This window comes from Lygodium microphyllum, chromosome 26 (genome assembly GCF_053477565.2).
Source record: "Lygodium microphyllum isolate KBCC chromosome 26, Lygodium_microphyllum_v1.1.10, whole genome shotgun sequence".
Lineage (NCBI taxonomy): Eukaryota > Viridiplantae > Streptophyta > Polypodiopsida > Schizaeales > Lygodiaceae > Lygodium > Lygodium microphyllum.
Genome location: NC_141160.1, coordinates 109931318 through 110003406, shown reverse-complemented (window position 1 = coordinate 110003406; position 72089 = coordinate 109931318). Strand labels below are relative to the sequence as shown.

Genomic DNA, 72089 nt, shown 5'->3' with positions numbered 1-72089 from the left:
TAGCATTCATTTTAGTTAGTGCAAGTTTCTCTTCCTTATTTTCTGCTTTCTCTCTCTCTCTCCCTCCGTGTTCGTATTTCCTCTTCCGCAGCGCACTCTCACATGGTATCAGAGCCGAAGGAGAGTACATGGAGCTGAGATTTACGTGGGAGATCACCCAAATCTTTGTGTTTGCTGCTGGCCTCATCCCCAACAGCCAAGGTGGCCCTTCCAAGAGGTCACCATCCTTGCGTTTACTGCACGCGCCCCCTCCAGAGGCTGCCACATCATCAACCACCACTTCTTGCTTGCGTTTTCAGTCAGGGTGGCCACTCCTACAGCTGGGCGACATTCCTCCAGTTTGCATTTTGTTGATCTGACTGTCGTTCCATCTCCAGCCAGCTCTTCTCCTACTGGTGACCTACTCCCAAGCTGCGTTTTGGTGCTGGCGGCTTCTGTCTTGGTGCTATTCATCAGACAACCTTGCGTTTTGCAGCTCCAGGTGTCTGTAGGCCTCCCCCGCCTGCGTTTTGGTGATTGGTGACCATACTGCTGGTCATTATTCAGCATCGGTAAAGTTTTCTTTGGTGTTTGGTGTTTTGCAGATTGGAAGATGTCTTCTCATTAGTTTACGGGGTTTGATGACTCAGATGACGAGCTTTTGTCTCGACACTCATCTGAATGAAGGAGGAGTCTATTCCTCTTTTCCATCCCCCTTCTATTCATGTATCTCGGCGAGCCCCTTCCAGTGGGCCGAAGATGCAGCCTTTGGTACCTCCTGTACAGGTACCCGTACTTCCTCAGCTGCCCAAAGAGAACCGGTTGGATGGCTCCGACTTTTCTCTATAGTCCTGCAAGGTGGAGTGTATCTTGGACTCCTTCTATCTTTGGGAGCTTGTTTCTATTCCTATTCCCCGGCCTAAGGTGGATCCTATAGATGGGACATCTATGGATCGTGTAGCCTTATGGGATTGGCTAAATTCTAGAGCAAGATCTTTCCTCTTTCTGAGTTTGCAGGATTCTGTCCTTGTTCATGTTCACAGGTTGAAGACTGCAGCAGACGTGTGGAGAAAGCTCGCGTCTCTCTATCAGCAGAAGACATTTGCCCACCGAATATCTCTCGAAAAGAAGTTGCGGATGCTCGCTATTGATGATAGTCCTTCCATGAAGGACCATATCAACAGATTACAGGATATGAGGGATGAGCTTGCATCCCTCGGTCGGACGATATCTTCTGAAGACATGGCTATGATTCTCTTGACTCAGCTACCATAGCCTCGGTTTGATGTCTTCTACACCAGCCTTCTTACTTCGAGGACCCGTGCCCAGCTTCTATGGGAGGAGCTATCCCCGCTTGTCTTGGAGCATGATGAGCGACTCAGAGAGGTCAGTGCTAGTGGATCCGACTCCACTAGAGCCTTTGTTGCAGGTTTGAGAGAACAAAAGAAGAAGAAGAAGTCAAAGGCTAAGAAGAAGGACAGTTCTTCAGGCTCTGACTCAGATTCTGAGAGACCGAAGTGCCCACACTGTGGGAAAGGGGCACATCTCGAGGAGAAATGCTGGAAGAAGTACCCTCACCTTCGTCCGGGAGCGAAGGGTGGATCTACATCAGAGCCTTCTTCTACCTCTACACCAGCTATTACCCATAAGTCAGTGTTCCTTCATATCCATGTTTTGGAGGAGGATCCTTCCGTGGGCTGCAGTGTCTTCTGCATAGCCTTGGTTAGTGGACAGTGGTGCTTTGAGTCATATGACTCCCCGAGGTGATTTGTTATAGGATCTCCGTCCCCATCAGTGGGTTCAGTCACTGTTGGTGCCATTTTATCGGTGCCTATTTGTGGTGTTGGCACATTGCCTTTGTTTACCGACCGACCTTCGAGCTCCTTTTCACAGGCCCTACATGTTCCGGATTTGGGCATTCCCCTCCTCAGTTTATGGCCTTACGAGGCTTGGCACACGAGTGATCTTCACTGAGCATGCCGTTGTTATTGAGGATTCTTTTGCAGGAGCTGTCTTATCTACAGGTTGGCAGGAGAGCGGGCTTTACAGGCTCCATTCCCCTTCTTTGATGTAGGGTCCTCCGCGGCAGTCTATTGCTACACCTGTTCCCGCTTGTGCACCTTCTATTCCACAGGTTCCTTCCCATCCCCCACCTTCTCCTCCGGTGGTTCCCTCGTACCCCCCATCCCTTTCAGAGGGGGATGATCTCGGTGATGCGACTGTGGATTCCCTGGCCCCTAGTGTTTTAGAGGGGGATTCCCAGGATCGTGTGGAGCTCCTTCAACGGCATTCTACATCGACGGACTTCATCGACATTGGCATTCCTCTTGCCACCCCAGGATCTATTTCTTCTTCGGCCTTCAGCCACATCCAGGATCTGAGAGGGGGTGTTAGCAGTCATGTTTGTCATGCCTTGTCATCTCCTACCTGTGAGCCTCAGTCTGAGTCAGACGAGGACATTAGGAGCTCTGACATGTCTGTCATGTGTTATGATGGGGGAAGCTAGTCACTCTCGATTGGTTGTCTTAGGATGTGTATTTCTTTTTTGCCTCTTTTAGTGGGCAGCCACTGTGGCTGTCCGGCCACTTTTTTGGTCACCGATGTGGGGCACCCATTTTAGGGCATTTTTAGGGTTTGTGCCCATTTTAGGGTTAGGGTTAGGGTTTGTCCTTTTGCCTATTTATAGGCAGCCCCCATCCCCACTTGATCACTTGTCTTCTTGCAGATTCTGACACTCCTCCCCTGTGGTGGTGCTACCATCATCATCAGCCTGATCTGGTGCCCTCACTAACATTGTGGGCTGCGTGCATGGACTGATCAGTCTCCTTCCGCCTTCCCGTTTGTATTCAGCATTCATTTCAGTCAGTGCAGATTTCTCTTCCTTATTTTTTTCTTTCTCTCTCTCTCTCTCCCTCCGTGTTCATATTCCCTCTTCCGCAGCACACTCTCACAGCATCTTCAAGACCTTTTACGCCATATAGGGCAAAGACACTCTAATTTTGGTGGGTTGCTAGAACCTCATCAACCAAACTCTCAATTGTATGCTAACCCCCTTTTGCAATATAAATATGCATACATCACATTAGAACAATATACGATTTTTTAATCTATAAATGCAATGTTGAATGAGGGGCAAACAATTGCATTTAGTGCAATTATGGATATTGTTGATGCAAATTCTGGGGATATATTCTTTTTGGATGGTCTTAGTGGATTATAAGTGTTTACTTGCAAGGATAGATAGTAGTACTTGTATATCATTAGCAACATCATTGTGTGACTTTGCTTCCTTTGCTTCTATCTGGCAATCATACAACTTACTCATAGTTTAATATCCCAATAGAATTAAATAATCAATCCACTTGTTATATTCTTGTTCAAAGTGACTTTGCTTAGTTGTTGAGACACTCAAACCTCATTTTGTGAGATGAGGCTCTTATGACCCATCAATATGCCTTTGAAGTAGTTGATAGAACTTTAAGAGACGATATGAGTTGTGATAAGCCATTCGGTGGAAACATTGTTTTATTTGGAGGGGATTTTAGACAAGTCTTGTCGGTTATGGTAAAGAAAACACGTGAGAATATTGCTTATGTTGCATTGTGTTACTCTGATTTGTGGAAGTATATGAGGGTGTTAAGGCTATCTGAGAATATATGTGTCAATAGTTGATCATGTGATAGACAATGGGTTTATTTGTTGGATTCAAGGAATAGAGGATGGATGGGGAATTTTTAAAAATTGTGATAAGTTGTGTATTCCACTTGGCATGGTGTTAAAAGGGTACTCTATCAAAATCGTGGTTGATAGTATCTACGGTGACATGTCCAATGTGGATGACCGTACAACATATTTCAATGAGGAGCTCTACTTGCACTGTGGAATACAAAGGTGGCTACTTTGAGTGATCATGCATTGCAATTGATGCCATGAGAGATTAGTCAGCATTATATTGTAGATTCGATTGGAGAGAGAGAGAGAGAGAGAGAGAGAGAACCATTTCTAAATATTACGCAAAGCAAGCATGTGTTTTACAATCGTATGTAAATGATATTATGTGTATATCTCACATTCTCTTTATAAATTTTATAGCTTTTACTCTGTCTGTGTATGTGTGTGTGAGGAAACAAAAAGATGAGAAAATAAAATAAAATAAAAGGTGAAGAGAAAGAGGAAAAGAGAGAGAGAGAGAGAGAGAGAGAGAGAGAAATGGATTATTAAACGTAATTTGCACATGTGACCTGGCATTCTATGCGTACAAAGTCCGCTTGAAACACTAGTTCTTAGTCAAAATAATGGGGCTCTAATGTAAATAGAGAGAGAGAGAGAGAGAGAGAGAGAGAGAGAGAGAGAGAGAGAGAGAGAGAGAGAGATGGCTCTCATTTGGAGGTGAGAGTGACTCTTTACACAAACGGTAACTCTCAGATCAGAGACATGGCTCTCACTTAGAGGATCCACCCTACCTTTCTCCTCCACTTTCTCTTATGTGGTTTCCTTCCTCTCCCTCTTCCTCTATCCAATCCCTCTCCCCTTAGCAAATCAGCGGGGCCAGCAAGGTGTAATCCCTCTCTCTCTCTCTCTCTCTCTCTCTCTCTCTCTCTCTCTCTCTCTCTCTCTCTCTCTCTCTCTCTCTCTCTCTCTCTTTGTGGACTCATAAAGTCGGCATTTGGGTAGGGCCCATTTATCCTCAATCGCTACATCTTGCATCTGCAAAGCAACAATGAGAAGATGATCCGGAGCCCACATCATGTATCTGCAGCAATTGTGACGCACTAGGAGTGTGTAGAGTGATTTTTTCCACTTTGCGTTCATCACCCACGGTTGGCACCCTGATCCCCCACAGTCAAACCACCACCTTTGCTTGCAAGAAGGCACTTTGCTAGAAAAGAGAATAGAAAGCAAGATAGCTTTGAGAATGAAAGAGAGTACTTGTATTATGTTGGCACAAGGCTCGAATGGATGGAGGAACACCCATGCATTTGCAAGATGATAAGTTGTTACAATGCTTCTTGTGCACTTGACCTCCCTCATACACTCCCCCCCTATGAGAAAGCTCAATGCCCTCATTGAGCGGGAGTGGGACTAGTTGGCTCAAAAATCCGAGGGTCTTAATCCACTCCTAGTGAGCAGATCAATGTCTAGCCCGCTAAGAAAACTACTACCTATGACAAGTGCCTTATCCACTAACTCGATGCAAGTGTGAGATAAGGGCTTCTTATTTGAAAAGGACGATGAAAAACTTGAAGTAGAATGCCTTGCCCACTAACTCAATTACATATGTGGATGCAAGGGCTTTGTCAAGATACAACAATTGGTCTGAACACTACTCACTTACAACTTGTGAGGCAGATGATCACTCTTGAGGTAAGGGAGGATGATATAAGTCAGGATTTTCTTGCACGTTGTAGAATTGGAGTAACAGGTCACGAGCATGTTCAATGACTAGAGGTTCGGCAACCCATGAAGCTTCTTTGATTGATTGGTTCTTCCATTTGATGTGGAACTCTGAATGTTTGCCGATGAACCGAGTTTCCAAGATGAGTTCAAGCTCAAATGGAAGTTGAGCGAGTTGTGCTAGAAGAAGTCATTGTCGCCCGAACTTGGTATCTACATGAAAGCACCACAGCAATTGCACATGGAATGCATCATGGATTAACACATTCGGCAGCAATTGTATCTTGTAAGTCACATCATTGAGTCCGGTTGCCACTTTGTAAGGACCATAGTACCTATTGTTGATGAACTTGGGAGTGAGGTTTTTGGGAAAGTCGATATTTTTGGCGCTGACAAGTACCAAATCTCCAGGAAAGAACTCCACATGTTTACGCCGTTTGGCATTGTAGCTCTTTGCAATGAGAACCTTGTTATTCATAAGACTTTCTTGGGCCACTTGCATACGTTGTTTCCATTTGAGGAGGAACTCTTCTACATCTATATCATCCACATATTACATCTGCAACCAAGGCCAGGGGGGTGATAACTTCTTTGCTAGTGGCCACCTCAAAGGGTGTGAATCCTATTGAACTATGTAACGTGGCATTGTAATGAAATTCAAGGATGTTAAGATATTGTGCCCAATCCTTTTGATCTTCTCGAACATAGCTACGGATATAATCCTCAATGCTTTGGTTCAGCCTCTCAATCTAACCATCTGTTTGGGGATGAAATGTAGGCGAGAACCAAAGCCAAATATCCATGAGTTTGAATAACTCCCACCACATGTTGCTGAGAAAGTGAGGATCCCTATGCGAAATGATTGCTAGAGGCAAACCATGATACTTGAACACAGTGGAAAAGAAAATTTGGCCACTTTCGATGTTGTAATAGGAGGTTTTGTAGCAATAAAGTAAGCCTGCTTCTTGGAAAAATAATCTACCACCACAAAGATAGCCATGTAGCCATGGGACTTCGGCAAATCTATTATGAAATCCATACTCACCACATCCCATGGACGAGAAGGAATTGGCATCTGTTGAAGTTCCCCTGCTGGCTTCATATGTTGTGCTTTCACCATCTGACAAGTAGGGCAGGTACGTACATATTCTGTGACGTCCTCATGCATCTTAGGCCAATAGAAAAATCTTTTGAGGCGGTCAAATGTACTCATTTGATCAAAATGACCATCTATAGGACTATCATGACATTCCTAGAGTATCTATTTGTGGAGCTCATCATTATTTGGTGCATATAGGCTCCTTGATAATAAATGAGAACATTCCTCACTTCATACATTCCCCATGGGATATTCCCTACTCCAATGTCCTTCAATAGTTATTGCGCTTCCTCATTTCCATCCATTTTCTCTCACACTTGATCCCCAAATCTGCTTTCCGCCATCGTGATGGCTTGTAGCTCCACTTGTCTGCTTAAAGCATCTGACATCTTGTTGGATGAACCTGGCTTATGAAGATTTTCTATATCAAACTCAGCTAGGAAGTCCTACCATCTAGCCTGCTTGGGAGACAGTTTGGGCTAAGTTTGAAAATACTAGAGGGAGATGTTATCTGTATATACCTTTGTTGGTTTGTCTTGCACATAGTGTCTTCATTTCCTTAAGCAGCATACCACTGCATACATCTCTTTTTTATGTGTAGCCCATCTCCTTTCTATTGGATCCAATTTCTTTGACTCAAAGCACACTAGATGGCCATCCTACAAGAGCACACCTCCAATGGCATAACTTGACGCATCTGTATGGACCTCAAAAGGTCTGGAAAAATCTGCCATCTTCAACACTGGGGCTTGAATCGTCATACTCTTCAGTTGTTCAAAGGCTTGTTGTTCTCGCTCAATCCACTGGAAAGTAGCTAAATTCAATGTCAAATCTGTCAATGGAGATGTATTCTTGCTATATCCTTGAATAAATTTGTGACAAAAGACTGTAAAGCCCAAAAATTCCCTCACTTGCCCAATCTTGTGGGGAGCCTCCCAATTTTTAACTGCTTGCACTTTCTTGTGGTCAATGGCAATGCTATTTTCTTTGACAAATACCCCAAAAATTCTATATCTTATATTGCAAACTCACATTTCTCAAGCTTGACATAAACCGATTGGCCCAGAGTCGAAAAAAGACCTTCTCTAGGTGTTCCAAGTGCTCTTCCAAAGTTTTGCTATAAACGAACACATCATCAATGTATATGATCACAAAATCATCCAAATAATCAATGAATATTTTATCCATGAGCTCACAAAAGGTAGTTGGTGCATTAATGAGCCCTTGTGGCATAAGCAACCATTCATAGTTTCCATATCGGCTTCGAAATGCCGTTTTCTCTTCATCACCTTCTGCTATTCTGATTTGAAGGTACCCTGAACTCAAGTCAATTCTGCTGAAATAGCGTGCTCCTTGTAGTCGATCCAATAATTCATCCATTACTGGCACAGGGTACATATTCCTTACTGTTAATTTGTTGAGAGCCCTATAATCTGTACATAGTCGGAGAGACCCATCCTTCTTCTTAACAAAAAGAACAGGCGCGCCGTAGGGTAATCTACTAGGTCAAATGTGTCCAGAGGCTTCCATTTCTCCTAGCTGCCTTTTTAGCTCCGCTAGCTCTGTTCCAATCATCCTTTAGGCTGGCCCAGCTAGAGGTTGCACTCCTAGCAAGAGATCGATCTTGTGATCCACACGAGGAGGCAACCCGAGAGGCAACTAATCTAGCATGACATCCTGGAACTTGTCTAGGACCTCCCGGCCTCTGTCATCTTCTATAGTCCAGATGATTTGTTGAATCACTTGTTCTTCTTGGATGAGCCGCATCATACAGAGCCCTAATTGACTCCCATGATTCAATTCTTTCTCCACTTTCTTGATAGAGATCTGTATGGGACCTTGGGCCTCCATTTGTTCTTCTTGCTTTCCTTGAGTTGGCTTCATTGCTTCAGGTTGATTCTTCACTAGCTCCATCTCATGTATGTCCTTAGTTTATTTCTCTTGTTGCTGGTCCATTGTTGGTGCCTTTGGCACCCATATTTGTGTGGCACTATCCTTCATAGGGCTCCTTGTGTCATTCATCTTTGTGACCACCAACCTAACATCCACTGCATTGCTTGCCAGTGTCATGTTGTGGCCTTTGCACCTTGTGCGAAAATATAGTACCCACACCACTGATTGTGGGGCTTGTAAGTATATCTTATTCTTTCTCATGCCCAATATTTGTACCACATGGTTATCTATCCAATCCATGCCTAGTATGCCTTCGAAATCATCCATTGGGACCACTATAAAATCCAATTTTTCTTGCCACTAACCAATTTGAACTGGTACCTCTTTCGCCAATTCACAATATTTGTATTTCCTCTGTACAAATGACACCTCCAGTCCTTCTGCCCTTGTAGGCATTATGCCTAGTTGAGCGGCCACTTGAGGTGATAAAAAGTTATGTGTTGCACATGTATCCACCATCATGGCTTGTGGTTGATTTTCCAACTTAGCCTGTACAAACATGTTGTAGATGCTCGCGATGAAAGTTGGCACGGTGGGTGAGGATTTTGCTCCCACAGCGCCCACCTTGGTCTTTGCTTCCCACTCCTTGCATTCATCTTCTATCTCCGTAATTTGCATTGTTGACTTTGGCCCCTTTGTGTCTGCTTGTGTATAAGCAAATCTTGACCCACTTGTTGAGGCTGCTCCGGTCGGGCAATCTCTCATGAAGTGAGGTCCCCCACATGGGCTGCAAGACAATGGGCCTCCTCTTCCTTGACCGAATCTATTACCCCCTCAGTATCCACCTTTGTTTGTGTAGTTCCCTCGGCCCACTCCCAAGTTAGTAGTTTTGGAGCTGGCAGAACTGTTTGCTAGGGTCGACTCAGACTGAGTTCCCTTGTTGTACTCTAGTCTGAGGGGTTTTTTGTAGTTCCATCCACTGCTGCATTACTTTGAAAATATTATTGGCTCTATCTATTCCCCCATGTTGAGTTTAAAGGAGCAGTGTTGCCTCCTTGAGAGTTGCCACGAGCAGCCCCACCTTGTCTACCTTCAAAGTCGGTGAGTCTTTCGGCCATGGTCATAGCCTCCATCACACTTTTTGGCTCTTGTTTCTCTATTTCTCTTCGATTCCAAGGTTGCATTCCATATAGAAAACCATGCAACATGGTAGTTATATCCATGTTGAGGAGTTGTAGCATTAGAGATCTATACTTTTGCACATAGTTCCTCATCCTTCCGGCATTTTGCCTTAGACTTCTCCATTCATCTCTGACTTGGAATGACTCATTTTTTGCCACGAAGTAATCTTTCATTTTCTCTATAACTCTTCCCATGAGAGTTTTCTACCATACAGTTCTTCTTCATACATCAGCCACTTTGAGACGTCACCCACCAATAGCTGGGCTGCTACTAATCCTTTCCTCTTGCTTAAGACCTTGAGTAGTCTCATGTATCCATCTACTTCACATATCCATCTGTTTAGACTCACCGAGTCCCTTTCTCCTTTGTAATTTTCTGGTGCTTAAGGCTTGTATTTTCCCATCTCATCCAATGAGGAGTCATCCCGATCCTTCTTTTCTTTCCTTCTGCGTCTTCAGTGATGTTTCCCATCATTGTCAGTCTCAACTTGAGCCTTTCCCAAAGCCTTGAGTAGAATGGTAGCCAGCAAGTCCATCATCTCCCACATAGCATCCATCAGGTGGGCTCGCGCTGAGGCACCTTTTCATTGCATAGTGTTGCATCTAACTCATTCTCATGTTCGGTGGCATACCCCTGACCAATCTCCAGTTGAGGTCTACTTGCCTCGATTCCAAGAGCCACCAAGATCTCATCTCAGTCATCTCGAATTCCACCTTTATTCTTGTTGCATCCACCCATGTTGATCAAGCACAACTAGCTTTCTTTTTTCTAATCGCTCCCACGCCTGTTGAAGGACTAGCCTTCACTTGAGTAGAGCTCTGATACCAAGTGTGACGCACTAGGAGTGCGTAGAGTGATTTTTTCCACTTTGTGTTGTCGTCGTGTTGGGGGTCGAAGATCTACCACCGGGGTTTAGAGCAGAAGAGGAGTGAGAGATTCAAAGGGGAGAGAGGAAAAAGATTGGGGTTTGATGGATTCTCGAGTTATGGAGAGAGTAGATGAGATAGAGAGTAACCAATATCTTACATAGCCATGTCATACAAGTTTACCATAACAAACTTGGATCCGATTACATCAATAACCATGAGGTTTATGCATAGATCTATATCAAATTTTTTTCCATTTCCTACAACAAATTCAAGCTCTAATGCCCTCCATTTCATGAAGATACATGTATTGAGACTTCAAGATACAAGGTATAGAGAAATAGAACTCATTACAACTGACATAGAGTCCAAAGGATGATAAAAATGCATCAATAGAACCACAAATATACTTCAACCATGCATTAAAACAGTAATTTCCAGCCCTCAAACTTGACTCAAAAATGTATACAAACTCATGGAAAAGTCTCTCATTACAATCTCAACCAATGCACTATTGTTTCGGGAGCATTGTCTACATAAGGAAGTGATTAGATTTTAAGAAACCCCTTCAAATGAATAAGTTTTAATGGCTGCCCTGTTTATGACAGTTTTGGGAGAGCCTATTCAGCCCATACATTGGCAAAAATCACCTCTTAACTTGCCCCAAAGTCACTCAAGTACTTGGGCACAAGAAGGGCTTCAATAGTACACGAATATGGTAAGAGAATGGAAGAAGACGCTCCTAAGAGTAGGTTGAATACTTTTTCTTTGTTTATCCCTTTCATGGACTATCATACAACTCATTTTCGTGATACCAAATTGATGGGCAAAAAGGATCCTTACCTTCTTTGTTTGTATCTCCTCTTTATCTTCAGTTTGCTTTGTGTTTGCATGCTTTGGAGCATTCACCATAGTCTTCAACTCTCCCTCCATCTTCCACAGGTGTGCAGGCCCGAAAAATGCGCTGCAAAATGCGGGTTGCATTCCTCTCCTTCTTCCACACAAAAAAGAGTTCACATAAGTCATATACAAGTCATATAAGTCCTATACAACTATTACTCCGTGTCTCTTGTGGACCTAGTCAACTTTGGAGTGCTCTTGACAACAGTTGGATCTTCCAAGCTAATGAACTTCATAAACCAATGTAACATAACATGTAAACTATCAATTACCACCTGTTGATCAAGTTGAAGGTCCTCATATATACTCTCATTGCCATTTTTCTTGATAGAAACTGAAAATTGCATGCCAAGTTAAAAAGAAACTTATGAGATTAAATGGCATCTAAGTCAAATGTAAGGGAATAATGACTCAATTATGTATGAAAGTTTCTTATGTGGATCGTAATGAAGTTCTTCTACAAACATAAGAACTCCATGTTTTATGCCATGAACAGAAAACCCTTTGACATTCACCCCCTCCTAACCTGCACATCCTCCGACATGTGCCACTTCATGAATTTGCAGGTTAAGGAGACTCTTCTTCTGACATATCTTCGTCTTTATCCTCTAAGTCTTCTTCTTCTTCCTTGTCTTCAAGTATATGGCTCACATCTAAGTCATCAAGCTCATAAGTAGAAGACTCTCTTCGTTTGAAGAGCTTGATACATTTGCCGGCTATTGGTATCTTGATCATGGTCCCATCCATTTCAGCCAAAGTGTAAGTAGCATTATCATGTACTACCTTCACCATATATGGTCCAAACCATCGCTTGGCTAGTTTCCTATGAGCACTATACTGATTGTCTAGGCTGCTGTCATAGACAAGTACCCAATCATTCTCTTGGATAGCTCTTGGACGGAGTCGATGATACTTGTCAAACCTCTTCTTATTCTTCAACCTCGCTACCTTCAGCCTTTCAATGGCTGTCTTGACATCCTCTGGCCTTCTTTCAAGCTGCCTTATGCACAAAATCAGTAGCTCTTCTCTATTTATGCATTCATCCCAAGGCAAGATACTCCATGTGATAATAGACTCCTCAATAGGCATAATAGGTGGCTGCCCATACATTAGTTCAGCCACCGTCGGCATATAACCCGTCATTGCACTATGGATAGTTCTATCAGCCCATAATGCGAATGGAAGCATTTTAGGCCATTATCTCATCTTCCCTCTACAAGACTTTGCCAAAGCTTTGAGAATCGGTTGATGACCTCTTTCACTCTTACCATTGCCTTCAAGATTGTAGGCTGATGTAAGAGATAGCTTGATTCCCAATTGAGCAAAGAAATGACGAGCCTCATCGGCATCCAATTCTCCTCTATTAACAGTTACTTTGGCAACACAGCCATACCTGCAAAACACTTCTTCAAGTAAAAATCTATAAACAGCTTGAGTGGTCTTTGTTGTCAATGCTTTTCCTTCCACCTGATTTGTGAGATCTTCTCTAGCAAGCACTAGATATCTCATGTTCCAAATTCTTGTAGGCATGGTTACTAAATCAATAACCCATCTGTAATGAATGGATAAAGGAAAGGTAGGCTGAAGCCCAACTCTATGCTTAACCATAGAGTACATTTGACAAACATGATAAGACTCAACAAAATGTTCAAGGTCTTTATATATGTTTTACCACCAAAATTTCTCTTTTATTTTGGCAAAAGTGCCCCATATGCCTCTATGGCCAGCCAATAGGCTTTCATGAAATTCTTGCATGACCTGTCTTTGAGTCTTCTTGTCTCCTAAGACACGAACAGGCGCTCCTCCTTTCTTCTTCGTATGTCTCCAAAGGTAACCGTATTTGAGAAAGAAGCCATAAGCCTTTCTCCTTATACTGTTGAACTCTTCTTCAGTCCAATCTTCTTTCTTTGCCATAGTGCTCAAGTATTGGCCAATTTTCAGCCAATCATCTGCATAATATTCTTCCATAAAATGAGAACAAACTAAAACAAAGCATTGAGCATGCTGTCTTTCAACTACCCACCGTCTTTCTATGGTTGTTTCTTCATTCTTTGCTGCTGTAAATTCTGTTACAGCAGCAGTACCTGCTGTACTTGCTATAATTAATGATGTACCTGCATTTATGACAGCTGTACCATCATTAAGAATAGCTATACTTGCTGTTTTCTGATTTGAACCAACAATTACAGCTTCATTTTCAGTAAACATAGACTCTGTTACTTCCTCATCCATCATCTCTTCTTCATCTTTATATCTGGCATGCGAAAGCATGTCAGCAACTCGATTATCTCTTCCTACAATATGATTCAAATCAAGATTTAAGGATTTAATATAGGCTATCCATCTTAGCATAGCTATGTCGGGAGTGGAACAGTTTGCAATCATACCCAAGAGTGGAAGACAATCTATTTCAACTACTACATGTGCACCCATAAAGTACTCGCGATCACACTTCAATGCAGTTACAACTCCCCAAAGTTCTCTTTTAATTTGAGCATGCCTTCTTTGACATTCATTAAGAACCTTCGCTCCAAAGCAGATTGCATACCTGTTGCCCTCAAGATCATCTTGTCCAACAGCCCATCCTATCCCAATAGGACTTGTGTCTACCGTGAGTATTATAGGCTGTCCATTAGAGTAATCAGCCCTCTTCAAGGTGGGGGCTGAAATCAGCATTTTTTTCAATTTTCGAACAGCTTGAGTATGCTCTTTTTCCCACATAAACCTTTGGCCTTTTCTTAACAGTTAACAAAGATTTTCAATAACATGAGCGAAGTGTGGGATCCAAATAAGATAGAAAACATACGCTCCAAGAAATCTTCTCACCTCTGAAACATTTGTGCATATTTCCCGCTTTTTGCTAATGGCATCAATCTTGATTAGAGAAGGCTTTCGGCCATATGGGCCACACATATGTCCAACCACAAGAACTTCTTCAACTCCAAAAATAGATTAGCTCCTGAAAGAGTAAGATGGACTTCTTCCAGTTTAGACAAGATTTGAGCACAATCATTAATATGATCAGAAACAAACTTACGGCATCCAAGCTCATTGAGCTCTTCATTCTTCTCATGAATTTCACATCCTTTGATCGGTACATCATCAAGGAAAGGAAGAGTAAGTTAGGGAATATAATCTCTCAATACTTTGTGCATGGCATTCATCATGTGATCCACTGAATTTGTAGCTCATTGGGGTAGAGTACACATGCTGACTAAACCAAGCTCCAATAACTTAGGCAAATGAGCCCTTGGTACCGGAATTGGTTTAAGATTCCAAGGGATGTGTGGGACCGTGAAAATCACCATTGGTGCCACAACACTTGGATCCACACAGCCAATTTCATGAGGCTGAAATGAAAAAGCTTTTCCATGTTTCTTCGATATCTGCACAAAAGATTGCTTTTCAGCTCTGGCAAGAGAAAAGAGTCTTCACCAATTTTTAGCTCCCGTAAGCTTTCAGCTGTAAATTGGTGACCAATTTCTTTGGGGTCACGAAGACTTGGCTGTTTGGATGCCCTTTCAGCCAGTCCCTCACTTTCCGGAGGTAGTGGAGTTGCCACCGGCTTGACCTTCTTGTCAACTGTCTTGTACTTCGTTTCTACTCTTGCCTCATCCCTATTTGGCTGTCCAAAAGCTTCATGGTCAGCAAATTCTTGAATTATGTCATAAATATCCAATGTGCATACCTGTATGGACTGATTTTCTGCATGAACAGCTGCATGTATTTCAACCAATATATCATTATAAATCAACCCATAAAACAGTCTTGAAATTTCTTCATTTTCAGCCAAAACATCAACTTGCTTCAGCTCCCGTTCCACATGACATAAATGCTTTCTTTCAACCCGATTCATGGCTGAAAACTGTTTATAATAGCCCACACTGTTGGCTATAAATACCTGTAAATCAACCTTTGACATAGCCCTCTTTACATGTGGAGGCATATTTTTATTACATGAAGCACTGTCATAGCCTCCACTTATAGTAGTGCACCCCGAAAACCCTTAAATTCTCAGGCATTAGGAAGCACAAGATGATCTCTCAATCGATCTCTATTTCGGTGATGATTTACACAAACAATCAGAAATTGGACAGCTTTGTCATTATCCTTACTTCTTATCCGAGAATAAGATGAACCATCGTCAAGGGCCTTTGTCTCCAAACGAGACTCAGAAATAAAAGGTTGACCAAGAATGATAAGATAGCTATAAGAATCTTGAATAAAGAAATGAAATTCATCTTTTACATCACCAATAGTAACCCGTACATAAGGACATGCCGCATAGAGATTGCCAGAAGAATTATTGGCTGCTCTCATGCGCCATCTCGAGTCCACATCTATGGGCCATCCGCCATTCTCATAGAGACTTTCGTTTCTTCACCAACATATTGTCTTTTCCGTTTAATTACATCAATTATTATATCATGAAATCCTCGTTTTGCAATTCTGAGAATTCCACCCAATGTAAATTCAATTTTGCTTCCAAGAATCCTTTCTTCTAGGACCCGCTTGAGATCCGCCGCAGTCTCTATGTCAAACTGCAGCTTGTAGCCGGGATGTTTGCATTTTCTCTTCCCTTCCGTCTTCTTTGCTTGTGGGGCATCTTCCATGACATGCTCTAGCGGTGGTGGTGGATTTTCAACAGCCTTCTGCTGATCCGGTTTACTTCTTGTCACACATTTGGTTGGCCCTGAAGAAGAGGGACCGGCAACATCTTCTTCTCTTTTCTTCTACTACAGCTTCTTGATTATTGACTGCAGCCAACCGAGAGAATGCTGAAAATGAATCAATCGGCTCGGTTCATCCGGTTCTTCCTCGGATGCATTGACTGGAAGTAGTCAAATCATCTTTGGACGCCTTACCTCGTTCCATGCGATCTAAGGCCTGCATCCACACTTTAGATTTTACATCAGCTTTACATGCTTTAACAATCTCATTGGTTGGCTCAATTTGCAGCCCATAGGTAGCTGCATCAACAACTACATAGGCTGTTCTTGTTACCAAATCCTCCAATCTTTTCTTCATGCCACTGTTACTAAAATTTGGCTCAAGAGGAAGCCCAGTTTCGATCGCATGAATTTTACCATCCTTCCAAAAGACTAATTTTTGCGCCTCAGCTTCACGGAATGCATTGCACTCCCTCTTATCATGCTATAGGCTGTCACACCAGATATAGCATCGTTTGAAGCCTTCCTGTATAATGTTGAGATATCGAGCTCCACTCGTGATACGCCAGGGTGACCGTTGTGTATTTATGTCACCGACTTGTCAGTTGCAGACGCGGTTGGTACACCGCCCATGAATAATAGCTATATGATAGCTATCCTTATCTACTCTAGTTCGTGGCTCAGTTAGTATGCCACCTTAGTTAGTTGAGTTTGGTTTGAGACCCATATATAGGGTTCTTCTATTTCTTTGTACTTGAGTTCTTTTGGCTTACACAACTAAGAAGAGGAAAACTGTTTTCAGCCTCCACCCTTGTGTGTATTCTCCCATTGTGCAAGCAAGAAAGCTTCAAGTGAGACTCCTTCCTTCTCTCCCACATTCTTGACATGGTATCAGAGCCTTGTTCGTGGTAAGGAGCTCAAGAAAGCAAGCCAAGCTCGCAGTGGTCTGGTAAGAGGAGCAGTGTTGCTTTCATTTTCTGTTTTGGGAGCAGATCTCTGTAGATAGCACAGCTGGAAATTGCAAGAGTGCATTGTCTCAGGTTGAGACGCCCTTCGCGGTGAAGCAAGAGGGCAGTATATGCTGCGGGAGAGGCTTTAGCCCTTGGCGACCTTGTTTTTTTTATTTGAGGCCATTTCGGGGCCTGTTTTGCAGACGGAAGTTTTCTGCACGCACTCAAGAAAAGGCTCAGTTTTATGCTGTGCAGCCACTGTTCTACAGGTCGGTGAAAAGTTACTGTAGAAATTGCATCGTATGCTTGTGCGCAGAGACATTAGGAGTTTCAGAATTATCCTTGGTTCCTGTTAATGCAAAATCGTCACTAGGAAGTGACTGTGTGGTCAAATACCACTTTCGCCAGTTTTGCAGATTTGCCCTTGTGAGGGTGAAGCTGAGTTTTTGTAGTGACAGAATTTTTTGCAGTGTTCTGTAATGGCGTCTGACTCTCTTTCACAGATTGTAACTGAAAAGCTTGACAAGAACAACTTCCAGGCATGGAAGTTTAGAATGACGAATTTCCTTATGGAAAAAGGATATTGGGAATTTGTTGCAGGAAATGAAGAAGAACCAGTTCTTCCTGATGTTCCCAATCAACAGCAAATGCAGGCATTCAAAGCATGGCATGAGAGAGCCAAGAAAGTTATGTACTGGCTGTCAATCAGCATTTCAGACTCTATGATTGTGCATATTCAGGATGCAAGTACGCCAAAGAAGGCATGGGATACTCTGTCAAATATGTATAGCACAAATACGCAAGCCAGGAAAATGCAGCTCAAGCAAGAGTTGCACAATGTGCAAAGAGAAAATATGAGCATCAACGACTACCACATGAAGGTGAAGAAGATTACAGATGCACTTGCTTCCATTGGGTCACCAGTGGAAGATGATGATTTAGTTTCTGTGACCTTGAATGGTCTAGGAAAGGATTATGCACAGTTTCGGACATTCATTTCAGTTCGTGAAAGATTTCCTGCTTTTGAGGAGTTGATTGCTCTTCTAATTTCTGAGGAACAGAGAAATGGTGGTGCATCTTCTTCAGGAGGAACTTCAAAAGAAGCTGTCTTCTACTCTAATGCTGGAAGAGGTAGAGGCAGAGGTAGAGGAGGCCGATTTGGAGGCCATGGTAGAAATCAGAATATGCAGCAAACTCAAGAAAACCAGTCCTATGGAGGAGGACGTGGTAACTCTAGAGGCAGGGGGAGCCAAAGAGGTCGTGGTGGATGGCAAAGAGATCAAAATGCAAACAGTAATGTTGAATGCTACTACTGTGGTAAAATGGATCATATGGCTAAAGACTGCTATAAAAAGCAGAATGACATCATGAATGAAAAACTGCAACAAGGGAATTATGCATCTTCTAACAGACAGGGTGATGACAGAAATGAATATTTGTTCATGGTGCAGCACATGAACAATTCTGTGACAAGTGCAGAAGAAAGCAATGATGTATGGTATGTTGACTCAGGTGCATCAAACCACATGACAGGTTATGCAGAATGGATGGAGGATGCAAGGAAAATGGAAAAACCAGGATTTGTGGAGACTGGTGATGATACTGCACATCCTATTGTGCAGATTGGAAAAATTCCCTTGTCTATGCAGGATGGGAAAAAGAAATACATGTCCGATGTATTTCATGTCCCGAATATCACTAAGAATCTAGTTTCTGTCGGTCAAATGGTTGAGCAGGGCTTACAGGTCAGATTTAATCCTCATGGATGCTTTGTTGAGGATATGAAAAATAAAGATCGCTTGATAGCAAAAGAAAAGAAGAAGGGCAGAATGTTTACGTTGGATGCAGACATGTCTGAATTGAGTGCAGCAATGTTTGCACATGGGACTGGTGTAGTTGCAGATATTGATATCTGGCATAAACACATTGGTCATGTTAATGTACAGCGACTTAAATCAATGCAGGCCCAAAATATTGTTGCAGGATTGCCAAAATTCAAGGTTGCAGAAATACATAAGGTATGTGAAGCCTGTCAGTTTGGAAAACAGGCAAGGAAACCATTTCCTAGACATGTTCAAGAGAGTGAGAAGCCATTGGAATTAATCCACTCTGATGTGTGGACTACTAAAGCTGCATCTCTTGGAGGCTGTCATTATTTTGTCACTTTTATTGATGACTATAGTAGAAAAGTTTGGGTGTATTTCATGAAAAAGAAAAGTGAAGTTTTTAGGCATTTCAAAACCCTTAAAGCTATGGCTGAAAAAGAAACAGGTCTGCAAATAAAATGCCTAAGGTCAGATGGAGGGGGAGAGTACCTCTCAAATGAGTTTGCAAAGTTCTTGCAGGAGCATGGCATAAAGCAGCAATATTCATGCAGTTATACCCCACAACAAAATGGAATTGCAGAAAGGAAAAACAAGTATATTGGAGAGGTATCTCGTGCCATGCTCAATGAAAAAGACTTGCCAGATTTTTATTGGGCTGAAGCAATTGCTACAGCAGTCTACATAATGAACAGGACTCCCACTGTAGCAATACATGGAATGACTCCAGAGGAAATGTATACTGGTAGGAAACCAGATATTTCTCATTTGAAAATTTTTTGTTGCATTGCCTATGTACATGTGCCAGATGAGCTGAGATCCAAGTTGGATCCAAAAGCTGAGAAGTGCATCTTTATTGGTTACTCTCTGCAGCAAAAAGGGTATAGATACTATAACCCTTCTACTCGTAAGTTTACAGTGAGCAGAGATGTTTTTGATGAGATGAGTAGCTGGTATAAACTAGTAAATGTGATTGATGATGTAGATGCACAAAATGGTAATGCTGCACAGAATTCACAGCAGCAGTCACAAAATATTAGTGGACTTGGAGCGTCCTCTAGCAGTGGTTCACATTCTTCGCCATGGACAGACAGATTGAGATCAAGAGAATCTTCTCAAAGCAATGCAGATAGTGGTATGTAGGTATCACGAAAAGGAAAAGAGAAGGTTGATCAGCCCATGTTTGATGTGAATGCAGGTCACTCTTATGTGGATGGTGAATCCAGTGGCTCAGAGCAGAGCATTGATGATGAGTTGGGTATTCCCTCTATTGTTACACCTGGAGTAAGGAAGACCAGGGATGTTTTGAGAGCACCTGGGAGTGAACCTACTTTGCGCAGGTCTACGAGAGCTAGGTATCCTGTGGATAGGCTGAAATATGATGGATTTACAGCCATTCACTATGCATATATGGTCAAAGTGATACAGGAACCAGAACCCACTTCTTTTGAGCAAGCCATGGGAAAAGAAAAATGGGAGAAAGTCATGGATGAAGAAATGGATGCCTTGGAAGCAAATGCTACATGGGAATTGGTACCTTTGCCTAAAGGTAAAAATGCAATTGGCTGTAAGTGGGTTTATAAGGTGAAGTACAATGCAGATGGTTCTATGAACAGATACAAGGCAAGATTAGTAGTCAAGGGGTATGCACAAACATATAGCATTGACTATGAAGAAACATTCAGTCCAGTTGCAAGGATGGCAACCGTAAGAGCAGTCATTGCTATGGCTGCATCAAAGGGATGGTCTTTACATCAGATGGATGTAAAGAATGCCTTCTTGCATGGTGATTTGCAAGAAGAGGTCTATATGGAGCAACAACCAGGTTATGTGCATGCTGTTCATCCTGAGTTTGTTTGCAGGTTGAAGAAAGCCTTGTATGGCTTGAAGCAAGCACCTAGAGCATGGTCTGACAAGATAGGACAGTATCTTGTCACTATTGGCTTTCAGATTTCCAAGGCAGATTTCTCACTTTATGTGAGAAAAACAGAGAAAGGTATTATGCTACTTGTCATTTATGTTGATAATTTGATTATGACAAGTGACAGTGATGAAGATATCATTCATGTGAAAATGCTATTGAAGCAGAAGTTTGAGATGAAGGATTTGGGAGAGCTGCGTTATTTCTTGGGCATTGAGGTGATTAGATCACCAAGTGGGATACAGCTCTTGCAGAGGCAGTATGTATTGGACATACTGTCCAAATATGGGATGACAGGCTGTAAGCCTATTTCAGTTCCTTTGGAGCAGAATGTGAAGCTGAGCACAGATGCAGGTGAGCTTCTGGAAGACCCTACTATGTACAGACGCATAGTAGGAAGTTTGATTTATATGACTATTACCAAGCCAGATTTGAGCTATGCTATTGGATTGGTAAGTCAGTTTATGCAGGCTCCAAGGAAACCACATTTGGATGCGGCTAGACGCATACTCAGGTATGTGAAGTCCACATTGCAGTATGGACTATTTTATGAGACTGGGGTTCAGATACAGTTGCATGGATACACTGATGCTGATTGGGCTGGTAGTATTTCTGATAGACGATCTACCAGTGGATATGTGTTCTCTTTTGGGAGTGCTGCAGTCACTTGGAGCAGCAAGAAACAGCCTACAGTTGCCTTGTCGAGCACAGAGGCTGAGTACAGGGGTGCAGCAATAGCTGCATGTGAGGTAGCTTGGTTGCATAAGCTACTTTATGATATGCATCAGTCTACAGATGGACCAGATGTCATTTATTGTGACAACATGAGTAGTATACACTTGGCAAATAACCCAGTCTATCATGCTAGAACAAAGCACATTGAGGTGCATTATCACTATGTGCGAGAGAGGGTTTTACTAGGTCTTATTGATCTAGTTTATGTCAGCACAAAGGATCAGGTAGCTGACATATTCACGAAGGCATTGGGCGCAGAGAAGCTGCGCAAGTTCAGAGACCTGCTTGGTGTGTAGGAATTGGGATTGAGCTCGAGGGGGAGTGTTGAGATATCGAGCTCCACTCGTGATACGCCAGGGTGACCGTTGTGTATTTATGTCACCGACTTGTCAGTTGCAGACGCGGTTGGTACACCGCCCATGAATAATAGCTATATGATAGCTATCCTTATCTACTCTAGTTCGTGGCTCAGTTAGTATGCCACCTAGTTAGTTGAGTTTGGTTTGAGACCCATATATAGGGTTCTTCTATTTCTTTGTACTTGAGTTCTTTTGGCTTACACAACTAAGAAGAGGAAAACTGTTTTCAGCCTCCACCCTTGTGTGTATTCCCCCATTGTGCAAGCAAGAAAGCTTCAAGTGAGACTCCTTCCTTCTCTCCCACATTCTTGACATATAAGTCTTTGGCTGCCCTCTTTCCTCCACTTTCACATCAAGCCTTTCCATCTTGGAATTAATCTCCGTTAAATTAAGATGGAGATCCCGCATGCTCTTGATCAGCTCGTCCATGACATCCTTCTTTGGAGGTGGAACAACAGGATTTCTTAGTTGCTCGGCCATAGAAACGGGAGGTCGAGATACATGAACATGCTTTTTTATGGACTCAGATGGTGCAGAGGTAGAATCCTACCTTAGACTCATCCGCTCTCTCCGAGCAATCATATTAACTGCTTCAGTGACATCACCCCAAGCAGACTTCAATCCCGTCTCAGAGTCAAGTTCTTCAAGCCAATCGGTCAGCTTCTCTTAAAGAAGAGGATCCGCAGCCTTCAGAAACAATTCAATCTTCTGGCTCTCCATACTTTGCTGATCATCAGGATCTAGCTGAGCAAATTTGCTTTCAAATTCGCGGTGAAGAGCAGTGGCAGCTAGTCCCTTATTGGGCCTCAACCCATTCAGTGAAGATTTTCTTCGTCATAAGGCCAGAATCTTCAAGAAAGAATTCTTCTCGAAAAGCCTTCTTGAATACAGACCATCCCGTATCTTTCTGAAAAAGACAATGAATCCGGTCTTGGAGGCCATGCACGGCCAAACGAGCAAAGTATCGGCTCCAAGCATGATGAGGGACCCCAAAGAAGACCATCTTGTCAGTATAGAGGCGGATAAAAGAGGACACATTTTTCCCATTAAATTGCTTGAGCTCCTGCCCAACTGCCTCCAAAGCTTTAATGGCAGCAGCATCACTCCACTCTTCATCTTGCCTCCGTTGTTACTGCAGTTACATCTGCTGCTGTTGAAATTGCAATTGTTGTTGTTGGTTCTCTTGCATCAAACGAACCAACTGTTGCAAGGCATCTCTTCCCGAACCTGATGATTCTCCCATTGTGCTTTCTCTTCTGCAGCCGACCTTCACGTCGGGTTCACCAATGTCGTCATGTTGGGGGTCGAAGGTCTACCACCGGGGTTTAGAGCAGAAGAGGATTGAGAGATTCAAAGGGGAGAGAGGAAAAAGATTGGGGTTTGATGGATTCTTGGGTTATGGAGAGAGTAGATGAGATAGAGAGTAACCAATATCTTACATAGCCGTGTCATACAAGTTTACCATAATAAACTTAGATCCGATTACATCAATAACCATGAGGTTTATGTATAGATCTATATCAGATTTTGTTTCATTTCCTACAACAAATTCAAGCTCTAATGCCCTCCATTTCATGAAGATACATGTATTGAGACTTCAAGATACAAGGTATAGAGAAATAGAACTCATTACAACTGACATAGAGTCCCAAGGATGATAAAAATCCATCAATAGAACCACAAATGTACTTCAGCCCTGCATTAAAACAGTAATTTCCAATCCTCAAACTTGACTCAAAAATGTATACAAACTCATGGAAAAGTCTCTCATTACAATCTCAACCAATGCACTATTGTTTCGGGAGCATTGTCTACACAAGGAAGTGATTAGATTTTAAGAAACCCCTTCAAATGAATAAGTTTTAATGGCTGCCCTGTTTATGACCGTTTTGGGAGAGCCTATTCAGCCCATACATTGGCAAAAAATCACCTCTTGACTTGCCCCAAAGTCACTCAAGTACTTGGGCACAAGAAGGGCTTCAATAGTACACGAATATGGTAAGAGAATGGAAGAAGACGCTCCTAAGAGTAGGTTGAATACTTTTTCTCTGTTTATCCCTTTCATGGACTGTCATACAACTCATTTTCGTGATACCAAATGGATGGGCAAAAAGGATCCTTACCTTCTTTGTTTGTATCTCCTCTTTATCTTCAGTTTGCTTTGTGTTTGCATGCTTTGGAGCATTCACCATAGTTTTCAACTCTCCCTCCATCTTCCACATGTGTGTAGGTCCGAAAAATGCGCCGCAAAACGTGGGATGCATTCCTCTTCTTCTTCCATACAAAAAAGAGTTAACATAAGTCATATACAAGTCATATAAGTCCTGTACAACTATTACTCCGTGTCTCTTGTGGACCTAGTCAACTTTGGAGTGCTCTTGACAACAGTTGGATCTTCCAAGCTAATGAACTTCATAAATCAATGTGACATAGCCTGTAAACTATCAATTACCACCTGTTGATCAAGTTTAAGGTCCTCATATACACTATCATTGCTATTTTTCTTGATACAAACTGAAAATTGCATGCCAAGTTACAAAGGAACTTATGAGATTAAATGACATCTAAGTTAAATGTAAGGAAATAATGACTGAATTATGTATGAAAGTTTCTTATGTGGATCCTAATGAAGTTCTTCTGCAAACATAAGAACTCCATGTTTTATGCCATGAACAGAAAACCCTTTGACAGCGTTCATCACCCACGGTTGGCACCGTGATCCCCCACAATCAAACCACCACCTTTGCTTGCAAGAATGCACTTTACTAGAAAAGATAATAGAAAGCAAAATAGCTTTGAGAATGAAAGAGTACTTGTATAATGTTGACACAAGGCACGGGTGGAGGGAAGAACACCCAAGCGTTTGCAAGATGATAAGTTGTTACAATGCTTCTTGTGAGTTTGACCTCTTTCATAGCAATAATGAGAAGATGATCTCGAGCCCCCAGCTAGATCATCACCCTGTTGCTAAAACCAACATGACCTTTTCATAAGAAGACGACAACCAGACCGTCGCCCTACTACTCGTCTTCAATGGCACCAACCCTCTCACCTTCGCCTGCCTCACCGTCGGCAATGCATGTTGTCAAACCATTCAACAATACCCACTCAATACTAGTGCTGACAACCAGTAATATTCTCTCTCTCTCTCTCTCTCTCTCTCTCGCTATAGCCACCTGAAGCATGTCATGTGGGCATGCCTGGAAGCGTGGTCCCATTTTGCTCGCCATCGAGCTAATTCACCGTTTGGCCATCCTCCATAGCCAAATCCACCCACACCTCATACAGCATGTTGTTCTCCAACACGATCAGCAACTCACCCTTACAGAGGACCATGCCCATGCTTGCGAACCCTGTCCTTCGATCCATGTCTATCATCCCTAGGGCGTATGCAAAGATTAAAGATAGATATGTTAGAAGGGAAGAAGGTATGAGGAAGAAGATAGCAAAGGTCTTCTGGGGACCTGCGGCAGCCCTTTCAGGTCTAGACAATTCACTGTGTAAGAAGGAAAGAAGGTATGAGGGCGAGGAAGAAGAAGATAGCAAAGGTCTTCTGGGGACCTGCAGCAGCTCTTTCAAGTCTAGACAGTTAAATCCTTTCGAGCCGAAGGCAATATACTGATTTGCTCGGCTATGGCTGCATTAAGCTTTTGCTACATACAATGTAAGCAACAATGGCCTACACCATCGTCCACATTCGTTTTATCATAACCACCCACCCCTCGATCGACCCTCAGACATTGATGGCGTCTCTCTCTCTCTCTCTTTCTCTCTCAATGGCTACAAGAGCCTGAGGTTCAGGTTCGTGCTTTTCAGGTTCATGCTTATCCCAATTCATTTCAGGTTCGTGTCCTCCTGCTCTCCCTCTCTGCAATCCCTCCCGTGACAGTTTGTCTCTATTTGTGGGCTCTATGGACCTATGAATGCATGTATGCTCCCAAGCTATCATCACTTTTTTACCTTAACCTAAAGTATTTTACCTTAACCTAAGCTTCAATAGTAGCACTTAAAAACTGATCCGTATTTGCTTTAGTTTCTTTGTTGCAGAAATGAGGGAGTAACCTAGAAGATAATCAAAGGAAAGAAAAATATTGCTAACCATAGCAGCTTGCTTCACTACGGCCGAGCAAAACTGTAATGAAAAGCCAAATCAGTGATAATGACATGCTGTCAGACATCAGAGGGATTGGCAATCAAATTAGTGGACTTACCTGATGGACTTGCAATGACTGTGGGAGGTGAACACCGCCATAGCTCCTCCATTTTGTAGATTGTATCACCACAAATCTACCCGGGTGTATCAAATGTCTTACATGTGCTTCAGCTAAGCACCAAGCATATTGTTAGTATGCCCCGTCCCCTTTTTTTAGGGATTTTGTTATCTTGTATCTTACTGCAACCTGGATTTTGCAATCTAATTAGTACACTCGTCACTCGTGTATTCTATAAATTCTATAAAATCTATAAATTTTATTTTCGTGAGAAAATTCACAAGATTTATATTTTAAGGAGTATGATCTTTTTTTAGAAAAAATTCAAGTTTTGCAATCCAATCGATACAAACTTTTTCCATTTTCGTCACATACTTTCCCATTTTTATTTTCATGAGAAAACTCATCTCTTTTCTATTCTTATCATACGAGTCTCTATTTTATTTACCATCCTTTGTTATAAGTTCTTTTTCAAAGTATGGCTCGAGATGTTTTGAATGCCTGCCACATATGGTTGGTATCAACTTAGTTAGGTCCCTCTAATATACATTCAATTTATTTTTTTTTCGAACTATGGCTTCGGATGTTTTGAACGCCTACCACATAGGTTTGGTATCAGCTTAGGTAGATCCATCTATTATAAGTTTAATAGAGTAATAGATTAATCGATAATAGATAAGACCACCCGAATGGAAAAAGAACCCATAATTTGATCATAATTTTTCATTCTCCCCCTCGTTGCAGTCCTCGTTAAGGATCAAGCTTATTTTGGACCCTTTTCCCTTGCATTTATTCTGCTGGTCAGCTGTGTCTTGTTTCTCTGCACTCCCGTAGAAAATCATTGGAGAAAAAGCGGTTGTTTCTGCCCGTGTATTGCCCATAAATGTAAGGTCCATAAGCATTCTTGGATTGCATGTAGGGGCTCAATACCCGCTTAACATCAGTATTACTTTAATACATACAGCATAGGACACCATGTTGAGTGTTGGAGCTGCGTATGGCTCAGTGGTATCCCTACCAATTGTGGATTGCCTTTGAGGATAACATGGCTGCAAATAAGCCCCTGTTTTGGGCTAAAACATCCCTTGGTGCTTCTTCAAAAATAAGTCTTCCCACCTAGTTGAGATCCAAGCACAATCAGTAAGATAACACGAAAATCTTGACTAGAATCAGCATTGAGATTTCAAAGATGTAAGTACGATCTGAATCGATTGTGGAATTTGTAGCAAATAGAAAACTGTGCAACAAAGTAATGCATCTCATAGGCAGTTTATACTCGAATATGTTACAGATACTCATTCAAGAAGGCTACTGCTGTACACTCCAGAAGGAAAGCTTTTGAACTTTTCGCTTAAGCTTCATCATCAAAAGCTAACCCTCCAGTATAATGCAAGAACTTGCTATAAATTAGGTTACAAGCATAGGAGTGGCTAGTTCACAGTGGTGAGTGGAACCCGACCATCCTTCAAAAGTGAAGAATCTGCAAAGATAGGGATTTTGCTTTCCCTTGAAAGGCTTTTCTGCAGGTCAGTTCTTTCACCAGCCACAGAACTACTGCTTGCTTCTTGAAACTCGAGAAGCATCTTCTGAACTTCTGGAGACCGCAGGGCTTCTATTGAGTCCTTGCTAGGCACTTCAATTTCCCTCCTCTTTGGTGTGGTACAAGATGGCTTATCTTCCTGAAAATGCAGAAAGCGAATTTCACATTCCAATTTTGCAGGCTTTTTCTTTTCTTAACTTGTTAAATATTAGCACTCTGTAGAACAGCATCAGAAGCTTATATTTTCTCACATGCAGATGCAAGCAAGCTCCTAAAAGAGACCAATGAGCTAGCAAAGGCCTCAACTGAACTTACCATGTACTCCTTGTTGAGACATCTATCAGCAAGATTTTCGATGTCCAGTGTGCCAGAGTTGTGACATATTTGGAAGTTCATCAAAGCACTGGACTGGCTTGAGCAGCTCAACAGCAATGTTTTACCAGCACTTTTGTCATTGTTCAGACAATCTGCATCAGATGGCCATTTTTTTATAAGATATAGTCTAATAGTGCTTCCAAGGTGTTGAATGGTTCAGCCTGTAGCCTACCTTCAATGCATTCTGATATTTTAGAGCAACCATCCTCAATATCTGATCCAATGGACGCATTGGACTCCCCAAACTTTGCTAATAGTAGCTCATTATTCTGCACCCCTTCCCTAAAAGATGATAAACATAGCATGATTAAATGTAAGTTGACAATAGGTAAAAGAACTGATATCCCTCAGTACTACTGCTTACAGGCTTAAGCATAAAAGGTTAGCAGATACACTACAAAGTATCTGGTAGAGAAGCTTAAGCAGATCCATACTTGACAATGGAGTCCACTTTACTGAGGTTCTTCCTTTCCAGCTGCTGCAGGGAATCTTGTGCTCCTTTCCACTTGTCTCCAGCTGTGGTTGTGCTCTCAACACTGAGTACAATGGAAAACATGAAGTCTTGTTATACCCCAAAAAAGAGGCAACATGGATGTTATATTTGTCGAGACAGAAAGTGCAATTGAACTTGACATACCAACATTTGGTAATAATAACTTGAATACTTTCCCACGCACTTAACTACCATACCATGCTTGGAGGAGCTTTTGGAACTGAGACTGCTTGGCTGCTAAACCAGCAGAATGATCAGCATAGCCAGCTTCAGCCTGGTTCATGTATCCCTGCCATTTCATTCTAGCCTTTGATGAGATAGCATGCATGTCAAGCATGCCTTGCTCCATATCCTTGAAATCCTTAACTCCGTTGCCAAGCAAATTTGTCAATTTAGATTTCACCTGCAGTTTGTAGGATATATATTCAATGTAGAGAGGGAGGTACAAACAACTAGAAATAAAGTATCGTAATTCACAGATACTTACTAGCTCTGATTTCCTGCTAGTTGCAGCGGCCAACATTTCTGAAATTTTTGCAATCATTTCTTGCTCCTCCTTTCTGGAGCATTCCTAAAGTAAAGAATAGAGATCAAATACTCTGGCAGGCAAAAAGTTCAGTAAACTTAAACAGAAACGTATCTCAAGCTCCAATCTCAACCTGATAAGTTTCCTCAAGCTCCTTAAGGCTTTCTTGCTGAGTCTGATGGCTAACGTACAGAGACTTGCATAACTCTGTGGTGCTTTTTTCTAGATTTATGAAGAACTCCACAGTCACATTAGATATGGCCCTTGAGGCTTCAATGCTTTGTAAAGCTCCCTGTAACCCAGAAATATTATTTGATAAAGCTTTCAAAAGCTGAGAACAGTAGAGGGTCTAACATACTAGAAAAGAGACAGGTGTGTTTCATGCTAGTTCACATGAAGGATGGCAAATGCTCATACTATAACCATAGAGTGTTCCAAATGTAGTATAATTCTAAACGGAAGGACACTTTTCTCAATTATTCAGACCATTATGAGCAAGTGCTTTATTGAAGTGGACTGTGAAACGAGATACAACCTTTTGCAGTTGCTGTGTGAAGCTTAAGATCTCCCTCTCTTGGTTGTGAAGAGCTGTTTGAAGGTCTCTAAGTACTATCTCTCCCTCTGATACAGCTGTTGAAAGAAGCTGTGAATAATCAAGGAGTCGCAAGTTATAACCACTCCAATTCAGTTGGACCTTCAAAGCTATACATAGGGCCATTCATTTCACGCTTGCAACTTACCTCCTCTAATGCAGAGGAATGAGCAGAAACAGTAGCATTCAATCTTTCAAATGTGACCGACGACCCTCTCTCATGAGAATGAATCATGTCACTGAGGCCTTCCAAACCAGAACAATAGAAATCCTTCAAGTTCAAAACCCTTTTCTTCAAACCTTCAGAAACCTGCAGAAAACAACAAGATACATTACCAAGAATTTCAGAACATGTGATGACTTTTAGTTGCTAGCTCATTTAAATAAAACCAACCTCCTCTTTGCTCGCTACAAAGGATTTCAGCTGCTCCTCCATATTGTGAAACTGATGCTGTTGGTGTGTAACAGAGCTTGCAACAGTTGAGCAAAGAGTTTCAAGCTGTTGGCGGAGGTTAGTATAAAAACCCTGCACCAGCTTCTGGTTTTGACTCTCTATATTATCCTTACGATCTGAAAGCGAAGAACTGAATTAGAAAGGATCAAGAGCTGAATAGAAAAAGCTGATATACACAGAACTTGACAATAACCAAGTGTAAAAAGCTTCTACCAATTTTAAGGTGCAGGCCTGTTATGTCATGTGAGGCATTCTCCAAGTCTGTTTGAAAACCAAAAGCCTTCTCTACAAGAATGTTTTCTGCATCATGAGGAGAAATTCTTTAAGCATTTTCACGTGCAATTAGGTGCACATAGACCTAACCAATGAAAGCACACAGCTTCCGATCTTACCTGACAACTGTAGTTTACTTATAATATATTCTCTTTCCTCGATTGCATAGTGGGCTTCTTTAATTTTTTCTTCAGCATCAGATAACGAGTCCTCAGTTTGCTCGAGTCTATTCTGTAACATGTTGAACGAATTCAGCTTTCGAGGAAATGATTTTGACACTACAAAATGGAAAGCCCTAACATCTAGTACAGAGCAGTAAAGCGATTATTCAACATAACTTTCTGTTTTCAAACCTGTGTTTCATCTAGTTTCTTTGTTAAGTATTCACAGAGTTCTTGCTTAGAATCCATCGATGCTTGCATCTCCTCCAGTTGCTGCACACGTTATGCGGCAAGTAAAATTAGAGTATACTCTCAGAAATTCCCGTGCAGTTTCAATTTTGAACCAACGAACAAACTTCTAAAACTTGTCCAATGACAAAAAAACCTTGTCCTTAGCCTGAATCTCAGCCTCCATTAGTTCAAGCTTGTCTGACATGGCCTGAAACGACAAAACACTCTTATCTTCAGAATGCACATAAAAGATCAGATCATCCGCAAGCTCCATCCAGACAATCGCAAACTAGTATAACCTTCTTTTCAGCTTCTTCCTGTAAATACCGTTCTCGGGGAAGATAGATTCCATTCCTTTCACGAGCAGCCAGCACCTCTGTTTCACCAAGCTAGTGTGTATTACTTCCATTTCCCACAATTTGCGGCTGTGAAATACCATTTCAATTACTCAACAGAACAAGGGCTAACGATTTAAAGAGGAAACGGTTGATTGATTGGGAAAGAGAATAACCTGTTTTAAGCTTCTCTATGTCCAAATATAGTTCCTTAAGTAGAGCCGACTTCATCACCTTCTGGTTCAACTGCAAACGAAGCAGACGCAAGTGAGTCTCTCCCAATAGGTAACCAAAAACAGGTCAGGATAAGGTCCAAACCTCAGGTTTGTTCTTGATACTCTTGGCGCGGTAAGCATAGTCGAGAGTGCTCAACGTTTCATCTAGACATTGAACAGAAGGAGAAATAGTTGCTATGATGCATGTTTTGGTTTTCCCACCCAGTGACTCTCGAAGAAGCCTTGTAAGCTTACTATCCCTGGTGGCACCAGAATAGAATTTCCTGCTATCAAGGCTAGTAAAAATATCGACTCTACTAGTGATGAAACGCAATGTAGGGGCCATCATTCTGCTCACCTATAGGGCACATGCCCTAAGTGTTCCACAAGGGCAGTGATCACACGGCCAAGGGTCAGCAAACTCTTGTTGATCTCTCCAGCTTCACGAGCTCGGCCCTGCAAAACTGGAGATTAATAGAATGCAGCGAAGTTACCCTCCATGCTCAGCTCATAATGCTTCTAACAGCTGTTTGTCCATCTTGAACGTGACGATGCATACCTCTCGAGCACCTGATCGGCTGATGTTTTCAGACCCAGCCAGGTCCACCAGATTGAGCCTGCCACATTTGATGAGTTCCTCCCCGCCCAAACTGGATTCTTTGATGTGGACAATGATGGAAAAAATCGAATGCGATCGACTGAAGAAAAGAAAGCACACGTCATCTGATGATTGTTTGCCAAATCTTAGACGATTCGACATCGTTGATTTGTGGAAAATACACCTGCCTGCTCTGTTTGTTCAGCAATGTCTCTGCTGTGCGACGCTTGGCAGAACCCCTTTCAAGCAGGTTGAAGATTTCATTTGCACTATAAACCACTTCCTCCTCCAGGCCTCTCACCAACACTCCCCCTTTACCGTCCTCCATTAGAGCCAAGGGCTTCCGCTGCTTGTCTTCGATCGACTTGGACACATCATCAGTTGCAAGGAGATCCATAAGCTCTTCATTATAGAGCTCCAAAAATGTTACTTTCATGCTATATTCAGCATGTTGGCTCTCCAATATGTTGAATATTTGCTCGACAGCACGAGGGATCACTCCTGCATCAACGGGGAGCTCCCCTGTACTCTGCAATTTGACAGTCACCATTCGCCTCTTCTCAATTGATCTACATCATAAGCAATGTACATAAAAGCTTCCTTAATGATTACCTTCGATTTCCTGCTTGCACCTTCCATGGTGTAAGTTTTACCAGTTCCAGTCTGTCCGTAGGCGAAAATGGTGCAATTAAAGCCTTCAAGAACTTCATTAACGATCGGAGATATAGCCTGATCGTAAAGATCCCTCTGCTGAGCTTGCTGGCCAAATACCTGGCGGGAACAGATGGAAATGCTTCTGCGGGATCAGCTTAAAGATATCATCAATTTAACAAACTATTGCATGAAGTACAGGAGAAACATGACTTAGAACTGCAACTCGATTAAACAGGCCTTGTCAAAAGTAAATGTGCGATCGATGAGCTTGGTGTTCACTATAACTTCACGCCGAGCTTCATTGCAAAGGATGACTTGAGGTGCATTGACTCGAAGCTCCTCTTCGTTGAAAGGTCTGCATCAAAGGACCCGCGCAAAGCGCAAGACACAACAAAACAGGTGAGTCACAGGAAGATCAGTGAGAAATGAGGTAGACAAAGGAGTAAGAACAAGATTGAACGTCAATGTTGCAAATCATTGCAAGATAAGAACAAGATTGAACGTCAATGTTGCAAATCATTTCATCTTACATAAGAAGGTCGTTGATCGAGTAAGAATCTCAGTAGTCAGTAGAATTAAGACTAAACAACAACCAATATTGCTCAGTATTTCATCTTATCTATCAGCGATCCACTAATGAGTTGTATAAAACGGCAATAGAGTAGGACTGAGCAAGATTGCAAAGCATGAATGAAAATGAGGCTGAAATGCTGGTGAGTAGCTGTTCAATTAGATTGAAACAATCAATGTCTCAAAGCATCGAATGAGGCTGAAATGGTGGCGAGTATCTTATTAATCAGATTGAAACAATAAAAGTTGCAGAGCATTGATGAAATTGAAATGCTGGCGAGTAGCAATGTGAGACAGACCTGCAGCGGAGGAGGACTTGAACATTGACGCCTTTATCTTTCTCTTTCTCGCTGCGGGAAGAGGCAGAAGAGGCGGGGCTGGCGGGGAAGAGAGGGGAGGGCATGGTAGGGGAGATGGAGGGGAAGCGGATCGGCGAGGGAGGGGAAGCCAGGTACAAAATGGACTAGAGCTGATGGAGAGAGAGAGAGAGAGAGAGAGAGAGAGAGAGAGAGAGAGAGAGAGAGAGAGAGAGAGAGAGAGAAGCAGAAGGAGAAGCAGCAGCAGCAGAGAAGAGAGAGAGAGCCGGAGAGCATAAGCCAAATCGGGGAAGAAGGCCTGTTTATGCAAACGACATAAAACTCACCCTCGTTGATGACGAGAGCTGAGAGCGCCTTACTGCCACCCTTTACCGCCGGTCACCCTGCCTCATCTCCACCTTGTATCGCCAGTCACCCGGTCAAGACCACCCTTTGCTTTGCCTTTTACCTCCCCATCGTTCTCGCCCTGACCTCGGTGTGAATGTACGCCTCTCATCAGGCCCAAGTGTAAATTATCCCCTTGCAGCCTTTTGCTCCTGCCCAGCTAACTCCCCATGATCTACCATCCCACTCAACAGCACTCCCCCAGGCTCTTTTGTCCCTCCTTTACCTAACCTTTTCTTCACCTTTCCTTGCTTCACACAAAATGAAGTGCTTTGGTTGAGCTTTCGCTTACTTGCACCTTTCTCGAACTCGTAAGCACGGATAGAAACTTAAGAGTGTGAGAGAACATAACATGCGTACCGGAACAAGGGTGCACAAATTGTGCATTGCCATTTGCAAGGAACAAGTTCACCTGATAGCCTTTTGGCAAGCGACTAACAAAAACCAAGAATGTTTTGTTCATATCCTTTGAGGTGCCCAAGAGTGATTTCGAAAGAGAGAGAGAGAGAGAGAGAGATTTCAAGTACTAGTGAGCTTTGATTGACTTGATTTAATTCAATTACTCTATCTAACACAACTACCATTAAATATCACTAGTTGGCCTAGTTGACAATGTCAGGTATGCTTGTTAATCGCACTTTGCACAGTTGGCTTCATGTTTTTTTGAGCAAAGGGAAGCAACCGTGTTATCCCTTTGATCACTTCCCTTCAATCACAAAGAATAGAACAAACAGCACACTTCATGTGCAACAAGTGGCACGTTGCATGTAATAACCTACTCTTTTTAGCAACATGAAACTATGATAGACATTCTTAGATGCTACACATAGGTTTCATAAGAGTCAAACAATTAAGCCATACGGTACTTTTGATATATTCATTCTCATTACCTTCAAACAATGGCTAACATATAGGTGTTAGTCTAAGAATATGTTTACCAAAGCTAATGGCAAATTTGGACGCATAAGCATAGGGGCTACTTTTGCTTTTTTATTGAGTGACAAGGGAATAGTATGGCTCAAAACTTCCTCATGTGCCCCAAAATTATAATGCCTAAGGAGTGGTCAAGGTTTTAATAAACATTTCAATAAGAGGCCTCAAGATGAATAGCTTGCATAAACAAATGTAGAGAAAGGGTGATGAACTTACAATCGGCATGTCAATCATCAAACTATTCACTTACATATTTAACATCAATGATTGATCCTTGTTGCACAAAGAAATGGACCATGGATACATTACACTTCTAAGACACTTTAGAGGTGTCTATTCTCTCTAGCCCTTATGTATGTAGAGGACACATATAGTGATAGATACACATAAGCTAAGCTTTGAGAGAGAGAGGGGTGGGGGGATGCAAAAAAACAGTTTAATTTACATCATGTACTTGACTTATTATTGCCCGATTAGTAGAGCACTGTGATTATAACTTTATCAAGAGGTTTACCCAAGTTGCGTTTAGAGATCCCTCATGACTTCATAGGTGGTGGTGGGTGTCATGTGTTGCCTATTCTTTGAATAATTGCTCTAATATTAAAGTCAAGTTTGCTCATTTTTAAGTGGAAAACTTAGCTCCAAATACATAAAATATGTGAGGCAAGAAGACTAACTAAAAGCAACAAAAATAAAAAAGTAAAATTGAGGTAAAATATTATCCTCCCATGATTTGAGAGCACACCAAATAAGATCTCTCTCTCTCTCTCTCTCTCTCTCTCTCTCTCTCTCTCTCTCTCTCTCTCTCTCTCTCTCTCTCTCTCTCTCTCTCTCTCTCTCTCTCTCTCTCTCTCTCTCTCTCTCTCTCTCTCTCTCTCTCATAGGGTTCATGAAAAACCAAGGTTTAAAGTAAAGTGAATTGTAAAAATCTCAAAAAAAACCTTCAAATTTTAAAGAAGAAGGTTTAAAACCTTGAACCCTTGAAAACTTTTAGTTATAAAAATGGCAAATATGTGCAATGTGATTCAAAAATCCCTCCAAATTTTGAGTTAGGGGTTTTTGTATTTACTACCAAAAATGTTTTTAGTAAACACTACTCTCATATTGTAAACAAAAGTACAAATTGACTATATTAAATTGCACAAACTAGGCTTACGCATTTTCAATCAAACAAATAGCACTTTTTGACAAACCCTTCAAAAATACAATTACCATGAGAGGGTTGCGAGCAAAGGTGCTCTCAAACAAAGATGATGGAGACTCTTCGTTTTGCACAACATGGCAATACATTTTCTATGCTATGTATAGTTGTTCTATAAATTGAATAGTTGCCTTTACAAAGCAAACTTACTTACTTGAATGAGTATGAATCTAGTACAATGCAAAGACAAGATATAGTGTGAAAGTTGTAATTCACTTAAAATAGTAAAGCACTCATGCTATGCAATATGCCTTGCATGATCTAGACTCTATGCTTGTATAATAGTCATACTATCTTTTATGGGTTTCAAAACTTGAAGTTACTATGCCAAGATAATAGAATTTAATGTGGACAAAGTCCAACAATTCAAAGCCTCTCTTCTACACTTCACAAAGTCATAAAAGCTCACATGCGCACCATCAAGATTGGGGTCAAGTGAATGTGAACAAAGAACCCATATCCAAGATTAGATGGCTTAAGTTTAAAGGTCATTGCATGGTATGGTCTTAGAGAAAAAGGAGCTAAATCCAAGAAAAATATCTTCATACTTGGATGTCATTATAGGGATGAATCTAAGAATTGCTTCTTGAATAATAGTACTTAGTTGCTCAAAGGGGTGCATGCACACACGTGCGCGCGCACACAGAGTCCTCAATAGTGCTTCACTACACTTGCATTAAATAAGATAGAATGCGCCTAGTTCAGCATGTGCACAAACATGCACATGCTCACCTTGAATGCTCTCAATGTTCAACTTAAACAAAGTCTAACATGCTCCTATACCATCCTAGAATGCTCTCAATGTTCAACTTAAATAGAGACTAACATGCTCCCATATGTATAGCCATATTTAATATGTATAATCTCTATCTACACAGTCATCATGCTCCTAAGTATACAATCAAAACCAACCTTATACATGTGCATACACACACACCCTCTCTCTTCTTATTGTGTAAGAGCACTAAATCCAAAAAGCAACTACTAAGATTAAATGCTTGTTTCCCTCTATCATTTTAACTCTTCACCTTTGTTGCATTAGTCTAAAATAGCCAACCAAATCATTACTGTATGGCAAGACCTGTGCTCTCAATTCTCATGGAAAGGTGGAGAGAGGGGTAGGCAAGATGCATCACTAGCCTTAAACATTTAGGTTGCATCACCTGCTTATGAGGATGTATTTGTCTCGACAAAAAGAAATGCCCATTCTACTACAAAATGCAATGCAAGGAGCTTGGGTGCCAGTATGACATTTGGGACAGGAGCCTTCATGACCCACGAGTGAGCTGTAACTTTGTTTAGGTTGAATAGAAAGTAAGCTACTTGGCTACAAGAGATGTTGGAGAAAAAAAAGGAAGGTTGGCCCACCTCCTCTTGCATGACCAATCAAACCTTCTCGAAGTATTTGGTCAACTCCTGTGGTAAGCCACTACTTGCTACTAAAGGAAGGGTTGACATAAGAACCCAATGCAAGATGGGTAATAAGGACAATGGAATCCTAGCAAAAGGAGGACTTAAAGGGGTACATTCTGAACATGGAAAAGGCATCTTAAGAAGGCTTGGAAGGCTATCCCCTCCTATAGAATTAACACTTTACTGTGGAGAATTGTAGCAAACAAGCTAGCTACCTACCAAGGATAGGCTATCTAGGGTTTTCATGTTTCACCTTTGTGTGCCTTCTGTAGGAGGAAAGAAGAAACAGTTAAGCATGTTTTGCAGGACTATCATGAGACTTAGACCCTATGGAGGAAGATTAGGAGGACGATGGAGGAGATGAATTTACATTATGCAATTGGATAGAAGCAAATGCTATTAGGAGATAGAGGCAATCTGAACGAGGTATCCAAAAGAATATGGAATGCTCTCAGAGGAACCACCTTGCTCAATGTATGGAACCTTAGGAATAATATTGTTTTTGGTCAAACCAAACAAATGTATGTCTCTCTTGCTAGTCTCTATAATAACATCTTTGATTATGCTACCATTTTGTTGAAAAATATGGCCAAGATGGATTAGGCCCTCAAGCCTATTGTTAAGCTTTTCAAAAAAGCACAAGTTAATGTTTGTCCCCAATACTAGGGGTGATGTAAATACTTTATGAATGAAATATAATATATCGCACTACCAAAAAAAAAAAACTATTCACCTTTTTCTTCATATTTTCTTTTGACTTGTTTTCTTTCTTTTCTTCCTTCAGAATTTTCTTTTTTCATTGTCCCTCACATTCTTTTTCAAGATGTGTCCATATAAATTGTGTTTGCTAATGGTTACCAACAAAATGTTGATACTTTAAGGGAAGTTGAGTGCTCTCATTAGCAATATGCATAAGATAAATTCAAGTGAAGAGTTCACTTCAAAAATTGAAAATAAGACTTATTGAGTTTGCTATGGTTAAAAGCAAAAATGATAAATGAGGTCATTTTAAAATAAGTATTTAGACAAAAGGATCTTCAAACACATGCTTCAAAATTCTCCTTACCATCTTCTATATTGCTAAACAAAAAGATAGTATATAATATTAGTTTTAAATTTGTATTTAAGCATAAGGATTTTCAAAGAAGGCTTGAAATTTTGCCATCTATTTAGGTGTAACAAACTAATCATTGCAATTTTTTTCTCACTTTCCCTTCATTTGTATTGTTTATCCATTAGCATCAATCTCATGGGAAAAAGCCTTTTTTGTGGCTATTTGGATCTCCTACAAAAATTGACCTACTCTTGGACTATAGAGCTTGAGAAGACAATTGAAGCTATTCTAAGGAAATGTGACCAACACAAGGCACTACTTGAAAAAAGTAGGGGACAACTTGAGTTGGGAAGAATATCTTTCATCATGACCATTAAGGCTTATTTCACACAAAACAAGAAATTTAATGTGCTTCTATAATAAAGAGTAGATAGAAACTTCTATTATGCTAAAAACGAGATAAGAACTCTCAACCTTTTAAGAGCAAGAAATAACTATGATTATAATGATATTGATCAATTATAATGTATTTTTCAAAATCTAGTTTCCCCATAAGCGTAAATAGTTTTTTAATATGAAAATCGTTTCAAATGTTTATTTCTATCATACAACAACATTAGCAATTCTCATCAAATTTTGACATTGTATACCCACTATTATTTTCCGTGTATTCAAACAAGGTCTAAGACACTTTTGTGGTGCACTATAACATTAATGTTAATGTACCTTTGATTGCAAACCACAAGAGTCTCTAATTGGAATGTGCTACATTGGCAATTGATAAGAGAATAATAGCACAAGTGAAGGCCTCATGAAGTCTTGAATTAATTTGTTGTGTTTCTAGCAAGTACTCTTTTGTTATGACATGTGCATTGTGAGGGCATTGTTAAGTCTCCGAACGATGGTTGTTTTTTTTGTGCATTGGCACTACTAGGTTGTGTGTGACACGGAGTTGATATGCATAGTATGAATCTTAGATATAGCATTTGACTTACTTGTTTATTTTTAGCACTAATTTTCGAGAAAGGGATTATAATTTAGGATCAATTTAGGTATTGGTGCATTCATTGCTAGATTGATGGTGATGTGGTAGAACAAATGTTAGGTGGGTCTTCATTGAAAATTTGTTTATTTTATAAGCTACAAGGACTAATAAGTGTAGAAGGTTTATAGCTTGATTGTTTGGAAGTAAGTGAGGAAATGCAAGTGGTTTAAACCAAAAAGGAAGTGTATGATGTGAAGCAATGGGTAAGCTTGAAAAAATAATGATCACTACATTGGAGAATGTGATAATGTCTTTGAGTTAAGAAGTCTTGAAGGTGATCATGTCTTTTAATTGAGAATCTTGAAAGGAAGAACCATTAAAACATAGAGGGTACATAGGCACCCTATTACTATGTGAAAAGGGATGGTGGAGATAAAGGGAATCATTGGATGCATGAAGGGCATATACACTCGTTTTGGTCCAAGATTTAGATAAGGCTTTTTTGAGGTTTTTGTGTTGAAGATTGCATAATTTTAATGGAGTTGAAGTGTTCTGAGATGTTATGGGGCCATAAGAGTTTATCTACTAATCTAACAAAGATCAAGGTAATTTGAATAAGTCTAATAGAGATTATCTTTTCGATATGCTTAAGAATATCACTAGGATATAACATGAGAAACTTTGGTAATGAAGTAGACTTACAATTTCTAAGGAGGATAGGTTTACTAACAAAGAAAGCCAGTATAAAGATTTGAGCTTATAGGATGGCAAAGTCCTTTATAATGAGACAAATGCTATTGTTTCTCATGTACAATGGCATAAGAATCCATGAGAGGGATGTATGATAGGGGTTATTTTCGATGAGTGAACCACTATAATACTAGGCATGTCCAACTAACTACTAGGATGACATATGACATGTAGCATTTGCCTAATGGATTGAATAATAGAGCGAATGACTATATCATGGAACAAAGAAGCTTGAAAGTTTGATTGCCTAACCTATTAAGACAAGGAAGAGTAAGCTTGATTAGTGTAGAGACTAGAGGTGATCCTATGCTTGAAGAAGGTAAAGAGGAAGGGACAAAAAATAAATAATTTAGAAGAAAAAGGGGGAAAAGGAAATATATATGATAGGAGGATGAGGAGGTAGGTTTGTCTTAAAGACTAAAAGAAAACCTTGAAAGAAGTCTCAAGCCATAGGTTCCCCTTTTGAAGCATCACCATACTAGAAAGTTTGGGAGATCCCCATAAATTTGGGCAATGTAAGGTGTTTTCGTAAATCCCATTAATTTTGGGAAAATAAAGATTGCATTAAATATGAGACATGAAGTTGATACCAAAAGTACAGGGAATGTGATCCTTGAATAGTGCATTTGCTAGGATTGAGAAACCATATTCTTATGATCTTGTGTTGATTCATAAAAATAATCAATTCTAGTAAGTAGAGTTGAAAATTAAGTCATGCATAGTTAGACAATCATTGAGATGGTAGGGATGAAACTTTCTTAGAGTGATAGGGATGATGGCTTGTTGTACCTTAGCTATCAGCATATGGTTTGATGTTTATAAACACAATTCAATTTTGTGCATTGAAAATATAACAAGCTAGGATTTCCAAATGAGGATGTATTATTCAACAACCATTGAGATGGTTATTGGTGAAATAAGAGTGATAATGATGATCAATTGTGATATTTATAAGTACATTTAGAGTTGAGGCTTGAATGTCCTCTTGGATGTTGATGTTTAGAAATACCATTAGTACATTAAAAGTTAAATGATCATTGAGATGATAGTGATTATAAATTTGAAAACTCTACATATGCTTTCTAGTGTTGACATGTATGACATGTTTGGAAAAAGTAATACATTTAGGCATTAGACATTGCAAGAGATGATTGAGCTTTCTCCTACACTATTTTATGTATTTTAACATTTATCGAGGTAGCCTCTCCTTATGTTACCCATCCATAGATAATGCTATCAACATCCTCCCCATGTGATGCATTCTCTTTATTATATTGATGCATGTAAATAAAAATGTATATAACTATTTACAATGGTTAAGGGCAGGGCCAAGGCTTCGCAAAACTCAAAATCTCTATCCAGTGGCAAGTTTTTTATAAGCTATTTTAAAGACATGCCTTTTCTTTTTCAAAACCCTAAAAATAGCTGGACAATCTTTCCAAAAGCATGGAATACATTTATAGTAGCTACTTTGTTCTCTTTCTTCATTAGCACTATACTTCAATTGCTCTTGACATGTTTGATCACTACTACTCTAACAATTTTCCAAAGCTTCAGTGATTCTTAATCTAGTCCACCTAAATAAAGAGCTATCCTCATCTTCACCACGTCATTTAGATCAACCAACTTGAACCATTCATGCAACCTCTTCCATATATGGCCATGGCTTCTTTACAAGTCTAGACAAGATGCTTCATAATTTCCCATTGGGTGGCACAAAAAATGTAGTAAGCATTGATTCTCATCATCCTCCCCACCTTGTCCTTGCCAGGGATCTTCCTTGCTATTTTTCTTTAGAGTAATAGATTAAGTTGCTTGCTTGAGGTGGCTTTCCATACTTTGACTAATCACCTTTTCCACTTTTGTATGTGTGATTGTGGATAGCGATCCTTCCACTTTCTTATGAACTATCAAGGGTATTTTGTCCCCCTCCTCAAAATCCTACATCTTCTTCATTTTTGTTTTTCTATCTTCATCTCATAGGTCCTTCCACCTCAATAGGCCCTCTTCATCCAATTTGTTTGCCATTTTTGGGTACTTTCTCGAGGGGGGCATTGTCCTAGGGGGTCCACTAGGGTTTACCGTATGGTACCACGTGAGTGGAAGGGAGGGGGTTATTTAAGGGAAGGAAGGTACATTTTATAAGGTAAGGTCCCATAAATAGGGGGTAGATAAGGGGTATTTTCATATATTTCTTGCACGCAGCTAACGTCTCCTTATTACTTTTAGTGAATCCCCCATGGGCATTGTCAACAAAGGCTTGTGGAAAGGTCCACACACTCTGGAGCAATGCCCCATCACATTTTCTTGGATTTTCCTCCCTATATATCAATTCTTTTATGATGCCCTTTTAGCCTCTAATAAGGCTTGTGATTGTTTCAAATACCAACTTGGAGGCTAAAGCTAGGACTCTATCTTCCCATGTCAACCCCTCCGACTTTCCTCCCTATAGCTTTGACTTACTAATGACTTCCCTAGTGATAATTGCCCACATTTCATCATGTTCAATTGTTTGTAGAAGCTTGAAAGAGTGCCCCTTAATGCTACCTCAGAGTCTTTTCAAAACCAAGTCCATCATTCTTGATAGGTTTTATTACCATGTTCCAATGAATGGAATGCCACGTATCCACTCCATAAGTCCACAAGAAGGATCTTAGGGCTCTCCCCATTTCCCCCTCTTGTGCCTTTGAGAATGCCTTTGAGACTAGGGTTATTGTTGAGGCAAACTCTATCTTAGCCAAGAGCCATTCCATAATTTGCTTCCCCATTATAGCTAGCCTTATGAGTGGACCTAAGTATCTCAATACCTCCCCCCATTTCAACCATTTTAGAATCATATTTCCAGACCCATGGAGGGGGGACATCCAATCCAATAAAAGGTAATTCCATCTTTGGTTTGCCTATTTTAGATCTGGACATCTGAGTTTACAGATCATAGATATGTAACAACTCCTCAAGTTTTCCCTCCTCTATTTTGGCCGTATTAGAATTATCATCAGTGAACATCCATGTGCACATTTGTGTCCCATACAACAAAGGCAGTCCTTATAAGATCCCCTTAAGTTCCCTCTTTTCACTATGAATTGCATTACTCTCAATGGCAGGTCAGCAACAATAGCAAAGAGCAATGGGGCAAGGGGACATCCTTACTTGATTGACCTATACAAGCTGAATGCATGAGACATAAAGCCATCCATGTCCATTTTTTTTGTAGCATTTATAAAAAGGGTATTGACCATACTTCAAAAAGCTTTTCTAAACCCAATTCTATCCATAAGGGCCAATAGAAAATCCCATCTTAGCCTATCATAGGCCTTTTCCAAATCCACGTTTACCAACACAAAATTTCCTCCCATCTCAATCACATTCTCAATAGCAATCATTAGATTTAGAACAACATCTTGGATCTTCTATCCATGGAAAAAACCATATTGAGACGTGCAAATCCCTTACCAACACAAATTTCACTCGATATGCCATGGCTTTAGAATCCTCCCCTAGTTGATAAAGGATGATATACTCTCTCTCCTCATACATGCATAAGCAAAGTTTGCAATATCTCTCCCACATGCTACCCAAATTGCATCATATACTTCTATTGATATGGCATCAAGACCCGATGATCTACCCTCATCTTCTTTACAACAAAGTGTAATCCATCCTCTGATAATGGGCGATTTAACATCATAATTATCTCATTATCCATTTCCCTTTCCAGTAATGCTAGGAATGACAAGAGCTTTTAGCAACATCTTGCTCCTAGATTTCGGGCTCCTACAATGCTTGATAAATGATTGACAAAAACCTTTGCAATGGATACATAATCTACATGTGGCCTTCCTTTGGCATCCTCTATCATTGATATGTTTTCTTTTTTCCACTTTAGTTGCAATGCTATGAAGAAGCTAAGAGGGGGAGCATCTTTCTCCAAATAATAATCCCCTCTTAACTATGTCTATGTAACAACAATTCTCTTCTCCTCCATTTTAAGATTATCTTCAACTCTTTAAAGGAGCCAAACCATATGCTCATCATTAGGATCCATAGCAAGAATAGCCAGAATATTTGCTTTACATCAGACAATTGAATCGTGGTGTCTTCTTCCACTCTTAGCTCTAGCTCAACCATATTGCTTGGCCACTTCCACTATGGCTTTAATGGTTGTTTCAACTTTAGCTAAGGTCATCCACCTCATGGGCTTCTTCCTTCCATTTCTCACCTATTTGTTCCAAAAAAAATCATCTTTTAGGAAAGAATTATCGAACATGAACTATGAGGGACCATTGCTAGAGCCATGAGGGACATAGATTTTAAGTAACACTATATTGGGCAGTGGTTTGAGTCAATGACTTAGCAATGACTTTTAAGGCAAGTTGTGGGACTATTCATCACCCTCCCTAATAAGCATATGCATGATCCAATCTTCAAGCTTGCCACAAATCATCCTTATGTCTATTATCCTAGGTGAAGGACCGAGCCTCATCACTTGCACACATGTGGGTGGGCTACATCCAATAGATTGTGCTATTGATGACCAAGTTCTCCCCAGCTTTCCCTTTCAACCCTTATCATTGTATCACACTTGTGTGAGTGATTCATATGTGATGTTGTCATGTTCCAATCTCCCATCATGATTATATATTCATGTTTTAGCTCCAAGTTAAGTGTATTCCATAGCTTGGCTCTTTTCAATGAGGCATTAAGCACATATTCTGAGTATAAATGAGTTGTTGTGCTTACAATGCTCATTTGAATCCCTATACTATAGATTCCTTCATCCTCTTTCCGAGCTCCTTCCATAGTACTTTAGCTTAAGATCCTCTTTCACTAGGATCAGTGAGCCTCCTTTACCTCTATCTTTAGTAGCTATTATCAAATGTGTATCATAAGACCTCCAATTTACCTACATCCCTAAAACTCAGCTGACCTCTTGTAATGCAATATCTCTAGTTTCCTTCTCACTAATATCCCTTTGTATGCATGCCTCTTGTTACTGGAATAGATCCCGCATGTATTGCATGAGATAATATTTAGCTTCATAGGGTTATTGACCATAGTAACTATCAGAGTAGCTCTTGAAACTCATCATTCTCCTCTACCACAACCAATGGGGCATATACATTTTTGTCAACCAATGGAGTCCTAGAAAGATTTTTGAGTGATTTATTACCTTTCTTATGGACCTTCTATGGTGTAGAAATCATCTTGCAAGCTCATCTTCGCTTGGGATTCTATGCATAAAGTAGAAACATAGCACACACGTAGAGAAATATGCATATCTCTTCTTAATCTTTTGAAGGGAGAAGGCCACATAGACCTTAATTACTTTGGCTCCTTTCTTTGCCACAATCTTGTGCATGTGATCAAAGAACTCCTTGATTCTCTTGTAGTTGTCTCTCAACTTCTACCATATAGATCTCGTGCTATTATGCAACAATATCAAGAAAGTCCATATGCATGGATTCTGATTTTTGCATGCCTTCCTACTCAGAGCATCCAACCCATCATTGTCCTCATCATGCCTTTTCCTTGTGTGGAGATGTTGCATGAGTTGCCACCACTTGTTAGAGTGGCAAAGGCTTATTTAATGCAATTATGGCCCTAAATGGTCTTTATTGATATTAGTAGGGCCACATTCTCCAACATTCACTCCATCTCCTTCTAGATATATCTATTCAAGCACTTTCACTCCACCTCCTATTAACATCTTCAAGAATTGCGATCAATGTGATGGATTCTTTTTGTTAGATGTGTTTTTTTACTAGACAATGGTGCTTAATATTGTAGTATTACATTTTTAAAGTTATTAGAGTATTGGTTTGTGATCACATTAATAGTACTAAGCCAACTTGGACAAATGATATCATGTGGTCATATGAATTCAAAATATATCTTTCTAACATTCACCATAGGTGCAAGTGTCTCATTAGATATCATTGGGGTATTTAGCTTATATGGTCAAAACTCATAGAGACTCAAAACTCGAGAAAGAAGAGCTTGAAGTATAGATGGATGAAATTTCATAGAAGAAGATGGTATGAAACAATACTAGGAAACCAATATATGTTGAAATCCAACTATAGATTACATCTATGGCATAAAAACTTGTTCTTAACCCATTAAAAACATATGCATAAGCATATAGAACAAGAACTAAGGCTATGGCTGAGTATAAACTTGAATATATTCAGTGCATATGCATTAAAATCACCATACATGAGTCTAGACAACAAACTATGCATATATGGGTCAAAAACATTCCCAATATATTCATGATAATAGCCTAGAACCTATGCAGTCCACATAGAGTGGATAACCCTATTCTAGGTCATAATAATACTCTTCTTTCAAGTTTAAACATTAATCTTGCATTCCATAACAACAATAGAGCATGATACATCAAAATAGTCCACAAAAGCCCTTCATTTAGGATATAGCAAAGGGCAATCTTCAGACATAGAATAATGCGTTCTCTCTATGGATAGTTGTAGATTGCATAAAATCACTATTTAAATCAATCCACAATAGTAAATTTCTTCATGCAATAGTCCACCATCACATAGAGGTTTCTTCTCTCAGGTCTTGCCTTGATTTTCTAGCACAACACTATAGTTAATCTTCAGCAAAAAAAATATGTTTTTAAAATTCCCTTTGCAATCCACATTTGCATGACCTAAAGTGCCCTATTCCAGCCCACAATTTGCATTGAAAAAAGTGGGGCTCCTCTGACTTGACATCCACACTTTTATTCAGCACTAAATGATGTCTAGGGTTCATTAAATTGTCTAAACTAATGACCTCTACAAAGGCACTTCACACTTATCTCCCAACTGAGATGTGAAACTAACTCAATCTTCATGACAGATACTCAATGAATGTATGTATTCAGCATATACATTGGCAAGTTCTGTCCTAGAGGCATACATCTTGAATACTATTATTGATGATCTCCCAGAGTTTTCAGTCACACTAGACTTTCATCCACATGACATCCACCCCCTCTAAACCTGCACATCCTCCAGCATGTGCCAAATATCTTAATTTTTAGTAGGTTTAAGATCATCTTCTTCACCTTGAGTGTCATACTCATCTTCTTTTTCTATGCTATCATGAGTAGTTTCAATGTCACGCTCACCTTTTTCATAAGTGGTAGAATCACTTCTCTTGAACAGCTTGATCCTTATTCTAGCTATAGGTATCTTCAACTCTATCCCATCAAGCTTGCAAAGAGAATATGTAGCATTGTCATATGCATGTTTCATGAGGTAAGGAGGACTAAACTATCCCTTTAAGACCCTCCTTATAGTGCTATGTTGATTGTCTAGACCACTATCATATAGAGTACTCAATCTCCTTCTTCCACAACTTTCAATCAAAGATTGTGCCTTTTATCAAACTTGCCTTTGTTTTTTAACCAGACTTACTTTAGTCTTTTCAATACAACCTCTATATCCTTAGGTCTTTTTTTGACCTGTCAAATCCGTAGAGCTAGTGGGTCTTCTCTACTCATGCCTTCTTCCAATATTCCATGTGGCTACAAGTTCCTCTATCAGCATAATAGGCTTTTGTCCATACATCAACTTTGTAGGTATATATCATGCAGTAGCCCTATGAGTGGTGGGATTAGCCCACAAAGCATATAGAAGTATCCTTGGCTACTCCCATATCGTCTCTCTACATGTGTTTGCTAAATCCTTGACAATCAGTGGCGTCTTCTTTCATTATTTCCATTTCCTTTAAGATTGTATACAAATGGGCATGCAATCTTAATCCCCATCTTAAAGAAGAAATCTCTAGTCTCATTAGCATGTAGATCTCCTCTACAAGTTGTTATCTTACCACACATCCATATCAATATATCACATCTTCTAACAAAAATGTGCATACATCACTAGTAGCTTTCATTCTCAAAGCTTGGCCTTCAACTTGATTTGTGAGTTTTTCCCATGCAAGTACAATATATCTCATCTTCCATAAATTTGTAGGCATGGTCACTAAGTCCATGAACCACTTATAATGCATAGAGAGTGGTCAATAGGATGCAAACCATCATGGTGTCTTATAGAAAAAAACATATGACAAGTAGCACAAGTCTTTATAAACTATAAGACATCCCTATATAGACCATTCCACCGACATCTCTCTTTTATCTCTTCAAATGTAGCCCAAACTCCTCAATGACCAGCCCATAAGCTCTCATGAAACTTCTTCATAACTTGTAGAGTATTGTTGGGTATGGAGCTCACGAAGATGGACTAGCAAGCTATGGTACGGGGAACTCCATGGAGAGAGAGAGAGAGAGAGAGAGAGAGAGAGAGAGAGAGAGAGAGAGAGAGAGAGAGAGAGAGAGAGAGAGAGAGAGAGAGAGAGAGCTTTTGCAAGCAAGTTACAAGCACACACAAACTGAAAGATAGATTGATAGTGAGATATGTGAGATGAAAGCATAAGTGATAGGACTTGAATATATAGATTGAGGTATTCCCCTACACATTTGACCCTTATTTAATGCTAAGTCACGTAAAAGGTGTTCACACCAAGATACACACTTTTACACTATAATGGAGGCTCACGCTCATGCACCAAGACCCACGAACCGCTTATTGCTTCAAGCATTTCAAGTGAGCACAAGTGGCTATCTCTCACCTAGCTGACACACCTTCAATCCTATGGGGGTGTAGTGAGCTTACCATGATGCCCGAATGAGTAGCCTCCTCCCTCAAGAAAATCGGTAGCTCCATGATTCAATATGTGAGTTTAAGCAACCTCAAGCCTCCACCTCCAAGCTCCATCTTCCATAGACATACGTGAGACAAGAGAAGAGAAGAGAAGAGAAGAAGAAGAGAGGAGATGATGGATAGCTTCTTCTCCAAGATCCCTCTCCCTCACACACTCACTCCCTCGCACTCTCACACTCCCTCTCTCAAGCACATGCAAGCAAGAGAGAAGGAGAAAAGAAGAGAAGAAGAAGAAACTACTTTTTCCACACACCAAAGAATGAGCTTCTCATTCACTTTTTGACTTTACATACAAGCCCTAAATCCCTCGAGCACCCATCCCCTTTTTTTACATGACCGGGTATCTTGCCAAGGTTCTCTTTCCCTATTTCCTTCTAGTCGCCTTATCCCTTCACCTATGTCCGTTTAGTCTTTAGAATTTGCATAGAAGCCTGTAATGAATTACATTGTGCCCTATGCTTTCCTTGATAGGACGTTTGGAGCATCTTGCTAGAATCTTCGGTGCTCTCCTACATTCTTTCAGAGCACCTTGCTAGAATATTTGGTGCTCTCCTTTGTTCTTCCAGAGCACCTTACTAGAATATTCAGTGATCTCATTCATCCCTTCTGAGCACCTTGCTTGAATCTTTGGTGCTCTCCCACCATTTTTTTGAGCTTACCTTCTCCTCCATTTTTCTCACCTAGGTAGATTGAGCTTCTCCATTCACTTTTTGACTTGGGCTTCCTTGGTCTTCCTCAGCTTCTTTTTGGCTACATGATTCATGTCCATAACATGTCTGTAACATTACCCCTCCTAGACGAGTGCTAGTCCCATAGCACTTGTTGCCGGTCTAAGCTAATGAGGGTTCGATGATTCAAAAGGCGGTCGTGTGAGTCAATGATGATGGAGCCTCCGAAGTTGGTGGCTTACATTGTTTGTAGTTACCTGTAAAGAAAAGAAAGTGCACTGCTTAGGGGTGTGTCTACCTTACTGTGTGGTGCATTTTTCTCATGCTAGTGGAACTAGGAGTTGGGTCAAACCATGATGCCACACTCGAGGACCTAGTTCTTGCCTAAGGGGATGCAGTGAGTGTGGCTTAGGGAGACATGTCTAACCATAGGTGAGGGTGATCTCCCTAGGTATGTCCTACCCTTGATATGCCCTAAGCGTGATGTGGGGAATCAAAATGGGCTAGGGGTTAGGAACAGAGCCCCAGTCAATCGAAGCCACTGGACGCACCTAACTTGAGGACCCCTAGGTGCAATGACTGTGGCCTATATGTAGTGAGATGATTCGGTTACTTTCTCCTGTGATTTTCTTCTCGTGGTCTCTTATTCTTTCTCTTTTCGTTGTCTTTTATTTTCTTCTCTCTCTCTCTCTCTCAATAGAAAAAAAACTAGACTTCATCATTAGAATCATGAGAGGGAGGAATTGGGAGCTTAAGATTTTTGTTAAGGAATCTCCAACTTTGCACGTATCCTTTGAGGTTCATTCGTGCGCCTGGAGAGGAGTAGTGGAAAGAAATAGATGATTACAGTGAGTGAAGCGGCTATCATCCATTAACCTAGTCATAGAGCAACTGTCTATGCCATTTGGATAAAAAAAGAGTGGTGGTAGGCAATACTCTTATGATGTAGACTCTTGTTTTAATAGTACCCTAGTAATCTAAGATAATTACATGTAGTTAGGAAGGCTGGGTTTGGGCATGAAGTGAATTTGTTAAGGAAGTGGACTATGGAGTCGTATAGATCTTACAGCATGTGAAAGTGAGAGCTTCCTCAGACTTGGTGGCATTGGCATTGTATACTCTGGGGAAGTCATATCAACTGTGGATTTCGGGATTGTTATCCACTCCTATCCTTCTTGGATATGGCATGAAAGTGGGGTTATTTCTTTTGAAGGTTAGGGTGTTGCAAAAATGACATCCAGACGTCAGTGTTACCTTCCCAAATGCACCTCCTCCACTTCAGTTGGCACTCATAGCCCTTCACTATTTTAGGCACTTCATAGAATTTGTTCTCCCAATAGTTTCGAACGTCTATTACACATTGGGTAGGATTTCTCTCTCTCTCAGAGGTCCATCTATCTCCTAGCCTCCTTCCGATATCAATTACCTCTTCCACCACCTTGGTTAATAATACCCTGCTCAATGCGATGGGGAATCGAAAATCGAAGTTGAACGGCTAACGGTTATTCTCTCTCTACTCCCAAAATATGAGTTCAGCATTATAGTTCATTGGGAAGCAGTCTTCTCTCGACGAGATGGGCGCTGCTAGCATTACTGTTGGTTGAGCATTTTTTCTTCTTCACGCTTGCTCTAGCACTTGCTTCCTCTTCTTCTTGAGCTCGGCTTTCCTGGCAGTAGGGGTATCCACCTGATGTTGCTCTTTAGTTCATGGGGAAGGAGTTTGTGGGACTAGCTCCTCCTCTTGTTGTCCCATCTCCAAGCTTGTCCCAATCTCTTCAACTAGCCTTTGCATCTCCTCTCTTCTATGCTCTTGTGGCCCTACTCTCTCGAACCCTACTGCCTGTGCTTGTATGTGCAGTCCGTGTCTCAGGGCCCTACGGGTTGTTTCCAGTTTTTTCCTTAATGATTCAATGGCCTCCTCCTCTTCACATTGTGTGATGTCTAAGAGAGTGTTAGGGAAGGCACATTGTTGGGCTTCCAAACTTATTTGTGCGGACTTTGCCCTACTTTCTGCTAACACCTTATCACTTTCTACAAGGGCTAACTGGCGTGCCAAGTCTCTCACCCTTCCTTCACTCCTCTCCACCCATTCATCCACTCTTCTCTTCATTTCCTCCAAGCTCTCATTATGCCTTTGGGCTAATGCCCTTAGCCTCCTCTCTTATTTCTCAATTTCTCTTTCCAAGCGTTTCTGCTCTTCTAGCTTTGAGGCTACCCTCTTTTCCAAATCTTCTATGTGCTTTTGGTGCCTTCAACTTCTCTCTTCTCTCTTCTTCTATTGTTGCTAGTTGCTCTGTGGCGTCTTGGATCTTTTTATTCTCCTTTTGTAGGTCTTTATACAACACTACTAGCTCGTCATAATGGCGTTGTAGGCTCACGAGGTTTGGTGTTTCTACAATGAGATTTGCTTGCCACCTTTCTTCTTCTCCTCCCTTGGCCTTGAGCTCCTCCTTTAGTTGAAATATTTCTTTATTGACCAGAAACTGCACCCAGGTCATAAGGTTACTGGCATCCACTATGGTAGAAGAGCCTTGGGTAGGTGCAGAGACTTGGCTGGTGGGCACTAGGACAGGTGGGATGGGGTCAAGGAGACCCTTTCCCTTGCCCTCTGCTACTAGGGGTGGCATGCTTTTGGGTGCTTGGGAGCTTGTGCTTGGGCATTCTTCTTCATGAGGGCTCATGGCAACCAGCTCTTCTTCCCTTGAGAGTTGCTCCACTAATAGACAGATGGCCAAGGCTATGTCTTCTTCTTTCCTCCTGTCCTCTTCAGCTTTCTTGGATTCCTCTTTTATTCTTTTTTCCTCCTCCTTTTCTCTTCTTTTCCTTCTTCCCTTAGTGTTTTTGGACTCTCTCTTTACAAATATGTTCTCTCTTTCTTCTTATTGTCTTGCTCGTCACTCTCGGTCCTCTCACTGGATTGCTCCTGTTCTTAGTGGGGAGGGGACCTGTCTGGTGTCTCATTGACTCCATCATCTTCTTGCACTTTCCCCAAAGCCTCTTTGATGATGGCCGTCAAGACCCCTCCGAACCCAATGGTTGAGGCCACCCAATGGTTGAGGCCTTCGACGATGACTTCTTCCTAGCCTTGGAATCAGTGCTCTTTGCACTAACTTGGGGCTTAGCTCGATTTCCACTTGGTGGGTTTCATTTTCTTGACGCACCATGACGGTGCCGCGGTTCTTGTTGAAAGTCTAGAGGAATCACTCACACTTCTCATAGTCCACGGCTTGGCCCCCCTTCTCCACATACTTCTATAGCTTGCACTGCTTCACACTTTTCCTCATGGCTGGGTCCTCCATGACTATGTCTTTCAAATTCAGGATGTGCCTGAATTTGAATTGGTTGTAAACCCTTGTCTCCACTAAGAGGCCATACTTTTCTTGCTCTTCTTCTTCCAAGAACGACACCTTGCCGATTTTCTCCTGTCCTGCCATTGTAGGTGCCTGCCATGAAGCCATAGCTCACCATCAGTATTCTTTAGATAATTTTCGCGAAAAGGCACGTAGTAGATGGAAAAAATGCTTATGGAAACTTAAATTCTTAAATATAGAAAGAGAATTTTCCTTTAAACAGTCCATACATTCCACAAATTTTTTGACACTTTTACTCAATCATGAGTCGATTTTAATGCATTCTTTTTTGTTTTTGAACATTGATTGAGGTTTTAGGGTTTGTTTTTATGTTCCACATCTTTTATGTTCCATTATATTTCCCACCCTACCCCCTCCCCCTTAGAGATAAGAAGAATCCTTTCTAGGATTAGAGGTTGAAGGGTCAAGGCTATGCAGTGTGTGTTGACGATGTTTCACCTTCATATGAGCCAAGCATAGAAGTTTGGCTTATGTTCCATTTAAGCACAATGGTCCATGTCGACAGGTCATATGCTTATGTGGGTGAGGTAGGTGGGGACATCCATTAGGAAATCATGGGAGCCTATTTCAGCTAGTAATATGTAACCCCTCCTTTGTCAAAAGGCGATCTAGGTAGGGGTGATTCATGATGTGCTCTTCGAGGGGCCAGTTGTGAATGGTGGTCAATACCTTATAGGAGGTTGGGGCTATGTAAATTGGGTCGTATTTCGAGGTCTTGATTGCACATCTTTTCTCAGCGTTGGTCATGATTTGGTAGCCCTTTTGCTCCCATTGAAGTCTGAGAGCATACCATTGTCGCAAGAAAGAGGAGTTGCTGGTAGCAGCTAGCTGTTTTAGCCTCTCAATTTCTTGGCCGGTGGTGGCAGGGACCGTGCCCTTGGCGTAAGATGTAATGAGGCATTGCTTGTGTGCTTGTTCACCTGGGAAATCTTAGTGACAATGAGTTTCTCAGCTGCCTATGGAGCCTTAATGAATGCAAAATTTTAATTCTTCTCGTGAGCAAGGCAACGTGCGTACCTCCATTGCTAAAGGCTCGTTTAAAGACCTAGCCCTAAATGGTCATAGCTTTTAGCAAGTGTGGTAAACATGGCATCCAAACACCGAAGGCAACCAACCAAGTTATCCTCTATATTTTCAACTAAATCTACGGCTAAGGCAAGGATAGATCATCATTCATAAGAAGGTTTAAGACCTACTAGAGGCTAGCGTTTTGTATGGACTCGACAACTCAGCAGCTAACATCTACATTTATGATTGCTTGTGAGAATGTGGTTTGGTCTCTCGTGCACTAAGCTTGGTTTGGGATTTTGACGTTGTGCTACCAGATGTTTGTGAGGCTTGAGTAGCACTAGTAGTGCTGGGTTGGTTTGGTTTGGAGTCAACAAGCTACGGTTTTGGTCGATAAACTCATTGGGGTTCAGTAGGGTCAATGGGGTTGGACTTTAATGAGGCATAAAAAATGTTGGTTAATTGGAGCACCTTTTCTGATTGGCCCCGTCGGCGGGCGTGGATAGAAAAAATTTGTTTTGCATTTTGTATAGAACCTTGCGGTTTGCAAGAAAGAGAGGCTAAAATTTGGGATAGCCTAAAAAATCATCTTGAAATAAGGGAAAATCTATTTTTTTAATGGGAGAAAATTCGTTGGAAATCTCAAGAGCAAGATTCTTAATTCGATGTGGAATGATTGTTTATGAAGTAGGTATCCCATATATGGGCTCTAGGGGCTTTGCAACTTGAGCTTTTGTAGTTTTAGTGCTTGATCTATCATGCAACTTTGTATAGTAAGGCTTGAGGGGTGCATTTGAATAGAGCTGCTGGCCCTCTTGGATTTAGGCATCCATATCCAGGCATTGCTCTCATAATATGCTTGTGTTTGCAATAAGGTTTTGGAGACCCATCTTGGCTTAACCGTTTGACATGTCTATAGTTGGTTCATTGCCTCCTAGGTTTCGAGCATGAGTTCCTAGGCTTGCGAGGTCGTGGTTGCTGGCTCATAGGTGGCAGTCCTTGATGTTTAGGCACTCACTTGAACTGTGGTTCAGGGGCCTTAGCTTTGATCTCAACAGTGTGCTGCCGGTGTGGCGTGGCAGGTTGTGACAAGTATCGACCCCCCTCCTTAGACTTGGTGGTGGGTTTCTCTCCTGATGGCCTCGTGAGCTTTGATGGAGCCATGTTGCCCATGTTGAAAGTCGTAACTATTTGTACATTGTCGACGTCAAGGTGAATACATTGTGACTTGTGGTCGACATTACAATGTGCTTGCTTTTTAAATGAGTGTCCTAACAAGGATTCTTGATCGGTATCTTTTGTGTTCGATAGCACATAAAAGATTATGGGTACGCTTTCAGACTCGATATAGGCTGTGACTTTGCACTTTCCTAAAAGGCCCCCAAATGGGCTAAGTTTGGCATTGGTAGGTTATAGTTGTGGGCAGCCAATTTGAGTCCAATGATCGTGAGTTAAGATATTAAAATGAGCTCCCTCATCGATTAATGCAACGAAGGTATGTGTTTGTTGGGCAGTGACCATTATGCATAGGTAAGTAGGTGCTACTGCCTCTTCATCTTCCTCCTCAATTTTTGTTATTGTGGCAACACGGACTTTCACGGGGACTCTATCATGGGAGGTTCGTCCAGTGGATGTGTGGGAGGGTAGTACTTGTTTATGCGGCTAACAATGAAGAAGCATCACCCTCTCCATCTAGGGTCTCAAGCTCTACATTGCTGATTCTAGCTGATAGTGCAGACTTGAAAAAGCCCTAATCCCCTAAACTTCATCTTTTGTTTATGGCCTTTTATTGAGTACAACAACACTAAGTCATCATGTTCAAATTCTCGCTGCTTGACGTGCTTGTCAAACCAACTCTTGTGGCATACCTTTTCGCAAATTAGCACATGGGTGGCTAGAAGTTGAGTCTTTAATAAGTGTTTAAGCTCGATTAGGCAGCCTGTCCATGCCTCCTTTCTGTCCCATCTCTCTTGGATGGGCAATCTCAGGCTCGGGACAAAGAACTCTATAGGTAGAATGGCTTCAGTCCCGTAGGTTAACTTAAAGGGAGTCTATCCCACCGCTATTTTATAGGTTGTTTGATAGGCCCACAAGGTTGCCATCAGTTTGTTGTCCCAATCACTGTGTGAGGTAGAGACTACTTTGGTTAGTACATTCACTAAGATCTTATTAGTAGACTCACCCTAGCCATTTTCTTGAGGGTAGTAGGGTGAGGATTTTTGATGGATGATCATAAAGGATGACAGGAGGTAAGCGAACACTTCATTAATGAAGTGTATGCCTTGATCACTAACTAGTTCAATGGACCACAATTGAGACTATAACACCTTGTGGGCCATTGTATCTCCACTGAAGTGCCCTCTTGCAATTCTGTCGTGTGCTTTTGCAAGTGCATCATGCATCTCATATTCGCACATGCATCTACGCAGCAAGTTGTCGTGGCCTAACCTATAGAGTTGTCCTACTATCAACTAATAGGGTTGCATTTTAAGGATGAGTCACCTAAGTTGGACCTTTTTGATGGGTCTTTTAGGTAGTCTATGCTCAATCACTTGGACTATGTCGTCTGCCTAGCATGGCGTCAAGTCAGTTCTAAACAAGTCACTTTTGCTAGACAGGTTAAACAGATGTGCATCAGGCAAGTCGTTTGTGATGCCCTATCCAACGGCTTCTCTTGTGGGTATATGAGACATATGGTCCGCCATGTAATGCTACTTTTCTTTGTGTACAACCACAGAGAAGACGAACTCAAGAAGCAGAAGTAGCCAATGAGCAATGTGTTCCGTAGCTTAGGGTTTATTAACAAGATAAAGCAAGGCTTGATGAGTCAACAAAGAAGACAAAAGGTGTGGCCAAAAGGTAATGTCGAAATTACCTTATAGTAAACACCATGTCTAACCGTTCACTCTCCATGGTGGAGTAGTTCATTTTAGTATCCGTGAGTTGTTTGTCCAATGGCTTCTCTTGTGGGTATGCGAGACATGTGGTCCGCCATGTAATGCTACTTCCCTTTGTGTAGAATCACATAGAAGTCGAACTCAAGAAGCAAAAGTAGTCATTGAGCAATGCATCCCATAGAACAAGGTTTGTTAGCAAGATAAAGCAAGGCTTGATGGTCAACAAAGAAAACAAAAGGTGTGGCCAAAAGGTAATGCCAAAATTTCCTTATAGCAAACACCATGGCTAACCCTTTCCTCTCCGAGATCGAGTAGTTCACTTCAGTATTCAGCTTGGTGAACACAATTTAGACTATCCTATAGCTTAGGTCGTCTCACATGCTCAAGTGTAGGTCATCATAATAGAAAACATGTGCTATGCATCCAGTTCTTTATATTTTGATACCATGGCTGATATGCACATGCAAAAGTGGATGATCCTAAAGTGCTCAAACATAATTTTCAATCAGAAACATGTTGCGCACAATTAGGCTTTCCAATGCTCATTTACTAACTCATTGCGGCACTATCCTTCATTTATTTGTCAATAATCACTATCATTTTTTGATATTTTTCATGCCAACCATTTCAGCATACTACAATTTAATTTAATTTTTTATTTTTTCCCATAGGAACACATTTCACCTACTCGAAATGACAAAACCATCATTTTACTCTTAAAAATCGCATTTCGAATTTTGCAAGATTTAAATAGAGCATGTAAATCATTACGAAATCAGAATTTTTTGATAAATAACAATTAAACATGATGCAACTAGCACTCAAACAATTTTTCATCACCATATAGGAATATTTCTATCATAAAATGTCGAAAAACCTTCATTTCCTTCATAAAAAATAGTCATACCGTGTTTCTATGAAACCCGATACACATTGAATGACTGCAGGACTAGCGGATGGAGCCTCCATTTCCCTCAATTCTATGCTACACATCAATCTTCAGCATCTCCATTAATCTCCATCATCATTTTCTTCAATCTCCTTCCCGATTCCTCCTTCAAGATAATGTGCATGAACAACCCATAGAGGGGAGAGAGAGGGAGGAGAGAGACAGACTAGAATCACAACTCAGCAAAATGGGACATTTCACGAGCAAAGGACGGAGATGGAGGGCAAAGACATCAAGCATCAGGCTGGTATGATCAGATTATATGCTTACATTGAGGTAGAATATGACCTATAGCCCCCCCTCCTTCAAAAAATCATCGTGCTACAAGTCGCCAGGGTTTTTTTTTTTCTTCACACAAAAAAAAGCCCCCCCCTCCCCATTCATAAAATTTTGGGGGGTCATTGCTTTCCTTTGGCCCTCTGCTTCGAGCACTGCCATTCGACTGTCTAGCGTCCATTTTGCAAATTGAAAATTTATGCGCACTTGTCTCAAGGTCCCCCACTGCCGAGCACTTCCGAGAGTCTCATTCGACATCTTGAGAAATTATGAAAAATTTCCAATCATCGCTCGGTGGGTCTTTCAAGCACTTTTAGCACCTGTCGACTGCTTGCTGCTTAAAATCGACTCGATTGCCTATGCCGCCTTCGACGGAGTTTATTTTTTCCTTGAAATTTGGATTTTTTGGCAAATTTTAAGCACTTATTGGTCTCAAAAAATAGCTCTCATTGGTGACCACGGGATGGGGTGACTTAGCCCCTCGAATCCCATGAATAGATCTACACATAAACACAACCACAAAGAGCATCAAGCTGATACATAAAATACTCAACAAAACATTGCACAACTCTCACCCTACCCCCTACCAAAAGCAAGGCATGAAGTCCATGAGGAGTAGACCTAGCATAACCTGATGACAGAAAGTGTAAAGCTAGTCACTAACCAATTGTTCCAACATAGCCAAACTAACAAGAGCTATCAAAGAGGACATCCTAAGTGGTGGTTTGAACTACCTTCCTAATTGAGGATAACTTAACTAGGAGCTCCTATGAGGTGAGGACTCCTATAGCCTCATCAAGAAATATTTTTTTTAGCACATTTTTCCTTTAGGCCTTGATTTTCCATACTCGAGCGTGTAAAAAGGAGGGAGCTGAGTATAGTGACCCAAGGAGAATAGGACATCGACCTCAGGGCCTATCTCAGTAACCCAAGAGTCTACCAAGCTCTTGCAAGGCGACACTTAATTCTTTTTTAATGCTCACTTTTATTTTCGCTCCAACCGTCCTTAGTTTCCTTTGCTGTACAGCTAGATGCCACCCCCAAGAAGACAAGGCATCGGCCCCGGGTCATGTCTCGCCCCTAGGAACCTACCAAGCCTTCACAAGGCGATGAACAACCGCTCAAGGATTTTTCTTTCTTTTCTTTTCTATTCTTATAGAGGGGTTAGAACCCCTTTTTACACACCTTTGTGCACACACACACACACACACACACACACACACACACACACACACACGCACGCACGCACACACATAGGTTTAGAACTTGCGCTTCTGTGGCTATTTAAGGGCAAGCTTCTTTAATTGTCTCACAACTAACAGAAACTCCTAGAACGGCCGCCTAGCAGGTCAGCAGAATAGGGTCACTAGAATTTCCGTCTAAAATAGGTCTTTCAGTGCCTGAGAATGCATTTGGAGGAGGCAATGACTACTCAGACCTCCCCCAAACATACATAACTTAAACCTAGGACTTCATGCCTTGATTGCCAGTTCCCAATAAACAAAAAGAAAGTACCCCTTACGTACACATATATCATTAATTGCTTAAGGGAAAAGGGAAAAGACTCGGAAAGGGGGACGAAACCACTTGGAATGGCCACAAGAAGCTCCTCTGCAGCAAAGGCTCTCTCCATCGACTTCGTCAACTTGTATGATGCAATCACTAAAACAAAAAACCATTAAACATACCTGAACCAAACAGACATAGGGCCCTCTTGGCCTAAAGAAATAACACATTTTATTGCACATTAACTGGCCCTCTTGGCCTAATGAAATCAAACATTAAAACCTTGAAGCAACTGGACCTCTTGGCCTAAAGAAATCAAGCAAACTAGCGCATATACATCCCTCCTTGAAAAAATGTAGAGATACGAAAATATGCTCCATTCTAAGGGAAAAATAGGGCTCTCAACCCTAAACTAAATGCATCAAGTTGTGACCGATCCCTCCTGCATATATAGCAAGAGATGTACGTATAACATGTCATCTAATCAACCTATGGGTCCAAGATAATAGTGGTAGATGGGTCTCAGCCACTCTTTGCATTACCCATATCAACCATTGCCTGCCATATAACCTGTGGCTTGATAAAATTCCCCACAAATGACCAGGTCATGTCTCATTATCAATAGCAACATCTGGGCTAGGACCACAGTTGAAGAAGAGGCCCTCTTCATAAGCAAAATTGGCTAAGGAATCCACAAACTGATTTCAAGAACGTAGGATCAGTTGAAGAGAGATGCTCTCAAATTCATCAAGTAGGGTCATAGCAGTTCGATGATATATGTGAAGGATAGGATTCCGGACTCTGTATGTCCCATTTAGTTGATTTAAGATGAGCTAGGAATCCCCTTTTACTAACAGCCACCGAATACCACCTTTCTTGGCATATATTCAGTCCCATTGATCAAGGCTTTATACTCTGCCATGTTGTTAGTGAATCCTACCCCGAGATAAATATCTAATTTCATTGTAACTCTATGTCGAGGATCTCTGATAACTACTCCAACAGTCCCTTTTTTATTAGGGCCCTTGGACGCTCCATCAAAGTATAATGCATATGTCCACAATGGGTTTACACAGCTAGCCATCAAGAATTCCCCTATTTGTAATTATGAAAGTCAAAATTCAACATGCTTAGAGGATGAACAGACGACTCCATCCCACCTTCTTCATTAAACTCGACAGAGATGCTTGTCAAAATTTGTAAACAGTGATGACAAAAAACTTTGATCTTCCACACAAAGGTACAGTCTTCTTGCTCAATCACTTTGTATCCTTTGCTCCACTAGATAAGCTTCCCTTGATGATATATTTGTTCTAGATATGGGTGTTCCAAATAAGGGATTAACCGCCCCATCAACTAGTTTAAGCTCTCCTGCAGGTCTTAAATCAACCTAGCATAGACCTGCAATGCATTTATTGTGTTAGCATATTCAGAAATAATATTTAATCTTATTAAGATTAACCTTATTTTTAAATTCCACTCCCTATAGATCAACAAGTAAAAGCCATGGACTTATTTTTATCTATCCTAACTACCTTGTAAAGGCCATCCCATCTAGGTTCTAGCTTCTCAGGAAATAGATCCCTATGTGCATCGTAGTAAAGAACTCATTGCCCCTTCTTAAATGTATATTTCTTCGCTTTTAAATCATGTAGCCACTTCACCGAGGCTTAGCTACTTCCTGGTCAATAGACTCTGCAATTTAAGCTTATCCAAATGGGCCAAAGTCGTAAAATGCTCGAATAGGGCATCTTCATCACCCAAATAATGATTGATTGTGAATCTTATGGTTGGCAACTCAATTTCTAAGGGCAAGACACACTCCTCCCCATAAACTAATTTGAATGGGGTGTGGCCAGTGACTCATTTAAACGTCGTGTTGTTATATGCCCATACCACCGCATATAATTTTGTATCCCAGTCCCATTTCTTTTCAGAGACTATCTTGGATAGGCTACCCACAAGCTGCTTATTGGTACTTTCAACTTGTCCATTTGCTTGTGGATTATAGGGGGTCATTTTGTTATGCTTAATTTTCCAAGCTTCAATCAAGCTTTCAATCACCTTGTTTAGGAAATGGGTTCCAATGGTCTGATACTATTTCCTTTGGCGGACCAAAACGGTAGATGATCTACTCAAGAAGAAAACTGGTAGTCTCTTTTGCATTGTCTTGCCTCGTCGCCCGTGCTTCTGACCACTTTGTGAAGTAATCAATGGCTACTATAATGTCTCTCTTTTGAGTAGTAGATGATGGGGTAATAGGACCCACAAAGTCGATGCCCCACGTCTCAAATGGAAGGGTAGCCATAATCGGAGTAAGGGGGCACTTCCTATTCTCTCTACTATCATGCCTTTGACAAGTATCGCAACTCTTAACATACTCAAATGAATCTTGGAAGATGGATGGCCAATATCCAACTCTTAAAGCCTTTTGTGCCGTCAACCACCCAACAAAGTGCCCCCCACAAGCGGAGTCATGGCACTCCTCTAAGATAAATGGAACCTCGTCAGGTATCACACATTGGTCATAGATATCATCAACACCCTGCCGATAAATGTTGTTTCATCTTGTCTTGCTTAGCAATCGCCATTTGGTTATACCCCACAAATCAATCCATAAACGAATATATTTCCCTACCCACTAATTGATCCAAAATTTGATCAATAAATGGCAACGGGTAGTAATCTTTAACATTTTGCTTATTCAGCTCTCTAAAGTCTATACAAAGTCAGATTTGATTATTCTTCTTCTTTTCGATCACGACTGGTGAACACCATTCAGTATGTTGAATAGGAAAGATCAAACCCGCTTGCCACAACTTCTGTAGCTCCTCGAATAGCCCATCCCTTAGTTCAAAAGGCATGCGTCTTACTTTTTGATATACGGGCTGACTTCCTTCCTTTAGAGGAATGGTATGCATAGCCAAACTGGGGGGAATGCCCCTAAGTTCATCATAGCTCCAAGCAAAAACGTCGTGGAACTCTGAAAGTAAGGACACATAGTCCTTTCTTTCTTCCGAACTGATCATTTGGCGTACCAAGGTCCAACTTAATAACATATGTGTCTCTTATTTGATCTTGAGGCTCTATCGGCTCATTCAATGTTATCTAATAGATGTCTTATGTAGTGGATCCTTCTTTAGATCCATCGTTCGATGACATCTCACTACCAGATGGATCATCTACTATTTCTAATTCAGTGGAGGATAAAGGAGCTCTCTCACTTTGAGGAGACTCAGGGTAAGCATACATTATTACATCATTGGCACCTCTACCTAGAATCGCTCGACCATTGGGTATATTGACTTGACAGTCTGTTTGTAAAATCCATGGCCTGCCTAGCAAAACTCCATAGCTAGGACGTCCTACAAACCTTATCACCCTAAAGTCCAAATAGCATGCCACGCTTGCAATGATAACATGGACTTTAGTGATGCAACCTTTTGGTTGCCTCAGACTATCATCAGCCATCCTAAGAAGTGTGGAGCCATCTTTTTGGATTTCTAGACCTAGCCTCTCCATCAAGTCTGAACTCATGATATTGATAGAGGGTCCAGTGTCCACGATAGCATGCTCCACTAATATTCCATCCACATATGTTGGAACCTTGGGACAATGCTTTTCAGCATGATCGAACCAATCTTCTCCCACTCGTGCTATGCCCAAAGATTCTACAATATACCCAATATGCAAGATTTTCTTGAATTCCTTGTGTACTCCTGGAGACAATTTAATCAATTGCAAGAGATTCACGTCTAGTTTAACTTCGCAAAGAGAACTCGCTAAATCAAAGTTGTGATAGTTAGCCAAAGTTCTCTTCTCTCGCCAAACCATTCTCTCCTTTGGTCTTTGGACCAGCTTTGGTGTCTTTTTTTAAACTTTTGCCTTCTTTCTTGGCAATCCTTTATCCTTCTTGGGATCAACTTTACTATCAATATGCCTTAGAGGTCCACCTTCCATATCAAGATTCAGAACTTGCTTTCCCCTAGCATCTTGCTTAGGGTTTTCCTCGACAGGTTTTAGATTTCCTTTCTCACCCTCTCTAGTCTTTTGACCTCTTGTTACGACTTGTAGATTAGAAGTTTCAGCATCATTGACATATACGGCCTCAATAAGACTGACTCCACTGCCATGAGGCAACTCCTCTACAATAGCCTTTCCTCTTTGCAATATTTGTCTTGGTCCATCATCTTGTTGGAGATTATTCCCTTGTACACGATGGTTAACTGGACTAGACAGTCTACTCCCTTGTTGGAGAGAACTGATCTTACTCCAACAAGTAGCAGCTAAATGGCCAGACTTTTCGCAAATATCGCATTTGACATTCGGACAACAATTCCTAGGGAAATGTTGGCCACCACACCACTTACAGTTGAATCTTCAGGGGGCACCCTCTTCAGGGCGTCAACTCCCTATCAAATTTTGTTGCTTCTTAAGGAAATTGACATCCACAACTATTTGTCGATACTGTTCACTAATCATGTCAGTGTAGTGCTTCATCATATCCTTGACTTCACCAAGGACATTTGAGGTACTTGGCTCATAGCTGCGATCGTTTGTCTATCATCCCATTGGCCTAACCACTTGATTAGGAATTGGCCACTAACCTACTGGGACAGCATTCAGGTTTGTTGTTTGGCCTCCACCATTAAGTGGGCCCATCTGACTAGCCATAGGTATAGTCAGACTAGGAGGAGCTGGTAACATAGGCAAATTTGGCATGATACTCCCTCTTCCATTCGCATTTGACATGGGGTCCCCTTGACTCCTATTGCTCAGTGCTAAATTATTACCATTCTAATTTATCCTTGCTGTATAAGCCACCTGCAAGGGCGACTCTACTCCTTCTTCTTGGATATTAGCAATTTCAATGTCGGCCAAAGCGACACTACTTAACTGCACTTGGATATTGAAATCTAATCCATGTAGGAAATATTGCAACTATGCAGCTAGTGGAATGGGGATATAAGTATTAAGTTTGCGAAGAACTTGCCTTAGTTTCTTGGCATAGGCTTGGACATTGTCATTTGGCTCTTGGCATGTTATATTCAAGACGACACGCAACCAATACTGCCCACCCCTCTCAGGGGCAAACTCTCTACGGAAGGTTATGAAGAATTGGTCAATGCTAGTTATGGTTCTGGCCTCTAGACCGTGATACCACACTGCTGTCCTTCCTTTTAATATCATGTTGAAGAACATCATGAAGTGTCATTCGTCCTGGATTCAATAGTTGAACATGAGTGTTTTAAACTCATTAATATGGAGTTCTCCATCTTCTTTTGCTAACCCATGGAAGATGGGCAAATGTGCTCCTAATGCCGGTAAATCCAGTGTCCCTACTGGAATTGCGATGGGTTGTGCCATGGCTACAACCGGATTGACAACAGGAGTTTGTGTAGGTAAATCTACACCTCCACTTGAAGTGGGTTGATTGACTGGAAGAGGGAAAGTATTAAGACTTTCTCTTGCACTCAAAGGGTTGCTTGTGACACTTAGGTTATTAGAACCACTGCCGCTTATGCGTAGTGGGCTGCTCCTTTTGAGGAGCATAATGCCTTAGAATCTCCAACTACCGTCTAGCCCTCTCAGCATGTACCGCTTTTTGTACTTTGGCTTGACGGTTCTTGTTAGAGGACATAAACCGACTATTTGGTCCCTAGAAACCCTAGATTCGAAACCATCACTTTTTGGTGGCTCCCGACAAATGCAATATTGATGGGACCTAAAATGGGCCGACATTGGCTATGGCACTAGCCGGACCTCATGCACACAACAGACACCCCCACCACATGGCCTTGTGGGCCAGGAGTGTCTAAGACTCACTCTACACTAGATGTTAATGTTGATTATATGTTTGTATTAGGTCATAGTTCAATGTTTACCATCCCTTCTCCTCAAAGGGAGATCCCATAACATATAGGCATAATACCTCGTAGCACAAACATAGGGTAACACCTCTCACCTGACTGTCTCAGCTCCATTGCGACTCTCCGACACCTCGGGGATTGGCCCCACGATGCGTCGCTCAAACATAAAACACACCCGATACAAGCTCCACTCTTTCATTTTGAATGTATTCTAGGAGATACCATGTGTCCTTACCAAACAATTCCACAAGAAAACGATCGACTATCCTATAGCTTGGGTCATCTCACACGCTCAAGTGTAGGTCATTATAACGGAAAATAGGTACTATGCATCCAGTTCTTTATATTCTGATACCATGGTTGATATGCACATGGAAAAGTGGATGATCCTACAATGCTCAACCATAATTTTCAATCAGAAATGTGTGGTGCACAATCAGGTTTTCCAATGCTCATTTACTAACTCGTTGCGGCGATGTAAGGATAGCATCGAGACAATGCTCATGCTACTATCTTCTTATTTACTAACTCGTTGCGGCGATGTAAGGATAGCATCGAGACAACGCTCATCTACTATCTTCTTATTTAAAATACAACAAACTCTATATCATGATGTGCATAGGCAAAATTAGCAATAAACATCACCCAAATCACATCATTCGAACACCCCACCCCCTACTTTTAGGTAATGCTTCTGTTGCATAGGTGTGTAGGGGTTCATTTTGTCATGTTGTGATATATGAAAAGCTATAAATCACAAAATTTGACAAAGAGATAGGGCAAACTGAGGCTAAACCTCATGCTCTGCCATTACCATACATTCACAAGCACTCATTATATTTTTCCTTATTTTTATGAAGCGTATTTCTATTTTCCCCTGAATTTTTCTTATTTTTATGCATTTATTTATCAATAATCACTATTATTTTTTTATATTTTTCATGTCAACCATTTCAGCGCATTGAAATTCAATTTTACTTTTTATTTTTTCCCATAGGAACACATTTAACCCACCCGAAATGACAAAACCATCATTTTACCCTTAAAAATTACATTTCAGGTTTTGCGGGATTTAAATAGCGCATATAAATCATTATGAAATCAGAATTTTCTGATAAACAACAATTAAACATGATGGAACCAGCACTCAAACAATTTTTCATTGCATAAGAACATCATTTCTATCATAAAATGTTGAAAAACCTTCATTTCCTTCAAAAAAAATAGTCATACCGTGTTTCTATGAAACCCGAGACACATGGAATGACTGCAGGACTAGCGGACGGAGCCTCCATTTTCCTCAATTCTATGCTACACATCAATCTTTAACATCTCCATTAATCTCTATCATCATTTTCTTCAATCTCCTTTCCAAATCCTCCTTCAAGATAATGTGCATGAACAGCCCATAGAGGGGAGAGAGAGGGAGGAGAGAGAAATACTAGAATAGCAACTCAGCAACCGGACAGCCATTTCATGAGCGAAGGATGGCGATGAAGGGCGAAGATATCAAGCATTAGGATGGTATGATTAGATTATATGCTTACATTGAGGTAGAAGATGGCCTATCGCCCCCCCTTCTTCAAATCGTTGCGCTACAAGTCGCCATGGTTTTTTTTTTCTTCACACACAAAAAAAATCCCCCCCTCCCCCCCCACCTCCCCCCCCCAATTCGTCAAATTTTGGGGGGTGGAGGCCCCAAGGGTTACACCCCCTAAGTCACAAGACCCATTTACATTGCTTTCCTTTGGCCCTTTGCTTCGGGCACTACCATTCGATTGTTTGACGTCCATTTTGTAAACCAAAAATTTATGCACACTCGTCTCGAGGTCCCCCACTACTGAGCACTTCCCGGAGTCTCATTTGACATCTTGAGAAATCATGAAAATTTTCCAACTGTTGCTTTGTTGGGTCTTTAAAGCACTTTTGGCACTCGTCGACTACTTGTTGCTGCTTAAAATCGACTGGATTGCCTATGTCGCCTTCAACGGGGTTTATTCTTCCCTTGAAATTTGGATTTTTTTGGCAATTTTTAAGCACTTCTCGGGCTCAAAAATCAACTCCCATCTTAGGATTGGTGCTGTGGTTAGAGCCTTCTTCAACTCTTTGTATGTGCATTGGCATTCCTCAGTCCATTCAAATATCACCAGCAATTTGCATAGAGGCCTAGCAATTAATGCATAGTTCAACACAAGTCGTCGATAGTACCTTGTATGGACGAGGAAGCACTGAACTCCCTTGTAATGAGTTGGTAGTGGAAGATCAATGATAACCCTAACTTTCGAGAAGTCGGTGGCAATGCCATTCTTTGACACCATGTGGCCTAGGATGCATCCATGCTTTACCCAGAACTAGCACTTCAAAGGGTTCAATGAGAGATGATACAATCTACATCTTCCAAAGATTACTTGAAGCTTGTCTAGGTGTTCCTTCCAATTAGAGTGGACACATAAATCATCAACGAATACCTCTAACTCTCACCTAAGCATGACTTGGAAAATGGCACACATGAGCCTTTGAAATGTGGCTAGTGCATTCGTCAACCTTGAAGGGCATGACTATGTAGGCAAATATGCCCCACTCGGTATCAAATGCGCTCTTGTGCCTATCATCCGGATGCACGTGCATTTGATTGTATTCGGAGAAGCCATCCAGGAAACTGTAGGACTCTTTACCAACCACCCTCTCAAGTATATGCTTAGTGTACGGTAATGTATAATTGTCTCTCTTCATGGCAGCATTGACTTTCTCGTAATTGACACACACTTTGATTTTTCCATTCTTCTTCATTACAATCATTATGGGTGATACCCAATCCATGTCTTGATTTCATAAATGAATCATGCCCTTAGCAACTTATAGATTTCCTCTTTCATAGCATGAGCATATTTAGGATTCATCGGATATAGTCGACGTTGCATCAGGTGTCATCGTCGGGATGTTATGAGTCACTACACTTGGATCTACTCCTTTTAACTCATCGAGGGACCAGGCGAATACATTTATGTACTCTTGCAAGAGAGGAATAAGAGTTGCCTCCTCTTCCTTGGTCAAGTTGTTGGCTATAAAACCAGGTTGGGGCGTCTCCCATTCCTCAACTAGATTGACCTCATTGACTTTGGCAGGTCCTTCTATAGGCTCACTCACTTGCTCTTGTCTTTTGGCTCCTAGCAAGACCACTACCCTCTCACCTTTCTTAAATCTCCTGAATTGTTTTGGCAGGTCTTGCGGCTTCCTTAGCTCCTCAGCTTGTGGATCCCTAGGTTGTTTTCTCTTTTCCTCCAACCTTCGGCACCTTAGGTGGATTGGTAGGTCTCGTTTGGTGTGTTTGGACTTAGGTGGTCGTGGTATCTCAGGATCACTATCCTTAGCTTAGTTTTGACTCAGAATCAAACTCTCCATCTTTGCTAGAAGAGGGAGTTTCTCTTGGAGGTTGTAGCCTCGGCAAGACTCACTCCTTCATAATCAATCACTCCTATGTGCTCCAACTAGGTGCGATCACAACCCATTTGTGTGACTCATTTCTCAATTTTTAAGATGCTCTTTTTCTGTAGTTTAGAGTTTGCCCATATTTGTTCAAGCTCATGCCCCTTAGCATCATACTCTATTGTGTCGATGTCTTCTTTGCTTTCGTCATTGAAGGAACATCTGTATTTGTCCTCATCATTGGAATCGTCCTCATCCAATTGCTCGTCATTGCCTAAGTGCAGTTCCTTATCATCGGTGACTAAGGCCCAATTGTACATCAAGTTTATGTCGTGCACCTTGGTCCATTGCCACTTGGGTTCATCCAAGAGATTCTTGAGTGGTTTAAGATTTACGGCTCGGTTACCAACCAATTTTTTGGTCAGGTACTCTAGGATCCTGTGGAGGTCTTGTTTGTTGTTTAAGATGTGGAATGTGACAAAGGCAGGTTGCTCATGCAAGCTCCTAGCCATCATGAATATTGGTACTGAGGGCATGTCTATGGGCTTACCTACTGCCTTAGCAGCTTGCTCATATTTCTCATTATTTGAGAATGGCAGATCGATTGTGGCTAGCACATGCGTCCAATCTCACTCATCCTCAAGGCAAGGGATATACTTATTCAGTGGCCTGTAAGATTTCCTAATTTGAGCGTCACCCTTCAGCATAGTTGAGATGGTGTCTTGTCTAGGTCAAGTGGTGTGGTCTTCCAAGTATCCATCTCCCCTCTTACCACTTTTGTCTGATTGCCCAAGAAGATTATATGGTTCCCCTAGTCTTTCATGGCTTGTGCATTGTGCATCTAGGGTGGGCCTAACATGATGTTGTAGTCCACTCCTTTCATAACTATGAAGTCCATAGAGAACTGGATTCTTGCAATCTTCAATGGACAAATTTTCAACACTCTGGATGACTTCACTTTCGTTCCATTAGCCAGTATGACATTAGTATCCTCGACAGGTGGGTTACCCCAAGCCTGGAGTACTACATGACTAGGCATGCACTAACTCATGCCCCCATGTCCACAATCCCTTTCCTCGTGGTATCACTTAGAGCCAGGATTGGCAAGACCGCATGCATCTCTGTGCCTTCTAGAAAGCATTAACATGCAAAGACTTAGGTACTGAGTGCAATGTCAGGCTTAATATTTGCATTACTATGTCATGGTCTTGCAAGTCAATGGCAGCTTGCTCCATCGATCCTTCCACCCATTGCTTTAGCTCCTACTATAGCGTCGGATGCTGCCTAAGTAGATCTTCTAGGCTCAATTACAAGGGTGGCTACTAGTGTTGTGAGAAGATTGCTAGCCACTTGCTTGTCTCCTAATTTTGCACTCCTTGGCCAATGGCCTCAACTGGTTTGTTGGCCCATGGTGTTCAAGATCTATCTAGGCAAAACAATTTGAGGTGCAAACACATCTCTCAGTCATGTGGGAGAGATTGGTGTGCTCACACTAGAGAGATTGTTGATCTCATCCTCCAAGATGGGCTTAGCATCCTCTTTAGGTGTTCCTGGGCTTCTCTCACCCACTCCTTGACCTTTTCTATGGCTTCAAGTTGGCGCTTCAGGTTGGATAACTCCCCTACCTTAGCACTGCCTTTCTCAGTAGTCTTTGGAGTGGACGTTTTTGCCTCAACGTCCGTGACTTTCTTTCCAATAGGTAGTGTCATTGTGCTCTTGGTTTTCAACGCGACCTTTGCTTCGCTTTTCTTCTTTCTTCGCCTACGACTTTCCAATTGAGGTTTCCTTCAAGTTACTAGGTCCTAGCAATGATATGCTGATATGCTTCATCTACATGTGGGTCATAACATGCAAGGGGATGGACATGGCCTCCCCATCGAGTGTTTCGATGCCGAACAGGCCCAATGGAACTGATGGTACAATTGCCAAACTAGGGGATGGTTTTCGCCTAGGGCAATTGGCAAAAAGGTGGTTGTTCCACACTCAGCACATCTGAGATTAGCCTTATCTCAATTGGCTTTCTCCCTCTTTGGGAAATGCGAAGATATGTGTCCTGGGTGGCCACAAGTCCAACAAGAAATTAGCTCTTGGGTCTGCCTCCTAAGCCCCCACCTCTCCCTCTTCCTAATGCCATCACCTGCACTGGTCGATAGTCCATGAGAAGTGGATTGGCCTCTTCATTGTATGAGATGTAAGGGTTCACATAAGGCTCCTCATTATTCGATTTCTCCATGTAGTGGATTGGAGCGTTGCTCGATGGATGGGTTATGTAAGGTCCAGGTGGCCTAGGTATGCCTATGGGATTGATTTCCATTCTAGGGGTGACTGGCTTTGCATCGTTAGGTGCCAAAAGGGCCAACAATGCTCCTCTCCCAAAGAAATTCGGAGGCCTATTCCCTAGGTAAGACTGGTTGTAAGGCTGTAAATATGGGAGTCTCCTCGGCAGCCTGCAGTAGTGTATGGTATTGGGGCCAAACCTATCGCAATTGGTGTAAGGTTGGGACATACGGTCTTGGCACTCAGCTAGAAGGTGGTTTCTGCCACAATACATGCGTTGGACATGTGACTACATAGGTCTTCTCATCATCTCTTGTAGTCCCTGGCTAGCTCCAACAATGCCCTTTCCTTTATCTTCTTTGCTTGGGCTTGACTGTTTGCTAGTTGTTGTTACCCTTTTTGGGGTTCTAGAGTCGGCTTTGTCTCAATTCGAGCTCGTAGAGCTTATCTCCTTAAGCTGGTCATCTACTGGTATGGCCTCTTCAAAGACCCTAGCTAGTGCATCTCTCTGCAAGCTTGAGTTGCCTGCCAAAGCCTTGTAGAGTTCCTCACTTCATATTTCATTGATGGACACGGTAGACATTGATCTCTTAGTGGGTCGTTCATTAGTGGGGATTCTCTTATAGAGACTCTAGATGTGAGTAACATAGTCCATAATGTCCTCTTTGTCCCCCTGCTTGATATTCATTAGCCACACTATAAGATTATCTGAGTACCCAACCTCCGAGAATATCTTAATGAAGAGACTCTTGAGGTCATTGAAATTGTTGTGCTCCACAACGTCTAAGCTTGTGTACTACATCCTACCCTTATTACCCAAGCATACGCCGAAAGCTTGTGAGCACTGAGTGAGATATGTGAGGTCGTTAGCCTTGTAGACCTGCTCTAACTACTCTATAAAACTATATGGATTGTTGCTTGGCTAGTGCTTGTCTAGTTGTTTTGCAATTGTGGGGATTCTCGATTGACTCTTAGAGCCTAAGTAACTCCTAATCCTACCAGTAGCACAATGATGTTGCTAGTGCTAATGTGCTTTGTTTTGCTGACGTGTTCTCTATTAGTCACTTCAT

The 72089-nt window shown here is 41.3% G+C and overlaps 1 protein-coding gene and 1 long non-coding RNA gene across 3 annotated transcripts; both read right to left on the bottom strand.

Annotated features, from left to right (window-relative positions):
• Positions 1 to 23342: 23342 nt before the first annotated feature.
• Positions 23343 to 26110, bottom strand: LOC148013672 (uncharacterized). Its single transcript, XR_015688953.1, has 3 exons — positions 25983 to 26110; positions 23895 to 24042; positions 23343 to 23467 (listed from the first exon to the last, which is right to left on the bottom strand). It is a non-coding gene; the product is annotated as an uncharacterized LOC148013672 (long non-coding RNA).
• Positions 26111 to 27217: 1107 nt separating this feature from the next.
• On the bottom strand, positions 27218 to 33628 carry LOC148013671 (kinesin-like protein KIN-5D). Of its 2 annotated transcripts, none has more exons than XM_087668588.1 (23): positions 33299 to 33628; positions 32667 to 32784; positions 32388 to 32546; positions 31964 to 32304; positions 31737 to 31875; positions 31536 to 31633; positions 31281 to 31461; positions 31139 to 31208; positions 30927 to 31003; positions 30782 to 30835; positions 30589 to 30669; positions 30355 to 30466; positions 30176 to 30262; positions 29903 to 30078; positions 29657 to 29818; positions 29452 to 29559; positions 29050 to 29208; positions 28878 to 28961; positions 28588 to 28793; positions 28332 to 28433; positions 28070 to 28179; positions 27838 to 27989; positions 27218 to 27661 (listed from the first exon to the last, which is right to left on the bottom strand). In XM_087668588.1, the coding sequence occupies exons 1-23, from the start codon at positions 33400 to 33402 to the stop codon at positions 27413 to 27415; spliced, it is 3129 nt and encodes a 1042-aa protein (XP_087524714.1). In that variant the 5' UTR covers positions 33403 to 33628; the 3' UTR covers positions 27218 to 27412. The 2 variants fall into 2 exon arrangements, with proteins under 2 accessions (XP_087524714.1, XP_087524715.1); XM_087668589.1 differs by having other exon boundaries at positions 27219 to 27661; positions 31281 to 31437; positions 33299 to 33627.
• Positions 33629 to 72089: the final 38461 nt, after the last annotated feature.

Coding starts and splice junctions, on each gene's coding strand:
- LOC148013671 (XM_087668588.1), bottom strand. CDS start 33,402: ATGCCCTCCCCTCTCTTCCCCGCCAGCCCCGCCTCTTCTGCCTCTTCC. Junction 31,462..31,535: donor TTAGGGCATGTGCCCTATAG/GTGAGCAGAATG, acceptor CCTTGATAGCAG/GAAATTCTATTCTGGTGCCA. Junction 30,263..30,354: donor AAGTAAACTACAGTTGTCAG/GTAAGATCGGAA, acceptor CTCATGATGCAG/AAAACATTCTTGTAGAGAAG.